Here is a 72,089-nt window from a genome sequence, read left to right as displayed (position 1 = left end):
ACATGTAAAATTAATTTTATACAACCCCACCCCCATCTTGCCTGTTCATAATTCTGAGAAATTCTTGAATTGTGTGCATGTGTGCGTGTACACGTTTATGTTTATGTGTATGGGTGTGTGTGTGTGTGTGTGTGTGTGTGTGTGTGTGTGTGTGTGTGTGCGTGCTTGTGTGTTTGCCTGCGTATGTGTGTTTGTGCATGTGCATGCATGCATACATATGTCTACTGTGTGAGTATGTGTCATACGTATGATTACTGTGAATGTATGTGTGTGCGTGTGTATCTGTTTATGCACATGTGTGCACATGGAATGGGTTAACATGACCCCTGGAGGCAAACATACAGAAAAAATTGGTCATCCTAGGCCCTACGGTTCTCAAGATATTCACAGAAAACTGTGTCTGCCCTACCCTCCTTTCGGGGGGTCCAGTACAGCGGGGGGGCTACAGATCAAAACGAAAAATGATGGTTCCATGCTATCCATGTGGGGTTACATGCCCACCAAGTTTCGTGTACCCCGGTCTTTCAGTGTCCCGGGAATCCTTGTTGGTGCACGGTCACTAAATGTACACATAAATTATTTTATTGTAAGGCCCCCCATGAACGAAAGTTCACAAAACTTGGCATGCATTTGGAGGGTGTCATAATGATCCTACACTTTACACTACACTACAATTTCGTGCAGTTTTGACCATGTCAGCCAGAGATATTGTGATGATAACACCTAATTTTTTGCTTTTTAATTTTTAACTAGGTGGCGCTATACATGAAATAAGTGGTAATGGGATGGTTTGACATGCCCCCTTAAGACCAACATACAAAAAAAAGGTGGACCTCCTAGGCCCTACGGTTCTCGAGATATTCACAGAAAACTGTCTCCGGCCACCTACAGGCCAGTTGGTGTATAGTAACATAAATTAATTTATTGTGTGGCCCCCCATGAACGGAATTCCACGAAACTTGGCGTGCATTCAGAGGGTGTCATAATGATCCTACACTTCCAATTTCGTGCAGTTTTGACTATGTTAGGTCACAGATACCTGCGATTACAACACCTCATTTTTACTTTTTTGTGTTTAACTAGGTGGCGCTGTACATGAAATGAGTGGTTATGGAATGGGTTGACATGGCCCCTTGAGATCAACATACAAAAAAAAAATGGTCCTCCTAAACCTTACGGTTCTCGAGATATTCACAGAAAACTGTGTCTGCCCTACCCTCCTTTCGGGGGGTGCAGTCCCACAGATCAAAATGAAAAACGATGGTTCCATGCTATCCATATGGGGTTACATGCCCACCAAGTTTCGTCTACCCCGGTCTTTCAGTGTCCCGGGAATCATTGACGGAAATTTGGACATGCGAAAAAGAAAAAAAAAAGAAATAAATCTGACTAAACCTATATGACCGCCGCTTCGCTGCGCGGCGGTCATAATAATCCCGGAAATGTATGTGGTCCCTTTGCATGCAAGTCTCTACTAAAATAATAATTTGTGTAGACTAGAGTGCAATTATTTTTTTTTAAATGTTAATTGTTGCAGGCAAAGTGTCAGTTTTGCAGTCTTGGGTGTCCTAAGAGCACCATCGAATCTTTGGATGCTATGTCTATATAATATTATAGAATCTCCACGTTTTTGCCATTGGGGACAACATGCAGAACACCAAAAATACTGTGCATTACCAGAGAAAGTCAATCCTATTCTGTGAAAAAGTCATTCATTCTAAAATTACACATGGCAAAGGGACAGTACAGAAGTGAGAGGGGTCTATTTAAAATATTGAAATTAGGAGAGTAGACACAATTATACTGAACTGAGATAGAGTAGACACTTCCAGTGGAATCCCATCTACTCGTTCTAAAACACAGTTAACTCTTTGAATTACAGATGGAATGTTTATGAAGTTAGTCAATACACTCACGTTATCTCATTAGCCTGAGGGAGGTATTGCTGAAGTATGCAACAAGTAGGGTTACACCTCAGAGGCATATGCAGCAAACAAATCCACTGAGTCTTGTGCTGGCCTATAGTTTCAGCTACACACACCAAATTTGGTAGGTGTGTGTAACTCCGCAATAACGTTTGTATACACTGCCATTAGCCACACCCAACAGGAGGTGAAGTATTTTGAATTTTGTGCGTAATGACACATGATCAATTATGGCGCACTTCTAGACGGCTAGAATGCAACATTCTGCCAGCCAATCAGAATGCAGGATCCCAATAGCCAATCAGAATGCAGAATTTCTGTGAATCAGAATGCAGTATTCCTTCAGCCAATTAGAATGCAGAATTCCTTCAGCCAATCCAAAATGCAGGATTTTGACAGCCAATCAGAATGCAAGGTTCCAACAGCCAGTCAGAATGTAGGATTCTACCTCCCAGGAAGGCTGAATGCCATTTTTTAGGATAACTTGTCTACCGATCTGCCAATCACAAAATGTATGTAGTAAATTGGTCACTTTGAGTTGCATCATTGCAGCCTTCATCACATATTTTAGGTGTAGCGCCACCTAATGACTACCATGAGTGTACTTAGGCGCTTCCGTCCTAATTATGCTTTTAAACAAAAGTTTGACTCAGGTACATTCACAAAAAGACCCTAGGTTGCATCTTGGCAAGAGTTACGCTTTAAAATAAGTTGTTTATTTTCATGTTCATCATTGAATCAGTAGATAGAGCAGTTCATACTTCAATGTTATCTTAATGGGTAATGCTTCATCACATTTTAAATGTATTATAAAGTGCATCTTAAACTGAAGATGGATATCAAATCAAATAGCAACAACTGTCAAATAGTTCTTCTTTGAGTACATTTTAGAGACTGTACTTTTACCATTGTTTTTTTCTCAACTGTAAAATAGATTTTTAAATCTAGGACTATGCTTAATCCATGTCCAGGAAGCCAGCCCACAGTTTATGAGGAGAATTTTATGATCCCAGCAACCATGACCATTCCTTGATGTATGTAAAGGGTTGAAAGCTGACATTGTACATCATGCTATCAGATGATGCCTCTGGTAAAAGCAACTGATTAAGATACAGTCATACATACAAGTGCCCTGTAGTTGTGTACAGAAATTCTATGAGTGAGACCAATTTATGTGTTTCATTTAGTTGTTCTTTTGCTTGTTTTCCTCAGTTCTTTCCATACGGTGATGCCTCTAAGTTTGCCCAGCATGCCTTCCGGACCTTTGACAAGAACGGGGACGGCACCATTGATTTTCGGGAATTCATTTGCGCCCTGTCCATCACCTCACGGGGAAGTTTTGAGCAGAAACTCAATTGGGCTTTCAACATGTATGACTTGGATGGAGATGGAAAGATCACACGCATGGAGATGCTAGAGATCATTGAGGTACATATAGGTGTTGCTTTACAGTGGCCTGTTTAAAACACTTTTTAAGCACTTGTGACAAAACTGTTGTAAATTGAAATTGAAAATAATGAAATTAAGTATTTTATTATCAATTAATACTTTTCTTTCCCCTTATTACCAGGTTATAGTGCCACCTATATTGTAATAAGACATACCATATCTAGTGTATATGATTTAGATGGTTAAATCAACTTATTTTGCTACATGACTATTATTTCTATGTATAGGGACAAATGTTAAATAGAAGAATGAAAACTTTCTACTTGCATCATAACATAAGCATTTATCTTGACAAATTGATATATTCTTGGTTTTCATTTGGTTGATTTTGACAGTTCATTGAACAACCTAATTAAACCTAGTTAAACCAGCAATTTAACGCAACACAGTTGCAATTGATGAACAAATTAATGTGAGATTCTGAATCTGGGTGCACTCCTTGATTAGACCCTATCAAAAACTGAATTTAACACCCTCGTGTCAGGATAGACAGAATAGGACCCAAGCGCAAGACTCTTTCAAATAAAAGTTTGAACAACACGTTTTATTACAAACAATACTTACAAGACTTCTGACACGACAAACAGAGACGAACCGACAAAGGACAAAGGAACAGGGGGTAGAAATACAGAGACTAATTAACAGAAAGACAGAGGACTGGACAAAACCAACAAGACAATAATGGGGAACAGGTGCGAGCAGAAACGGAGGGAAACTGTCAACAAAGCAAGTGCAGACCATCAGTCACATGACAGCAGACAGGTAAAGAGAGCACATGGGGAAAAGCAAAGGCAAACAAACACAGGACAACACACAAAATGGCCACCAGGGTGGCACAAAGTCAATCAGTCCCTGCAAGATGTTGACATGCTGAGGCACTGCATGTCTTCCTGGGATTTGTTGTGACTCTATGCTTCCTCCTAACCTATGTAGCTACTTCCAGGACTACACTACCTACAGCAACAGGCTCATTTGCGCCGTAACTAATTTCTTATGTAGCTACCACAGATGCAAGTCCATATGAGCTTATGTTAAAGAAGTAGTTCAGCTCCTTTGACAATTAAAAATAAAATATAGGCCTAAAATAAAATAAAACATTAATTTAACTTTCTGCATCTTTTCTAGACATATGCAGAAGGCAAAATATTTTTTTGTTATTTTATTTCTAATCATCCCTTAAACTGACTGAATTCCTATTAAGCTATAGCTACTGTATAATATATTGCAAGGAAATGCAGATTGGGCATTATTTTTGGTAAATGAGTAGTCAGTAACCCACTTATACATATGCATGTGTGAGAAACAAAGAAATGTACCTAGTAGCCTACATAACTGTATACATGTCTATGACCAGTCGCAAGTGCAAGTGATGTTGAGGGAGAGTGGAGGCTTATTTTAAATGAACTGGAACTTGAAATCACAAAATATAACGTGATTTTTTTCACTTTAATGAACTGAGCATTGAGCTAGCTCTTGTGACATGCACAACACTGGATTTTGAAGGATATTATTCAAAAATATTGTGTTGCATTGAAACTTTATACAATTGAAAGGATGTCCTTGATTATTTTCCTTGATTGCATTGTTGGGTATACTTTATTTCTTCTATGTCGCATAGCCATACAAGAAACCTTCAAAATGTATGCATCAATAGCTGGCATACATATTCATATCTGTCTGCTTCCGGGTGTGTAGACTATAGGCTACATTATAATAAAAAAATTTTTTTATAAAGCAGTAAGGTAATACTGTAAAATGTGATGTAAGATGATAAACATAAGCAGGTGTGAAAGAATAAGAATGTATAAAACACAAATTAATTACAAACATACATACATGTACAGGATTCCCCTACGTGATCGGTGCCCATGTAAATGTCTATGACTATACAATACACAAGGAATTTAACACCTCTCCTATTTATATCTGAAATGGTAATTAGCAGATATGTTTATATCCAAAGACACTTGCAACATTAGAATAATATTTAACAATACAATAGTAAAAAAACACCATAGTAACATTATTATTATTCAATAACAGTAACCATGCAATAACATAATAATACAAATGTACTATTATTTCTTAGCTGCTCCTCCTCTATTTACAGATACTGGATTTTGAGATGAAAACACTGTGTTCAATTGTGTTAATTGTGAAAGAAGGTGTTGACACTTTCAAGAGTGAACTTCTTAGATCTGTTGTTCTGCCTTTGCTTGCCATTTTATGGACCTAAAAGGTGTGAGTTTATCCATGTGCTTAGTTTTTGTGTCATGCTATGCACACACAACGCATTCAGCAGCACGACCTGTTTCTGATGAAATGTGTGATCCTAAACAAATTCTGAATAGCTGATTTTAAAAGTAGGTTTGTATGTGGTGGAGAGCCCTTTAGAATCTCTGTATTGTCCCTGTATGTGTGTCAAATTGGTGAAGTTGTTAATCTGTTCTTGTCTCTTTGTTTATTTTGTGTGTGTGAGTGCAAACTTTACTGCATAGTTGTGCTTTCATGTTCTTGTTTATGGCTGTCTTCAGTAAAGAAGAAGTTGTATCACAATCTTTTTTTTTTTTTTTTGATGCAGTGTGCTGTTACTGACTAGTCCCACTAGGAGTCCTGTCCATGGCTGGTCAATGCATTCGGCATGGCCTCTGTAACCAGTCAGGGCTGCTGGCACTGAGGTCCAGAGCCTGTTCTGTGGCCGGTCAATGTCTCCTGTATGGACGGTAGAGTGACACAAGGGGGAGCTCCAGAGCCAGTTCTGTGACTGGTCAAGTGTGTAGTGTCAACCAGGAAGCACTAAAGCCATCTGCTGAAATAATTCAGTATTTTTCTATGACAAATGTCAACAGGCCTGTCTGGTCAATGATAAGTTTTAACAGCTGCACCTGTCTAAATTATGAGTTAGCTATTAGTTGATGACGACATTGACTGGTCATGGAACAGACTCCTAGTGTCACTCTGACAACACCACTGACCGGTCAGAGGCTATATCAGAGATATTCACCAGTCACGGAACAGACTCCAGACGTTGACTCCAGCAACAAGAACTTGCATTTATATAGCGATTATCAAGGCAGCCAAAGCACTTTACAGTCACTATCCACCACCAATGTGTAGCACCCACCTGGGTGATACACAGCAGCCATTATGCAACAGAATGCTCAGCACACATCTACTTCAGATGGAGAGTGAGGGAATGCTGACGGCATTGACTGGTCACAGAGGCCACACAGGTGGTATGAGTCACGGCACAGATACTGGAGCTTGGTGCTGGCAGCATTGACTGGTCATGGAAGTCATGTTGAATGTATCTGATCAAGGAGCAGACTTGCCAGTATACGGCATCAAAAATGACCTGTTTTAGCTACAACCCCATCTCCTTCAGTATCTTCAGAAGTTCTCTTCACTTCCATGGAAGTCATTTCCTCACCTCATATCTTCATCCATTTATTCCACTTCAAGGTCTCTTAAAATAAGATAAAAAAATACATTATCCCAAGGAAAATGGAATGTCTTTCACCACATCTCTCCTTTTTTTATTCCTTTGCATGTCTTAGGCAATATACAAGATGGTCGGTACAGTGATCATGATGCGGATGAATGAGGATGGACTAACTCCACAACAACGTGTGGACAAGATCTTCAGCAAGATGGACAAAGACCACAATGATGAGATCACCCTAGAGGAGTTCAAAGAGGCTGCCAAGAGTGACCCATCTATTGTACTCCTATTGCAGTGTGACATGCAAAAGTAAGAAGGGAGAGAGGGGACAGAGAGGAGAAAGATGGAGAAAGGGAATCGGGATAGAGAGTGAGACTGCGACTGAGAGTGAGACGTGGAGTGGAGGAGTGATGTAGATTGTGTGGAGAGACATTGTACAGAGAAGTGAAGATAGGGAGAAATAATAAAAAAAAAACTGCTACAAAAAGTGAGGCGAGGCAATGAGTGAGCAAAAAGGAGGAAGAGTTAAGGAGAAAAGGTGGAAAATATGATAATGTGTGTGTGTGCGTGTGTGTGTGTGTGTATGTATGTATGTATACCTATGTTGCTTTTTGATGTAATGCCCTCTCACCCTCTATTAGCTGATTAATATATATATATATTTGATTAGACAGTACGCTGGTCATGTTCCCCCTGCTTCTCTCCCAACTGTAAGAACACCAACTTAAGGCCATTGTATCATGAGTCCGTATTGTTCGTCCGAAAATGTTGCACTGTTGAAAAAAAATCTCATGTTGTGTCACATTTGAACACTAACTCTGAAACTTTCGTCAGTCATCCAAGTTTTCAGAACAAGTTTGATTGTCTGCCTTTTTCACATCCATTTAGTCTACGTGAATGAGGTTACTGCAGCATTCTGTTTTTGATGAAATGACAGATTTTAAAGTGCAAAATCTGTCATTCCATTTGGAGACATTTGAAATGTAAATTCAGGGAATGTGACTGGCCATCTCCTCATCGCAGCCATGAGTTATTGTTTCCTGGAAACGCTATCTCAGCACCCTGACTGAGCAGTTGCAGAGAGGACAATATTAATGGATTCTTATAAAGACATGTCTACCATTTCCCATGAATCTGCAAACCCCTTTCACTCTTCTGGAGAAGGCACTACCGAAAATACTGGTGCAAAGTAATTTACTAATTACTTTTCTAATGAATACTTAATACTCAACATAAAATACGAATACGAATACTCAACATTAAACTTCAGATAACAGCCAGATACAAATAAAATACAAATATGAATACTCAACATAAAACCTCAGATACAGCCAGATTCAAATTTCCGTTCAGTAAGATAAATGGAATTCTCTAATAACAGCGAAGTTAAAAATCTAGTTTCACAACAATATTAGGACAGCTGGCTGTGTAATTATGTTTACTCTGAAATCAAGCCGTATGATGACATTGAGTTATGTCCACACACTTGCCTTAAAATCTTAAAATGTAAGTATACGCTATTTCAACACCCACACATTATTATTATTATTATTATTATTATTATTATTATTTTAATTATTATTGTGAATATGAATAGTATTATTATGTAAATAACAATGTAGGTGGTAGTTGTGACTGACAGCTTGCACAGCAAAGAAACTGGTCTGTAATGACACAATTATGGTTATACCAACTGCACTTTTTTCACCAGACTTAGGTGGTACTATGATCAACTATAAAATTGGGGACCAAAATATCATAAGGTTAAAAACTTCCCATAAGGTTAGAAGCCCCCCAAGTGTGTAGGATAATCTATAGCGGCACCAATTTACAAACCCACTCCAGCAAAGCATACACCAGTTGCAGCCACAACAATTATTAGTTTCTATGAATCACATTTCTGTAGCTACTGTACAGTGTTTTTTTAATAGCCTTGGTTCTGCCATGAACATCCAGGTAAAAGCTAATAGGCATTTCTAAGGTGAAGCTGTGTCTATTCAACTTCAGTGATGGATAGTCATTGCTGTTGTTTTCAATAGGGAGTGTGCTTAGCATTCATGCTAGTCATATCCACTTGACAATTCAAGTTGGAGAAGGAGATAAGTAATACTGTATAAGCCCTAACCTGAGCTGATGTTAGCTTTCATGGCCCTAGCCTATTCTCAAACTACTTCAAATGAACTACCTGGGAAACACAGCTACAAAGCTTAAATGTGTCACAAACATTGTTGTTCACTATGGGCCTTAATTTAAATACAGGGCAGAGTCAAAGTCAAGCACTTTGTCTCGTCCATGACCTAAAGCTGTCCCACCCATGTTTATGCCTTGGGTCTTGCTCATGGTATTAAATCAGCAAATATATTTTGCCTAGATATTAAATTAGTTCTGGTGAAACTTTGGACTTTAAACAATAAATTATTCTAATGTATCATTATGTACCAGCATAGTTATGCTATAACCATGGCATTTCTTGTGACCTATTTATCCCTAGATAATGTCATCTAGAGAGATGACGGAGAAATCGTATGAAAAAAGTTTAATGTATAGTATGTTTCATTCACACAATTGGAAAACAAAATGAAAACAGACTACAATTAGAGTGTTTTCACACATAGTCCTTCTTAAAAGAACTAAACTCGGTCCTCAAAGGGTGTTGGCCCCTTTCAGCCCTCGAAACAATCTCAGATTGATGACTCTCTTGCATATCTGAACACTCCAAACATACTCAGACCCCTTTTAAATGAACCAAACTGACACCACCTCAGGAGGTAGTCTCAGCACGGTTTGCTTGAAGGTTTGTTGTGCGGCTCACTTAACCTATGCATTGTGAACATAAAGCGCACCATGCTTGTTTCACCTTGAGCATCGTATTTTCTCCTTCTAGGTTTGCCGTTGTCGCATTTCTTGCTCTTGTACAGTCACTGCCATACCAGCACATTTATTTACATGTTATTTCAATGAAGGGTCATATTCTCCAAAATGTTTAAAATGGCCAACAAGGAGGATTTGTTTTGCAAGGCAAGGTTATATTGCCATGCAGTCAACTAGTAGCCTCAATGACATTAGATTGCCAGAAGAGAACGCATATCAATAATTATTAAAAAAATATTATTTTAAGGCCTATGTTAACAAAACATGATACAGACCTTTGTAAACATACAGCCAATTAAGTGTGTTCTTAAAAGTGTTGATAAATGATCAAATGAATGTATTCATTCAAGCTATTAAGGTTTTGCACCTCTGTTCTAATGTTACGTCACTGTTTGTTTACAACTAGAGTGGTAGGCAAGAATGGTAGGCAAGGAGCATCTTTGCTGCAGAGTGGTAGGCAAGCCTACAACAGTCGGGTTGCAGGCTACACATAGTTACAAATAGCTTCAAAATTGAAATTTTAATATAAAATATTGAACGGGATGCCGACCACTTGTGTAGGCCCTAACAGTTGGTTTTACAATAAGAAGCAAAAAGGCGACGAACGACCGTTTAGCCTACCTATTCTCATGGTTGTGGAGGATGACCATTAGCAGCTGTGAAATCTTTTATTCTCAAGATGGCCTAATGGTGTAGCCTAGGCTACTGTCTACGAAGACGTAGGCTAAAATACAACTATCTACAGTCATCCAAAAATGAATTGCAAGAGATAGAATATGAAGGGAAAAAGTGCAGCATTTTAAACATGGCAAGAATATTTTTACCGGAACAGTTTTGTCTCGTGAAATTCGTGCTTGTGGACATCAATCACCTATCTCCTGTCCTTCTATTTCAAGTTATCATGAGTGTCATTTGATTATATAATCACAACAAATGCTAATAAATGAAAACAGAATAGGCTTATGTGCTATAGCCTACAGGTCAGTTAGGCTAACTCCCGTATGTAAAAATAAACTGATTTGACCCTATGAATTGTTTAGCGATCACACACAACAATTTTCACAGCAACCTCAAACACCACTGTTTAACCTAGGCTACTGCTTCAGTCATGTAAGAATAGCAGAAAATGTAGATTCCAGGAAATTATGAGTGCATGAAAATGCAAAAATGGCTGCTGAATGAAATATTGTTGAATATTGTCTAAAATATAATCGAAGTAAAAAGATGGAGGTCAGATAGAGAAAAAAGCTGGCGGGGAGCCATAATTGATGACAGCTTACAGATGGAATGGCCGAACAGTTACATAGTTGAGTAGTTTAAATAGTTAAATTATTTTATAGCAAATTATTGTATTGAGGACTTATTTTAAAGTTGAAGTTGTGGGCAGAGGAAACAGTTGGCGGGAGTCATAGTTGATGACAACTGACAGTTTGAAAGGCTGAACTAAATAGTTGGATAGTTAAAATGGTTAAATTATTTAAAATGGAATTATTGTAGGAGTTTTACTTTGAAACAGTTGTGGGCAGAGGAAACAGTTGACGGGAGTCAAAGTTGATGACAACTGACTGTTGCTAGAGTAGTTATGGTGGTTGCTATGCTGGTTGCTAAGTTAATGTTGGTTGCTAGGTTTTAACTGTGAATGTGCTAGGGTACTTGAAGTCGTTTCTAGGTTGTTGCTAGGGTGTCCATGGTAGCTACTATCAGAAATAAAGGAGTTACTACAGTGGTTTGCTAGTATAATCATGTTGGTTGCTATGGAAACTGACATAGATGCTTAATTTTTAATGGTTGCTAAATTGGTTGCTAGGTAGGTGGTGGTTTAATATAGTAGGCTAGAGGCATAGTTGATGATAACGGACAGTTGGAATAGTTGAAAAGTTAAATAGTTGGATAGTTTAAATGGTCAAATTATTTAATAGGGAATTATTGTAGTGGAGACTTTTATTTTGAAACAGTTGTGGGCAGAGGAAGCAGTTAAACAGGATCTGTAGTCTTAATAGAGCCAGATTGTATGCTTAAAGCCTGAGACAGACAGTTGCTGGAGGTGGCCGGAACACTTGGCATAGGATTCTAAGTGCCCTACTGTGATGTCATAATCGCCAATGTTAAGTCTATGGGGAATTTTTTACTAGTTTTTAATTAATAGTTAAAAAAGTATAAATGTTACAAAGTTAAAAAATACATAGCTGAAGTCACCTAAGTAAGACCTACGCAACACAGTTTGAACGAAGTTTCTACGTCAAACGGTTGAAGCTGAACTAAACGCACAAATACGTAGAAGAAAAATAAGAAGAAATCGGATAACAGTAGAGTGCATTTTCATGCCCTCTAATTATCTTTACCCGTTTAATCAAGTCCACATGACCAAAATAACAGCATATTTAAAGGCTGAGCTAGCATAAAAGCCTAATATAGCAATGGATAACTAATAAAAAGTCTCATACAATTAATTAACTTTATCACTCATATTCTGAGTTTTTCTGGGTGGTTATATATCTATGCAGATCGTCTTCGAATAAGCCATCGCTGTTATGTTATCATATGTTACAGGATTCATGACTTTAACGCCATTAATGTTACATGATGCTGACTGACGCTGGCTATAACTGTAGGCTACCGTTTAACGTCTGCTGAGTCTACATGCCTACCAAAACCTGTCGCTGTTCAGTTGAAGTTGAATGATCAAATATTGTTTGATTTTGTGTCAACTTTTAGAGGGAAGACGTTCCTTTCTGGCCAAATTTCACAGCTTCTAAGAAAGTCTATCGTCTTTGTGTAAACCGAGTTTTGAACAGAGAAAAAAAGTTAGGCTACCATTAGGCTACATGCAGGTTCTCCCATAACGTTATCGATACAGATCAATGCACCAAATCAGGGCGATTTTAGCGAAATAACGTTCCTGTGACAGGCTATCAAATATTGAACAATGGGATAACGTTTCATCATCACCTTTATTGATGCCTGAAATGTTGACATTGCTGAAATACAGAGATGTAGCCTACTGAGAGGCAGCTGCAGACAACGATGTTCAATGGGTTCAACTTGTCCCTTGCCTACCAGGTGGATGTAAACAAAGCTATAGAACCTAGAATACGTCACATGAAAAACGTTAATAGGTTACTGTCAACATAGAAATCAATGAACTGCTGAATTTAATGTGAAGATCAATGTGACTTCACTCACCATTTTTCATGATCTATCTATTATATCTCTGTTCAACTCTTCCATTCATGTTGCAAGAATATTTTCAGGGATGGGAGAGAGACTGCAGCATAGTCAACATGAACATGCTGCTTTTCAATTGTCATTTTGGATGTGAGCTACAAACTAAAGCTTGTGGGACATAGCAATAGTAGTCAGGTGGGGCAGGCATATCACTCTGAATGAGAAAGCAGTGATTAGTTGATGTGTTGATGGACAATAACAAGAGATAGTCCAAGAAGATGTGTGCAATAACTTCAGATTACAATTAATTAGAATCCCAGAAAAAAAGCTATCTCTTCATTTATGAAGCAAACAACCACACCAATCATGGATCATTATAATGAACCTGATAATGAATGATAATGAAAATACACTGCTAACCCAGAGCAACTACATAGCCCATAATCCAAAGCAGTACGGTCTTGGACCTCCTGAGGAACTACTGTAGAGTGTGAACAGGAAGAAAACAGGACACCCCCTCAGAGCTGAAGTGTACCAGAAAGATGTGAAATGTGAATATAAAAACAACGGAGATTTTAGTTTGTTTCTAGTTTTAGTTTTCCACTTTTTGGTGAACTTTTAAGCTAGAGAACCAGAGGGAGATTTTTTTAAATACCATTATGACTGTGATGTAGTTGTAAGCAGGCAGGGGTGTGGGCATTTGCCAACTGTAAAGATGAAATGTGCACTTGCTCCAAAAACATGTTTTTCCTTGACATGAAATATCCTTGGCTTGAACATGAACTATATGAATCTGTCCCAAAATCACAGTTTAAGGTTAGCTTACTTTAGGCCTACCGCCTTTATTGAATTGTCTCTCTAGCAGGCTTTCCTGAAGGTTTTACTTTTAATTATATTGCTAACATTGAGTTTTTTTTATAATATTAAATAAAATTGCTAAAGGTATAGCTAGTTGCAGAACAATTGTGTACTGCTCTGAATGAGTAAGGATCACAGCATTTCAGTGAAACCAACAGACACAAACACAGATTTTACAAACCTTTCCCCTTCCAACAACAGTACTATTATTTTTGGTCCCAAAAATATGGCACGTTTTGTCTGGTGACTTGATGAGAGTAAAAACAATCACTACAGCGTATTGTTATACAGTGAGAAGCACTCAGAGGCATTGCTTTCCACAGTGTGAGGTGAACAGAGAGCCACAGAAAAATAACCATTTCATTGATTTGCATGTTCAACTACCATCCATGAGAGGGGAATACATTTCATACAATTTATTGATGAAATCGTGCTATACAACACCAAAATAGAATAGGTTCCTTTCCTAACACTCTACCTTTTTTATTTTCAGTACAAGCTGAAGTCATGCCACCAGGAAATCTAATCTCAATTCAATCACAGTCTTCTGTCAAATAGGGGGCTTAGTTTAGGTCTGTAAGTGTGTAGTGTAGCCATATTAAGAAAACACGTGTCCATACTTAACCATTATCACTCATCTGACTGGCTGGCCACATCTCTCATTAAGAGGAATAGGCCGTAATCCATCCCAAAAGTGTTCAGTGTTTAGGTATCACAATCTCTTATCAGACATTAAATTATTGATGTAGATTAGATTGTAGGCATTAAATTATCAATGTGTATGAGAAGCCGCATGGCACTCTTTACTCACCATTCTATCACATGTTGCCGAATGGTTGAATGAAGCAACACAGATAGCAAAACCAAACTTGTAGAATGTATACTGTAGTTTGTTGACCTGCCACGTTTGGTCTGCTGTTGTAGGCCACCATCATCTTTAGTTTAACTTGTGGTGAATATTAAGAAAATAACAAAATGTTATAAAAAATAAATGAAGACATGTAAATTATGAAAACAAGTGTCAAAACAGTTTGTTGGATACCCATCAGTGTGCTGGAAAGTTGCTGCTGTAATTACAGGTTGTGTTTTTTGGTCTTGCTTCTAAAATGTAGTTGCACGTATAGACGGTGGTAAGTTCCCCTTTAAGTATGCTTCATTAAATACTCTTACAGTGACAGAGAACGTCTTATAAAATTCCAGAGTGTCCCTTTGGTTCCAGAGATTTGCCAGCCTGCAGATTTAATGGCCTCTTGTACCTCTAAGACAGAAATGGATTAATCTAAAGATTTGGAAAGAGTGTAGGATATAGCAGCTGATCGATAGGGCTGGTACTGCCCAAGGAAACATTTAGAACGGCCAGTTTACATTTAAACAAAGTCAAGCATATTAAACCCGCAATCTGGAACCTTGAGGGATCAAGAAGAGTGGGCTTGAATCACTGTTTGGGAGCTTTGTCTTGTTCCCTGTATGTGCTGCCTTGCTCCAGCACCTCTGGGTTGAAGTTTTTAATGCATCTGCTCTTGCATGGAAGCTCCCCGCTCCACCTTCAAGCATCACAGACTGTATAGACAGACTCTGTACTTCTCCTGATAACAATAGAAAGGTATGATACAGCCTTGGGCTTCTCCCTTGGTAGTGGTTTGGCTGTGAGGGACCTGCGCTCGGTCTAGCTCCGGCAGAGATGGCAGGACGGTCAGGACCTCTTCGCCCAAGAGTGTATGGAGCAGCTCAGTGAAGAGAGCAGTAGGGTGCAGTCCCTCATGGATCCAGGTAGGCGCACTATTCTTACGTTGTTCCTGCAGCTTCGGGGTTCGTCAACAGCCATAGGGCTCTATTTTTAAAATCTGAAACGGAAGGTTTCAATACGTTTAGGGTGTGGTCAGTCCAAAATCGCTATCTTAACAGCGTAATAAGTTTGCAAGACACTAGGCGCATTGTTCAAAAGGGTTGTCCTTAATCAGTCATGGGTGTGTGTGAACTCATAGGAAAGGTGAAACTAACTTCACCATAGTCTCATATGCAACTGACAAAAACAATTCTACACAGTTATCTACTTTCACTATTGACTGACAAGGGGTTACAATCGAAAACATAGCCCTTACATAGCAACATAGCAATACTTACCCCAATAATGTTTGAATGACTAAATACTGCAGACAAATCATTGGCTCTGTTCGAAACGGAAGACAGCTGCCTGCTGCCTTCCCTCCCTAAATTGACCTCTCCAGAATAAGTCCCGCCTCCGTAACTTCCGTATCCATCCAACTTCCGGGCGTGGATTGTCTATGGGAAATAACATGGCGTTTCGAAATATCATACCGGTAAAACATCTGTAGGTAGCGAAGTTGAAAAAGCTGGTGGGCAGATTGGCCTACACACTTCTGCCATATAGTTTCCACTGGATTTTTTGATTGTCGGTGCCGTTTAAGTAGTATACTATAGACTATACTACTTAAACGGCACCGAAAATCAAAAAATCCAGTGGAAACTAGATGGCAGAAGTGTGTAGGCCAATCTGCCCAGCAGCTTTTTCTACTTTGTCACCTACAGAGTTTGACAGGTACGATCTTTCAAAACGCCATGTTATTTCCCATAGACAATCCACGCACGGAAGTTGGATGGATACGGAAGTTAGGAGGCGGGATATATTCTGGAGAGGTCTATAGAGAGCTGTTGTGGGTACCTGATCTGCATGGGTTACCAGATCTGCATGATACGTCACAAAATACATTCTGATTGGTCTATTAGCCATCGCACTTCGAGAATTTAATTGGTCAGAATGTTGTTTGCTGTTCGATAATTCGAGTTTATTGTTTTCTGTCGAAGGACGTGCAGGAAGAAACGCAGTGTCTTTGAAATATTGAACTATAGCCCAGCAAGCCATCGATAAACATCGATAGGCCTACTGTGTCCTACCTACCGTTTTTGTAATATAAAACATTTGTTGCAGTATTAAATTGCAAACTTCTAGCTGAAAATACAGAACTACCCAGCTAGCCACCAAACATCGATGTACTGTCTAAGGAACGTCACCTATTATCCACCGTCCCATATTTACGTGTATGTCACTTAATTATACGTGTACTTACGTGTATGTCACTTAATATTCATTTATGTACAAACCAAGACGGCAGATTCCTAAAGAAACGCAAGCATTATAGCCTACAGGTAGCCTAAATGCAGTAAAATGCTTGTTCCACTGACTCCAAGACTGTGCAAAGGATATATATATAAAAAAGGGAGAAGAATAAAGAAAGAAAGTGCAAAGTGTTTAGGCTATGCTGGTGCTCCTGCTACAATCCTCATTTAGAATCCTGATAGCCTGGGGGTAAAAACTTTTCCGCATTCTCTCCGTGTTGGACTTCAGGCAGCGGTAACGTTTCCCAGACCGTAGGACAGAGAAGAGACAGTTGTTGGGGTGACTGGGATCCCTGAAAATTTTCCTTGTTCTCGACTGACATCTCCTTATATAAATTATCCTGTAGGTTGGGTAGGGCACTTCTGGTGGTACGTTCAGCTGATCTAACTACTCTCTTCAGAGCTTTACGGTCTAGCTCAGTGCTATTTCTATACCAAGCTGTTATACTCCCAGTGATAACACTTTCAATGGTGGTTCTGTAAAAGTTCTTCAGTAGTTGTTGAGGTAGCTTGAAGTACTTGAGGCGTCTGAGGAAAAGATGCTGATGACCCTTTTTCACCAGTGAATTAATGTGCTTGGTCCAAGTCAGGTCTTCAGTAATATGGACTCCAAGATATTTAAAACTCTACCCTTTCCACTTGAGAGTCATTGATCATAAGTGGTCGATAAATCTACATGGTACCCTGTCTGACAGCTGTGTCCTTTTGATGAGCCACATTATCAATTGAGGCCAATTAATTGTAAATTTCAGATTTTTATGTAAAGATGTGTAATTTAAAATCATTTTAATCAATCAATTTAAATCATCTTTAAATCATTTGAAAATGACTGGGAAATGTGTCCAGAGCATCTTGAGGGGAATGGGTGCATAGGATATTTTCAAGGATTCAGAGGAAAAGATCCTTTGTTGACACAGTGCCTAGATATGAGTGAAATCAGGAATACATTATTAAAAGCAAATTAGCTGTTAGTGCATACATGGGCAACATACGGCCCGCGGGCCACATCCGGCCCGTGGGCTTTCCCTGACCGGCCCGCGTAAGGTCCGTGAAAGAACAATAGTCAAGAGCCTAGCATAGAGATGCATGCAAATCAATATCGTTGTTTTTATTTTGAAAGCGACTGCTATTTGTACGCCCATACATTTATGCGTGGATGCATACGACGTAGCCTAAACACCCTCACTGATGTGCTGGTGAATAGAATTTATGCTTCTGCGTCGACACAATGCAGTTGCCTTTACGTCGGCGTAAATCTTTCACAAAAAAGTTTTGTGTCTCTTATGTCTGCGTCGCTCACCACCGCAAAGGTTGTTAGAACGAACTCTTACTGCTGCTCGTTGGCGATACGAAGTGTTCATTTCAAAACATTACTGACAGATAGACAATTTACAATCGGATAACCCTGTCATTGTAACCAAAATATGTCTGAGTTTATTTGCAAAGCTTATGTTAGCGAACTAGTATGATGCTACTACCCACAGGTTGCTTGAAGCAGCCGGCTCAACACACAGAGCGAGTTGACCAATCACAGTTATGTGCATAAAGTTAAAGCAAAAACATAGCCTACATTTTAAAAATAGTTTTCTTTGTGCATGTTGATTAACTAATGACAGCCTACTATTGTCTGCTCCACATTTTCGTAGTCTAATTCTGCATAGAGTTAATTTAATGATGGTAATGATTTAATGATGAAATATTGCTGAGTGTTGATGAAATGGTGGCACAGGCCTATCGGTTGTACTGACTCCTTCACATTTTCATGACCTAGCCTAATTATATAGATATTGTAGTACTTTTTTATATCAGTTTTTGAAAACTGAAAAAAAAAATGTCAATGTCAAAAAATCATTTTCGAGAATGAGGATTAAATACTGGACATAGATTAAATATTGCTGTTTTTCCTTTGTCTCCCTCACATTTTCATCTGTTCTTACGACTAGTAAACAAAACCATATGATTTACTTAATGTTATACAAGAACAGAATAGAATTGAACAGAATTGAGTTCAGACTTGAGTTCCGTATTTTGGGTCCGGCCCTCCTCAACAGTCCCAGTTTGTCATGTGGCCCCTTGGGGAAATTAGTTGCCCACCCCTGTGTTAGTGGAATAAAATTTCTACAGAGCATTACATTATCCAGCTTGTCCACCATTTAAAGATTCAGTCTGTTTTCTCTTGTGCCATTTGTTTTGAGAAGTCTGTACTCTGTAATTCCTTCAGCCACCCACACACACACACACACCTTATCTTACCATTGGAAATTACTCTGATAGAAATCAAAGTCCGGAAGGTGTTGTCTGGTGTATGATATGCCAAAGAGTTAATGTCTGTGACTGTGTGAGAGTGTGCCAATAAATAGATGACTACAACTAAGAGACCATAGTGTATATTTATGGTGGAAATATTTCATTTTCTTGATATACGTAGGTAGAATATGCCAGACCAACAAGAAGAGGTAGGTGGAAGAGATCTAAAAAGGAGTTGGTTAGAATTGAGTATAAGTTGCTGACACACAATGGCCCTCATTTATGAAACGAACGCATGACCAAACAGGCGACAGTCATACTGTCATCTCCACGCAAAGCATGCCATTTATCAATTTTAACGTGAGCGGTGGCTACGCTCGAATCTTACATCAGGTCTCAACTCCTGTACGTAAGTTTTTGAGGCGGCATAGCACGTTGCAGCAGTAAATTGGTGTAGGATTGCAAAGTTGAAGAGTTGAATTCATGGAATATTTTGGACCTAAGACTTTTCCTGCACATTAGTAGATACTTGCCGTAATGTAGCCAGTTATGTTGACATATTTGATGGCTTAGGATAGCCATAGGCTATGTGGAGAGAAATCCTTACTCTTTGGAAAGCTCAACAGTCATAAATATTTTTTTTTTGTTCAAGGGGCAAATGGCAGTGTTGTATGGTTTTGTAATTGGGGGCCTAGCACCGAAGGTGCAGGACCCTATTGTGTTTCTATGTATTATTATTAGGGTTGCAAAATTTCGGGAATTTTCAAAGTTGGAAACTTTCCATGGGAATTAACAGGAATATACGGAAATTAACGGGAATAAACGGGAATTAATGGGAATAAACTGGGAATTTTTAATATGGCAAGTATAGTCTATAACAGGGAACTTAAATGTAGTGGACAAAACCCCATCTTGCAGCATAATATTAGTTAAAACAAGCTTCTTTTTCAACCAACCTTCTTTTTCAACCAAATTTCTACCCTGCACATACGTCAATCCCATGCACACAGCAATCAGCATAGGCTACTAGACATAAAGGAAACCTATGATGCGTTCATGTGCATGGGGAAAATAAATTCCCAGTGAAAATGTCATCTCATGTGGGAATAACTGGTGTGAAACTGGGGGAAGTTTGCAAACAGAGTTGCCCAGTTATGGGCTTGTCGTCACTTTTGTCCTCATTCAAATGGGTGTACGTCATTTTGCATAAACTGTAATGGGACGATTAATCTGTCTGATTAAGCTTGACAATTTATATATAATTTACATAATCTATAAGGTTTGGTTGGGGTGGTATGTTGTGTCATTATATTTTTATTTGTTTTACCATTTTCTGGGATTCTAACTGAACAAACTGATTGTCAGTCAATGTTCCAACCAATTGGATTTTGTTGTTGAGTGGCGTGGTGTATCTTGGGCAGTTCAGTGGTTTCAGTGTTGCTAGCTTAGCACGCTAGTAAACCATAGGCAGAGAATGGGATTCCCGCTAGCATGTTAGCTATCTTTGTATGCTAAGCTAAGCGAAAATACGAACAAACAAATCATATTGCTTATTACGAAACACAATGTTAATGTCTGTATATGAAACAGTAGGAGTTACCAAAAATTCCCAGTTAATTCCCGTAATTTCCCATTAATTCCCATAATTTCCTTTAATTCCATGAAAGTTTCCAATTTGGAAAATTTCCAAAATTCCCCAGTTTAACTTCCCATGGAAAGTTTCCGGTAAGTTTCCGGAAATTTACTGGAAATTTTCCGCCCCTTTGCAACTCTAATTATTATTATACTTTCTTCTGCCATGGGAGTATATGGCAGCCTTGAACAATGAGATATATTTGGAATCCTTGGATGATGCTGAGTTCAATGCACACCATGACGTCAATTTCCGCCATATTGGACTTTATTGAAAGTGAAATTAAATTTTCACAGGTCAAAAATTTTGTCCGATCTTCATGAAACTTGGCACAGATGATCTTCAGACCACCCTCACAAAAGTTACCTAAAGCTTTTTGATATTCGAAAGCGTTCACTCAATACAGCCGATCAAATTTGGCGGCAAAACCGGCAAACAGGAAGTGAGCTCATACCTCAGCAAGGTTTTGATAGCCTGACGAGCCAGACCCACATTAAAATGTAGGGTCTGAGCACTCACCGTTCGCAGTGCTCAGTCCGAGGGGCGGCATAATCGGATAATTCCCTCTGCACACAACAGGACAGCGCTATGAGTCCAATGCGCTGAGTTTCCCACCAGTGTAGCTAGTTGGCTAGTTCAAACTTTTGCCAACTTAAAAAAAGCTTAACTCGTGTCACGCTGTTCGCCAACAGCAACATCCATCTTCTTTTGTTTTCAAGTAGCAGGGAATTCAAGTCAAACAGTTGCAACTTTGCCATCAATCATTATGTTAAGCCCGCCTAACGTCTCTACACGATTTGATTGGCCTGATAGAAGTTTAATTTTTCCAGCTCACAAGCCAATGGAGAGTTGCTAGACTAGCCCTGGTAGCAAATGTAGACGCTAGGGTGCGTCTAGATTTCTAGGCTAAGGTTTTGATATTCATTTCATTTTCATTCATATTCATTTGATATGAAGTCCAAACTTGGTAAGGGGACTTGTTACCCGATTGTAATGACACACTAGGAAATTGGCATCATTTGGCCTCTATAGGGGTCGCTGCAATACAGGAAGTGAGCTTGTATCTCAGCAAGGCTTTGATGTACAAAGTCCAAACTTGGTATAAAGACTTTGGAAATTGGTAGCCTGGGTGCCATTCCGAACTTAGTCCCTCCCACAACATTTGAGGTCGGGAAGTTCGGTCTGGCATTGCTTCATTGTGGTGGAAGTATGCTCGCCCTATATCAAGCGGACCAATCAAATCAGGCTTTACGATGATGGACAGGTGAGCAACAGCGCCTGGTCTATCACGTCATCTGAGCATGCTTAGATTACGCTTATGTTTGAAACAAAAACGCTGTGGCTAGAAGGATACATGGCTTTTAAGACCCCAAATTGAAAATTCATATTATTTAATGAGTTTGTATCACTGAAAACGATTATTTCTGAAAACTTTGGCCAAATTTGAGATGTGGGAAAACTTGTGGTTTCACTTTCATCAAGGGAAAACAGCGCTGTTGCATTGCGACATGTTCCCTCGTTCGTTTTAAATCTCTGATTGACCACCTGTTCGATTCTGCATAGAGTTAATTTAATGATGGTAATGATTTAATGATGAAATATTGCTGAGTGTTGATGAAATGGTGGCACAGGCCTATCGGTTGTACTGACTCCTTCACATTTTCATGACCTAGCCTAATTATATAGATATTGTAGTACTTTTTTATATCAGTCTTTGAAAACTGAAAAAAAAAATGTCAATGTCAAAAAATCATTTTCGAGAATGAGGATTAAATACTGGACATAGATTAAATATTGCTGTTTTTCCTTTGTCTCCCTCACATTTTCATCTGTTCTTACGACTAGTAAACAAAACCATATGATTTACTTAATGTTATACAAGAACAGAATAGAATTGAACAGAATTGAGTTCAGACTTGAGTTCCGTATTTTGGGTCCGGCCCTCCTCAACAGTCCCAGTTTGTCATGTGGCCCCTTGGGGAAATTAGTTGCCCACCCCTGTGTTAGTGGAATAAAATTTCTACAGAGCATTACATTATCCAGCTTGTCCACCATTTAAAGATTCAGTCTGTTTTCCCTTGTGCCATTTGTTTTGAGAAGTCTGTACTCTGTAATTCCTTCAGCCACCCACACACACACACACACACACCTTATCTTACCATTGGAAATTACTCTGATAGAAATCAAAGTCCGGAAGGTGTTGTCTGGTGATAAATGAAGGCCACTGTGTATGTATATATTTACTGAGAAATATCCTGAACTTACTAAAAGGGGATAAATGTGCTCACTTTGTGCAAAATGATTCTCTTCTGCTATGTTTATGTGGATATATGTATAATTCTGCTTTCATTTGAGTTGCTTTTGCAGTTTCATAAAGCTTCTAGAACAAAAATGTGCAATTATTTTTGTTACTCTCAAAATAAATACATTGATGTCCAATTTACTGTCCCATTGTCTTCTTGTTCCAGTCTTGTTGAATATAACTTTTTTACCTGAAGCAACACAAAATATAGCCGCAAGCGGCAATGGCGGGCCCGAGCACCTGCAGGCCGCAACCCATGGCATTTCAGAATCCAACAAAGCACCGACGTGGTGCATTTGTAAAATGTACATATTTGATATGTGTGTTATTTGTTTTTGCATGTTATTTTCTGGCACATTTACTTGCTTGGCCAGGTGGGGCAATATGCAAGGCAGGCCCATTGTGTGTCATCATAATCATAATATATATTAACCTGAGAAATTTCAGATTATTCATTTTAAGCAAAGAACATTTTTGATACACTTTTTGGCCAGATGGTGGCGCTATATTAGGCATGTGAATTACACATGTGAATATCATCACAATAATGATATCCAATATTTTGTAAAGTTTCAGATCAACCAATAAAGGCATTACCAATTTCTGGCACATTTTCCTGCTTGGCCAGGTGGTGGCGCTATGCCAGGCAGGCCCATAGGGTGTCTGGATATCATCATAATTATAATATCTATTAACCTGAGAAGTTTCAGACCATTCATTCAAAGCATAGAGCATTTCTGGCATATTTCCTGTTTGGCCAGATGGTGGCGCTATGCTAGGCATGTGAATTATATGTGTGAATATCATCACAATAATGATATCCAATATTTTATAAAGTTTCAGATCAATCACTTAAGGCATTGTCCATTTCTGGCACATTTCCTACTTGGCCAGGGGGTGGCGCTATGTCAGGCAGGCCCATTGGGTGTCTGGATATCATCATAATCATAATATCTATTAACCTGAGAAGTTTCAGACCATTCATTCAATGCACTGTGATTATATGACACATTTCCAGTTTATATGGTGAGATATTAAAATCATGACATATTACAACATATCAAAAATCCCTTCGCAATTTAACATCAGCAACATCTTGGCATAATCCGGCAAACCGTCTAGGAGGAGTATGTTAAAATTGATCATGTAACATCAATGTAATTGCCATTCTTTCGGTTGCCAGGTGGTGGCACTATGCCAAATATACATTATGGGCATGTGAATATCATCACTACCATGGTATTCAAAGACCTGTGAAATTTAAAACATTTCAAGCCATGCATGGTGAATTAAGACACATTTATTGTTAACGTGGAAGGGTATTAAAATTCATAGTTTCGCCATTTCATCAAATTACAACATATCAAAAAAAGCTTCACAATTTAGAATCAGAAGCATATTGGCATCATGTATACCAACTTTCACATGAATCGGATCAATCGTCTAGGAGGAGTACATTAAAATTGATCATGTCCACAATGCACAAAATCCCAATTACCTCACTTCCTGTGGGCGTGGCTAATGGCATGTTAATACAAAAGTTGATTGTTTTTGGGAGTTACACACACCCACCAAATTTGGTGTGTGTATCTAAAACTATATTCCAACCACAAGTCACAGTGACATAAGGGGGCGCTATGGAGTTCCTGGGCCAAGCCCAGTGCCAAGGCTTTTCCCCTGTGTATTCATGGTACCTCTTGACGTGTGTGCCAAATTTCATGCGTTTTTACCGATGGGAAGAACGTCTTCTGGCATCACAATTCATAACATTTTAGTCCGCACAAAATCCCAAATACCTCACTTTCTGTTGGGCGTGGCTAATGCATTGTACATACGAAAGTTGTTCATCTTGGGGAGATACACATACCTACCGAATTTGATGCGTCTAGCTGAAAGTATGTGCCAACCACTGCCTCAATCACCTAAGGGGGCGCTACTGAGTCCCTGGGCCACGCCCAGGGCCAAGCTCTTGTACCTAACTGCTTTGCGTGACACCTGATATGTGTGCCAAATTTCAAGCGTTTTCGACCATGTTAACCACCTCAAAAAAGGAAAACGCTCTGAGACAAAGTTAATATAATAATAATAATAATAATAATAATAATCCTTACAAAAACAATAGGGCCTTGCGCCCTTCGGTGCTCGGGCCCTAATAATGAAGTGCATACAGTCTTGCGCAGGTGCACAAGTGTATAATTGTGGATAGTACTGTTACACCTGCTGTGTGTGAAAACTTCTGTGCTCAAGAGGTGAGATCACAGATGGCAACCAATTGAATACTCCTCTCTCACCCCTAGCTTTCCAAGCACATAGTACAAACTAAGAAATCACTAGCCCACACACAGGGCCCTATCTTGACGGTCTGAAACGCATTGTCTGAAGCATAAAGTTGAAGCACATTCAGGACCTGTCCAGTCCAAAAAGGCTATCTTGATGCAATAATAAGTTTCACCCAGTCGAATATCCAACCTGAAACTAACTTCACCACAGTCCCTTAGGCAACAACACACAGTCTTACACTTAGTTATTTACTTTCACTATTAAATGGCAAGGAGTTACGATCGAAAACATAGCCTGAAAAAAGCAACACTTAGGCTACCCCAATAATATTTGAATGACTGAATAAAGACATTCAGACCATTCGTTGCCTGGGACTCGTTGCTAAGGGCTCACTTATTTCCAGACAGGGCGTCTTCAAAATAGCGGTCCTTTACATGCGCCTTGTGCTTCAGACCAGGGTTTTCTTCACTTTTATTAAGCTTTGTACCCAGGGGTGTGGTAGAAGGTGTGGTCTGGCGCATGGTCCAAAAATCGCTATCTTACACTATCTAAAAAGCATTATGCCACAGACCAAGAAAAACCTGGGGCCTCATTTATAAAGCGTTCTTACGCACAGATTTGATCTTAGACCGTGCGTACACTCAAATCCATGGCAACGCTCAGATTTATAAAAAACGTCTTTGACTTGTAAGAGTGCTTATCTCCACGTCAGGTTCAAACTTGACGTACAACCATTTCCTTGTGGTAATGCCGGGGTACTGCAAGTAATCTGAGGTCTAAGTGCGATGCATTTTCAAAATTCCAAGACCAACGATCTCATGTCTTTCTTTGCCATATGCATGATCAATATCAGAAGATTTTTAAAGTAGTTTTTGGACACAGCTTAATGTTTCATGGTTTGGCATAAAACTGCTAATGAAGTGCTAATGCTAGTGAAAAAACGTACGATAGATCTACGATAGAATGATTGAAACATTCTTACAGGTGATCTAGTATATTTAGTGTTCTCACCAATCTAATATTGACCATAAAATGTCCAATTGCCCTCGTTTAGGAGAGGAAAAGTACATTTGCTCCAGGGATGTAGTGGTAAAATAAGAGGTGGGTGAACTATGAATTCTGCGATCAGTGGTGAACGAAGAACACAAATCCTGTACTTGAGTGAAAGTAGAGATACACATGGTCAAATGTTACTCCAGTAAAAGTCCTCCTTTTACATTTCCACTTGAGTGGAAGTACAAAAGTACTTACCTTCAAATGTACTTAAGTATCGAAAGTAAAAGTCCTGAAATGTATTATGACTAATACAGTTGCATTTACTAGCCTATTGTTGAAATGATTTGGCACAGACATTCATTGAGCCTTTCTCCTCCATTCAAGGACAAAATCAGCTAATAATTGTTGTATGTAGAAAGAACTAAAAACAAACTAATGTGATATCTTATCTTAGATACTTCAAAGTAACCACATTTTTCTTTGTTGAACGCTTTTGCACTTTCGGACCAAATCAAGATGTTCCCTTTTGTGTTTGATAGTGTCAGATTGTCTATCATTTGCTCGATGGCGTCAAGAGGCTAGTTATGGTAACATCAATATTGTGAAAAGGGGTCAACAAGGTACAGTAAATAGTGGATATGACAATAACATAGGTTAGGCAACACCATTATTTAAAGCCTAGAAAATATACATATAAGTACACATGTATTTGGACAGTCTTTTTTTCCAAAAGGAACTTCAGCTGTCCCAAAATGTAGTGGAGTAAAAAGTAAGATATTTGGACTCGAAATGTACTGGAGTAAAAGTAAAAAGTTTAACAAAATGGAAATACTCAAGTATGTACAGATACGTGAAAAAGTGAGTACAGTAATTGAGTAAATGTACTCAAGTAGCCTACCACTGTCTGCGATCTCGGTGAGGTGGACTGCGCCATGCGGTATCGGATTTTAAAAAAAGGCATTCAGAACATGTTTGATAATGGTGGAGGTTATTGTACAATATTGGGTATATAGGATAGTATTGGATAATACAGTTCTGAATGTTAAGTGAATAAACACGTTTGAGAGGTGGATAAACTCTAATAAGAGGTGGGTAAACTCTATTTCTGAAATTTCAGAGGTGGATAAACTGCATTTAATCGCGTTTAGCCTCCACTACATCCTAATTTGCGCTCAGGCCTATTCCCAGCTCCGTAACAGAAAGGTAATATTTGAATGTAAGCTATACTTGTAGCCTTTAGATCAGTGGTCTCCAACATGGTGCCCGCGGGACGGCTATGGCGCCCCCAGGCGTACCTTCTAAAAATAAGCCAACAGGTCACCTGCAGATCACGCTCTAAAAACACGCTCCATTGTGAAGTTTTCAATATATATTTAAGTCTAGACCAGAACCATTTTAAGAATGTATGTAGCCATGTCCCATTCAAACAACAACAGAAGCGGAGCGCATACACGCTGCTCGCACGTAGGCCTATAGTAAAGGGGGAAAACGCTTGTCTGGTGTAGCCAATGGAAGCATATCTTTGCAAAAGTTCTGTGGCCATTCCATGTTCGTCAAATACGGTTCTTGCATGATTGTTCAAGGACTGAAATTGCTTTAGCTCACAGGCCTTTTCTCCTCCGTAGGCTACTGCCGTATAATAGCGTTGAAAATGTTGTAGCATGCATGACTGAGCAGGACTGTGCATTAGCTTTTTTGTCAGATCATGGAGAGATTTCAGGTGTGCAATAACTTTAAAAGGAGTCTTCATTATGTTAGGGTGGTGTGGGACTATTGAAATGTTAAAACCGAATTGTCCACTGAAATCAGAATTTAAACCCCTGAATTCATAATGGTGGGTGGGTATAAATTGGGTACAAATTGTAACCCAAATTATTAATTGCACAAAAAATGTTTTTGTTAAAAAAAATAGATTAGATTCCCCATGCAAACTTTAAAATGAACAAACTGAATAAAAATGTTGGTAGTGTTGCATATTGATATTAAAGTATCAGATGAAAATACAGTTGCTTAATATATAAAGACTTATAGGCCTATACACAATATTGATAATTGAAAAGTAAAAATCACATAGGCCTATTATTTAGGAGGACTACCCTTGCAAAAAAGGGGTGAGGGTCTGTTTGTTTCAAATGAGTAGCCCTCCATATGATTTCGGGTCTTCAGGTAGCCCTCATTCCCAAAAAGGTTGGAGACCCCTGCTATAGATATTTTATATCATATATAGCCTACACAACCAAGGGACAGATGTTATCCTATGAAAGCAGGGCATCTTCATATTTAATGTTGTGGCGGAGTTGCAGAGCTTTTTTTGACTGGCAGTGCCCAAAATCAGATGACAATACGTGAGTTGGATAATGTAGGCTAAAATATAAAGGTAGGCCTAAAGCAAACAATACAGGACAATGTTTAAGCAATTGGACATTATTGAAAGAAAACGATGAATAATGACTGGCGAACTAGGCTACTTTTTCAGCAAAAACATAGCCTATTCTAAAAGAAACGTTAAGCCTACATGACATATCACGCTTATAATTTAGTCCTCTGTTTTGATATTACCCTGGGTCATATTGGAAACGTAGAGTAGCCTACTGTACCATAACGTACAGGATTATGCTGTAGGCCTAGAGGTCTTTCCTTCATAAGGTAGGCCTACCCAATTTTTTTTTCTACAAAGTAGGCCTAAACATACTAAATGTTGATTATTCACATTACTGCAAGCAAAAGGAATGAAAGCGAGCAGAGGACAATGGACATGGATGCATACGATCTCTTTCCAGAAAGCTTTGCTTGGAAAAACACAATTAGTTAAGCTATTCGAACTAACGCATATAGGCTAGTTAACATCAGATGGCATAGGCTAGGCCTATACAATGTTTTCAATATATAATTTTACATAGGCTACAGCTTTTAGGCCAGGGGTGGGCAACTAATTTCCCCAAGGGGCCACATGACAAACTGGGACTGTTGAGGAGGGCCGGACCCAAAATACCGAACTCAAGTCTGAACTCAATTCTGTCCAATTCTATTCTGTTCTTGTATAACATTAAGTAAATCATATGGTTTTGTTTACTACTTGAAAGAACAGATGAAAATGTGAGGGAGACCAAGGAAAAACAGCAATAGGCTATTTAATCTATGTCCAGTATTTAATCCTCATTCTCGAAAATTATTTTTTGACATTGACATTTTTTTTTCAGTTTTCAAAGGCTGAACAATATCTACAATATCTATATAATTAGGCTAGGCCATGAAAATGTGAAGGAGTCAGTACAACCATAGGCCTGTGTCACCATTTCATCAACACTCAGCAATATTTCATCATTAAATCATTACCATCATTAAATTAACTCTATGCAGAATTAGACTATGAAAATGTGAAGCAGACAATAGTAGGCTGTAATTAGTTAATCAACATGCACAAAGAAAACTATTTTAAAAATGTAGGCTTTGTTTTTGCTTTAACTTTATGCACAAAACTGTGATTGGTCAACTCGCCCTGTGTGTTGAGCCGGCTGCTTCAAGCAACCTGTAGCATCATACTAGTTCGCTAACATAAGCTTTGCAAATAAACTCAGACATATTTTGGTTACAGTGACGGGGTTATCCGAATGTAAACTGTCTATCTGCCAGTAACGTTTTGAAATTAACACTTCGTATCTCCAACAAACAGCAGGAGTTCGTTCTGACAACCTTTGCGGTGGTGAGCGACGCAGACATAAGAGACACAAAACTTTGAAAGGTTTACGCCGACTTAAAGGCAACTGCATTGTGTCGACGCAGAAGCATAAATTCTATTCACCAGATGAGGGTGTTTACATCGTATGCATCCACGCACAAATGTATGGGCGTACAAATAGCAGTCGCTTTCAAAATAAAAGCAACGATATTGATTTGCGTGCATTATCTCTGTGCTAGGCTCTTGACTATTGTTCTTTCACAGACCTTACGCGGGCCGGTCAGGGAAAGTCTACGGGCCGGATGTGGCCCGCGGGCCGTATGTTGCCAATGTATGTTTTAGGCCATTGATTTCATTGAAACATATTCTAATGATATTGATGAGGGGGTGTTTACAAGGCGGAGACCTAAAAGTAAAAGTTAATTTGTGATTTATAATGGCCACATCTGGAAGGGTGTACGCACATTTTTTTGTGCGTACGTTCGTTTTCTCTGAATCACACATACAATCATTTCAGAAATTATCTAAGATCAAATGAAGGATGGTTTCTATGCAACACTTTTATAAATGAGGCCCCTGAAGACGCACTGTGACTAGATGTAAGCAGAAACTCCTCTGCAGGATAAATTACCTTAGGTTTTTTATTCAATCATTCGAACATTATTGGGGTAAGTGTTGTTTTTTCAGGCTATGTTTTCGATGGTAACCTATTGTCAACCAATAGTGAAAGTTATTAACTGTGAAGTTAGTTTCACTTTGCCTATGAGTTCGCAAAAGCGTTAGTACATCTGGCCCTGAGTGTTCAACAGGAAGTGAGTAAGCGCTTCCAATGTAAAAAAACTTAAACAATAGCACACACATCAGATATGTGCATTTGACACGCACACCACATATTAGTGCATTGTTGGATTACGAACTGACATGAGTTGCGGAACCGTGAGTGCTTGGGCCCGTCATTAGCGCTTTCGGCTATATTTACAATTAAGTTCATTCATTTGCATCATTTTTGTCTGTGACATGTCCAGTCGTTCTGCGTTTTTGCCCATTATATGGGCACAGGATTGTATGTAAACATATCGAGGAAGAAAATTATAGCTGTAGAAGGGAATCCAAATGAGGTCTTATTTGAAACTCTGAAATTCTAAATTAGAAATCCATTTTCATTAAAGAAAATGTCCTGTGAAAGAATTAACTTTCAGTCACTCAAAAAGGTCTGTCGCAGGGAAAGTAGGACAGGTGGCAATGCTAATCCGTGTTTTCCTTTTCACAACAGCAGTGAAACTGCCGTTTCAGGACTGCTAGAATGTAAGGGTATTAAAAGCAACTGTTTGACTGCATTCCTGATAATGCAGTTATGTGCACCACAAATATAAGGGGTTTTTGTCCTTCCTGCATATATTTCTACAGCCCTGGCCATGTTAGTATAAAAACATGAATTCTGAGATATTTCCCACTTTAACTCAGAAAACTCAGATGATAGTTAACTGCTTAATGTAGAATGCTGTAACAAGCTGTAACAAGAGCCATTCTTGCACTAAAGAAACACCTCTGTAGTGCTGGTCATCCTTAGGCATTAATGTGCATTAATATTCAAATGTCACTGGACACTGTAACATGACATTGATAGAGGGAGGGCATAAGTGATTCAGAGGCAGGGCTATTATTGGCAGTAGGTTCCTGGGTGACTTTGTGGAAGCCACTTAAAACCAAGCAATAATTCTATGAGTGACAGATGATATCACATCAAAGCTGTGTGCGTGTGCACAGAAATTATGCAGAGAAAGCAGTGGAGAAATGAACCGAAACAGTGAATGACATTGAAGCAGTGAAAGATAGAAAGCAGCGAAGGAGAGCCGTGACAGAGAGGGAGGGATTAGAGGGAAGGGGGAGGGGGAACACATCAACAGCGCGTCATCACAGGCAGCAGACTGCAGGAGAGCAGACAGAGAGCAACAGAGGAGAGGATTCAGCACCACAGACACCAGCTCAGAGACAAGCAGAGGTGGACCTGTACAAGCCCTTTGCACACACTCAGAGATCACCCGAGAACAGAGCAACACAAGCCTGCCTGAACACTCAGGAGTGTGGGAGAGTGGGAGGGCGTGTATCAGTGGACCAAGCACACAATTTGTGACGGGACCTTATTGGAGAGCAGAGGATTTCTGTGTCATACTACAGCGACTGTGTGCTTGTGTGTGTATGTGGACGTGTCAGTGTGTGTGACAATACCAGGCAGGAGTTCTGCTGGATGAGCATAGCTGGGCGAGATGAGTTTGGACCCTGTGCAGGTCATGAAAGGCCAGGAGCCCACAGCAATCCCAACCCCCACCACTTCTAATGGCGACAGCAAAGGATCATGGGATAGCAGCAAGGATGTTTATGAGCACATAGGTTCTACCAAGAAACCAAGATCAGTGAGTGTCTATATATTACCTGTCCTCTATATTATTGCTGTCTGTCTGTCTCACCTGTGTCAGTGCGTGCACCTGCACATGTGACATTTGAGCTTGTGTAATGCCATGAAGGAATATGTCATACTGGCCCCCACCATCTGTGTGTGAGCTTATGCCTCTCCTGCTGTGCTGATTTCATATATCCATATATTTGCTGCCTCTCCCCACTGCTCTTTTTCTCTAACTCTAGTTTATGCTATTTTTCTTGTGTTATGCCATTTTTTTGCCCGTCACATTGAGATTCAAGATCCATAAAATGTTAAGTGTTAAGGTGGACAACAGAATCTATTAAACATGAGATACAGATTAGAGGGTGACAATTTTTCGGGACTCCCGCGGGTCACGGTATTCCCGCGGGTTTCCCGCAGTACGGGAGTAAATTTCACTGTTGGTAACGTGATTGGGACGGGACAGGAAATAATAAACGGGAGCTGGCGGGAAGCCAAAAATTAGGCTATTAACTTAAAAAAATGACAATGCAGTTAGTGCGCCCAAAGACGTGAGACATTTCGTTTTAGAAAAGATAACCAATTACAACCCACAATACGTTTGTTGTTGATTGGTAGCCTATCAGAGCAAGACAAGCAGCTGCCCTGTTCACAATCAATCAGCTTCAGATAGGCCCTAAGGCAAATGGATGCAAAGAAACAGTTACAGGCGAAAGTGTCAGCAAAGGACAGCTCTATTTAATTGCACGAGCTGTCCGGGAAAGCGGATCTCGTTGAGTTTAATGTGTCATGCAATGTTGGGGCATGGCACCTCGACTATCGCATTCCTCAATATATTTAGCCTAAATATCGCATAACCTGGCGGAACGCAAAAAATAGTTTTGTTTACTCATAGCAACAACGTTGCTATGCTTCGCTGGTTTAACATGATGAGAACGGTGCAAACTTAACTGATGGGATGAGATCTATGAAATGATTTAAGCATAGCCTACAGCAAAGTACTGTAAAATATGTAATTTTAATGTAGCCCAAAATGATCGGCTATTAAAGAAAAGTTAGACTATTATTAAAGTTAGACAAGGCTTTCTGCCCTACCAAAATGTAGCCTGGTCACCGCACGCAACTGTAGCCTGGTCACCGCACGCAACTGTAGCCTAACTTTCGGATAACTTTAGACATCAACATAGGGAGTGGGACGGGATTAGTCTTTCTCTCGGGATTTTGCGGGACAGAATTTTTTTGGGGGGGCTGTCACGTGATCGGGATATGACGGGAGTATTTGTGCGGGCTCGGGATGGGACGGGAGTGAAAATTGCTTCCCGTGTCACCCTCTAATACAGATGAGAGATGGAAGTTAAAGAAAGAGAGAAATAAAATATTTAATTGAAAAACATTTAATTTTATTTATCCATGTAAATATATCTCTGATTTTAAATGTGACAACACGGCAAGGCCATTTTCATGCTGGCATACTGTATTGTAAATACAACATCAATGATTAGGTATCCCCAAAAGACAGCACACTACAATCTGTAATAATATTTACATTGCTTCTTGTTGCAGTCATCCATCAAATACTTTGCCATGTCATAACTGACTTCAGATTGAAACACAAATGTTTGCTTTGTGAGAGCTTCTATAGATTATGATATAGAAAACTCAGTGAAAGAATAACTTCAGAGAGGTTGGAAGAATGGTCTAGGAGGTGTGTGAAACTCTGTACAACAGGCTGCTGGTCGACGCTATGCTATGTATGCTCCTCTCTTTGCCATGTGCCTTGTGTTCTGAACTCACTCCAAATGTTGCTGGCCTTTTCCCGCTCCTAAAATAACCACTCACCATACACACAACACACTCACACACACATTTAGCCCACTCATATTTACACTATCTGACGTCATTCTCGGTTCTCTCCTGTCCCAAGGCCCACAGCTAAAACTATTTTCTTTTCAGTAACTGTTAAGTGTCACTGTACTGTTAAAACTGTATAAAAAATACCAGAAATTTTTTGTATATTTTTGTCGGACAATCCTTTCACTCTTTTAATGGAAAGTTCCTTAAGTGTGAAAATATTCTTTATTTGTAGAAAAATTTTAAAGATTTGGTACATCTCCGATATGGGTTCTGCGTTACATTGGGATTGAAGGTATAACTTTTTTGCTTAATGGCTCACCTGCACTTTCAATAGCTATGGTGAATAGATGCGTACAGATGATAAAACTTAATAAACTAGATAAAAGCAGCACAACACAAAATGCAGCATTTGGCATATTAATCACAGAGCCCATCTGCAGGGAAGAAGCAGGTCAAATCTGTAATATTTGAGGGTGTTGACGCGCAAGTGACCGCAGATTCTGGACCACTTGTGATAATTGTAACAGGCCTACTTTGACAGCATTAAGTATAAATGTGAAATAATCAGAATTGAACAATGAAGCTTAATGGACGTAGCGTGTAGAAGAACGGGAGCAGGTGTTGATAGATAGATAGATACTTTATTGATCCCCAAGGGGAAATTCAAGTCATTGTAAGTCATGTGGCAAATGTTTATAAAAGCGCACTTAAAGAATTTTTTTTTTTACCTTAAAATAACAATTCCAAAGGCATTTTGATGGCACATACACTCTTAATATAGCGCTTCAGCCACACTCTGAGCGGGGCTGTATTGAGCAAATTGCGGGACCGCATCAAACAAATTGCTTGAAGCAGGTATGAACACTGAACCCCTCCCACCACTAGTACTGTAGGCTCGTAGTTGGAGTTAGCAGCGAGTGATGTGGATAGAACAAGCCTACAGAAGATGACAATAAATGTCTGATCATGAAAAGTTGCCGATTCCTCAGTTGATGTTTGTAAGCCAAGTAATTCAAGTTGTCAGCAGTTTAGCCGGTGGGTTAGTTAATGTTATGACAAACCACAACAAATGTTTGATCTGAATGTGTTATTTACTTCCATAGCAACAAGTTCTGAAGAATATCGGTTATTAAGTGATGATGCAATAATGGGATAATAAATATCTTTCCTATTTTTTCTGCTATTCAGAAATGGTCTCAATGTTACTCTTGGTTGTATCATCTGGCTGCACAGCTACAGTATTTACTCTGTTAAAGTTAAGCAATTTTGTTTTACTCTTACTAAAACGGAGGTGATTGTGACAAGTGTACAAGCTAGCACGCTACTCCCTCCCCCTCCCTCCCATGCAATTGAAACTCTCCTAAACGCGCATCTCGTCGGTGATTGGCTGGAACAGTTTGTTATGTTTTATGGTACAGGTTGGACCAAGTTGTTTTTGTTGCCATTTTTGGAGCCTGTGCTGTCCACAGAGACCAGACCAGACATGGCACAGGCAGCTAGCGGATGGTGAGGTGATGTTTGCTGTATGTAACAAAAAATGTTTTAGCTTAGAAACCGCGTAACATCGCTTTAAAATAGAAAAAATAGAGCACCTTTAAAATAGAAAAAAGACTCCACTAAAAGTGCTATTACAGTTTGCCCTGTTTTTCTCAGTCAATTTCATAAACAGTATAAATAATTCCAACTGCACTCATCTGCTGAAAATGACTAATCATTGTGAATTACATCTGCTTGGATCCTACTGATTGCTGCTAGTTATTATACTGTATTTCTTTTTTAGTTATTGTGTCTGTTTAAGTAATCTTCTTGTTCTTAGAGCTGCATGGTGCAATATGCTTTTCTGTGGTGCGTTTAGTTGCTAATTTTCCAAAATTAAATGTGATATGTGACAATATGAAGCTTTAGTGTTTGTGCATGTGTAACTCAAATGTAAGGACTCACATTTGACAGTGATACTACCAAGGTAGTTGCTATCGTGGTTAGCAACTATGCTTTTGGGAAACGGACCCCTGATTGGCAGGTGTGTCTGTAGTATATCTGTCCCTGTTATGCTAATAGTAATTTTAATCTTGTTGGACGGAAATGTCCAGAGCTAAAATCACAGTTAAGTGGGGGCAGTGGTAGTATAGTGGTTAAGGAACTGAGCTATCAAGCAGTAGCTAGAAAAGTTAAGGGGTTCAATTCCTGGATGCCACTGAGCAAGGTGCTCTGGGGAAACTAAACCTTGTTATAATTGACATGTGTAAATCACTTTGGATAAAACCATCAGCCAAATGAAAAAGTAGGTTAATCAGTGTCACATTTCTTATGTGTAAAAATGTCTTGCTCACATTCTTTTGAATTTGATCAAAATTCTCCATCTGTGAAGGCGCCGGTGAGACGTGCCAGGAAGGTGGAAGGAGGCATTTTCTTTGTAAGTATCTGCGGACAAATGATTACTAACCCCATCTGTATGTGTCTTCACTGACAACTAGCTAACCTACACTTCTGATGATCAGTGACCAAATGTGGTGCTGTGAAAGATTCAATTGATTCATCTATGAACCTGGGCTCTTGTTACATCATGGTTGAATTAAAGCTGTTAACAAAATTCCATCAGTATCCTAATTTTATCCTCACATCCCCATATTGTTCATTCACAACCATGTATGAATACTGAACTTAGGGGCAGCCGTGGCCTACTGGTTAGGGCTTCGGGCGTGTAACCGAAGGGTTGCCAGTTTGATCGCCGACCAGTAGGAAAAAAGTGGGCGGGGGAAGTGGATGAGCACTGCTCTCCCATGCCAACATCCACGGCTGAAGTGCCCTTGAGCAAGGCACCTAACCCCTCACTGTTCCCGAGTGCCGCTGTAGCAGGCTGTAGTGTATTCTTCACCTCACTGTGTGCTCATTGTGTGCTTCACCTCACTGTGTGTTCACTGTATGCTCTGTGTGCTTCACTAAGTCACAGATTGGGATAAATGATTGGGATTGAGACCAAGTTTCTCTCATGGGATCAAAAGAGTATCTATACTTATTCTTACTTATACGAACTTATAGCATAGCCATTCTGTGCAGTGTATAGAGAATCTATTTAGTCTTAATTCTCCCATCTACATTCTGATGGACTTCAACATAATGTTGAAGTTCAGTGCTGTCAGCAACCCATGCTTTTAACATCACAACATGAACACTATTATGTACGAAAGGTCCGAGAACAAGTTTAGTGTCACAGTCTCTATGATATCTATGACAGTCTGCTGTCTGTGTCTGCTTCCTTAAAGGATGTCATTCCTAAAAGGTTGTCTCTGCAGCAGAATGCTAAACCATGTCCTCTGGCTGCCTGAGATTAACAATATATTCAAATACAAATAATAAATACATATCTGTAGTAAATCATTTGTGCCTTTTTGTTCGCTCAGCAGCACTATACCATCTTTTTTAGCTATCCATTCTCTTTGTCAATCCTCTAGCTAACTCTTTCCCCGAAAGCCTCCCTATATCCAAGCAACATCCTCCCCTCTGCTTTTCAGAGAGACATTGGTGGCGTGAAGTGCCCCTTGCAGCATGCCACACTCATACCCCCACCAGCCATTAAATGTGATCCATGGGAGGAGCTGTGACTTGTCACTTTCCCCTCAGCTCTCATCTTACAGCCACGCTTCTGTGTCACATGTCTGGCAACCCCCAGACCATGTTCTCTCAGGGATGAAGTGGAAGGTTGAGGAGGGCTGTTCTGGGGTGTGGGGAGTAGGTGCGGAGATGCTGTTTGAGAGAATGTGTCACATTGCACGTACTGTACAACACCACCCAGGTGCCTTTAGACAAATGTTTTTCTCAAACATAATTAATGAATTAATTATTTGTACTGAGTTATGGTTTGTAAATGTTTATGGTTAGTGTTGCTTTGAAGCTATGCTTTTCTTTCTATTATTAATGTCATTATCATTGTTATAAATATTAGTTTATTATGATGACTTAAACATATATTTGACTTTACTTAAAACTGCTAATTTCAATGCTAATGTAATGTTTACTTTTGTAAATCATTTGGATAAAATCATCTTGTAAGTCAACATAAACATGAACATTTACTATTTCCCATTTCTGTCTCTATTAACTTAGCAATTCTCTAAAATTACAGTTACGATTGATTTTGTTTAACTATAATCAACAAAATCAGTCACAAATAATCCTGAAATTCCATTACTGTTTTGTTGAAAGATTGTGATGATAATACAAAATTACCATCCACAATCGCAATGGTTTGAAATCCTTTAATTTGTGTACAGTAAATCAGAGAAATCAGAAGACTAATTCAATTTGTGAGGAGAGTCTGGCCTCTCATGATTGAGAAATGTTTCCAACTCTTGTGGTATTCCAACTGTAGCTAGGCTACTACAAATGCCATATCCTACCTGAATATTGTTTATGACCATGTCCATCCCAAAAAAATATTTTTGTTTTTTATATTGTACTTAATCATGCGTTCATATGGCTGGGAAGTGGAAAGTGTCCCACTTTGGAACTCCAGACTTCCGAATTTAGAAGTTTAGTTTGTGTTCACTTGACAACAACAAACTGGCAACATTGCAAATTTTCAGAGGGGTCATTCCGGTCAAAATCCAGGAAAATGGTTGCTGTACCGTCTAAGATTTTGCTCAAAGTTTGTCTACCTAATAACCCAAAACCAGCTTGCAGGTAACATCTTTTTCACTTCAGCCTGCATAGTCTCTCCTGTGACATGGAGGTGCGAAATTAGTTTTTAATAGCCTAGCTTAAGTTTCAACTTTGAAAAGCTTAGTTCACTTGATGCCAGTCTACGGAGCCCAGGAGGTGTCCTTGCAGGATTTTTTTGTGTATTGAGATAATGTGCGCTCTTTTTAGTAAATTGTGCACTCATTTTAGTAAATAGTGGTCTTGTTTTACTATTGTGTCCACAATTTTGTATATTGTGTGCTCATTTTAGTAAATTGTGTGCACGTTTTTCTAAATAGTGAGCTCATTTTATGAAATAGTGTGCTCATTTTACTAAATTGTGCTCTCAATTTAGTAAATCGTGCCCACATTTTACTAAATTAAGCCACATAGTCCATTGTTTCATAGCCATATCTGGATAAAAGAGAGATTTTGTGTAAAAGCTTCCAGTATGATTTCTTTGGGGGGTGGGTGAATTGTGTGATTACAATAATGCATGAAACATTAACTCGCACCTGCTTTCTATCACCAACAGAGAAGCTGCAAAACTTAAAATATGATTGTGGTTATCAGGGACTGAAAACAGAATGATTTACACACATTATTCTCTGTTGACTTGCTCATGGAGTACTTATCACACATAAATTACACATATCACGTGAAAGAGCAGAACCTGAGCTTTCCCATGATATTAGCGGCTAGGTGTTGTGATAAATGGTTCATCCATCTCCACATCCATTACTTTCGGTGGTACTGTATATCTCACAAACACCTTGGTCAAAACATAAGGCCCTTTCACACTGGCAAAATTGCCGCGATTTTATGTACCAGAATCGCGGAACGAGTGTCCCTTTCACATAGACCGAGGCGGAACGGCGGGACAAAGGGTCTCGCCAAATTTACTACCAAGCCCCCTAGACATTTTGCCGAGTTTTTTCGTTCCGCCACCAGTGTGAATGGGTCAAGGCGGAAAGGGGGAACGTGGGCGTGGGAAGGGTACGTGGGCGGGGGTGTCTAGTGACGCTACCTATGCAACCCACCACCGGGAGATTTAAACACACACACAGCTGATCAGAACGAAGAAGAACAACAACAACAAGGAGAAAGAAAACATGGCACACTGGGGAGACCAAGAAATCCGGACGCTCCTTGCCCTTAGGGGAGAAGATGAGATGAGGCGCCACATGAACGGGACAGTAAAGGATGGTCCTATATTGGAAAGACTGGCCGGAAAACTCCGCGACATCGGCTATGCACGGGACAAGATGCAGGTCACCAGCAAATTAAAAAGCCTGCAAAAAATTCAACAGCGTCAATGACCACAACGGCAGAAGTGGCAGGGGGAGACTGGATTGGCCATATTTCGACCTCTGTTGTGCGATTTGGGGGAGCAGCCACTAGGCCAACCCTGTCGCAGCATGGAGGCGACACCTGCATCCCCAGCATCCAGTGTCTGTTCTGGCGCCGACACCAGCACCAGCGATTCCAACACCGAAAGCCAACAATCAGCCACCGATAACCAACCAGGTAAATTCGTAAGCCTACTCATTTTCGCAATTGCAGGCCATAACATTCCCCTGTGTGTTTCACCGATTTGTTTGCCTATGAAACAACCCGACTAAGTATCCAAAGGGACATGCAGTCGCAGTCTTCCCTTATGCGGGACATGATTGCAAGAATACCAGCTCCTGTACCAGAGCACAGCACCCCACGCCACTACCGTGCACCTGCTGCAGCGTCCTACCACTCTCCTCCGCAGCTAGCCAAAGTGTTGTCAGTTCTCCCGCCATGGTTTTGAAAATTACACACCTGCTGCATCTGAAGGGTGCATAAGGCCCACGCATATCAGTCTACACGCCCCCTATTGCACGTCACGTTTAAATTTGCTAGCTGGTCCCACCCATAGGTCCTGTCTCCTGGCTCCCCAAATCGCCGGGACTTGTGAACAGATCAGCAGGCCGGCAAATTTTCACCTCGTTTACAGACACAGGTTGCGGCAAAAAGACGTCTCCTCTTCCCGCAAATTTTGCGTAATCTCTGTGTGAAAGGGCCTATAGTAAACCATGTATCAAAATAAACAGCAATCCTTTCCGGATCCCAACCCGACTCTCTCCCACTCACTTCCTGTCATTCTCCACTATCCTGTCACATTAAAAGGGCATAAAAGCCCCAAAAAATATATTTAAAAAGATTCTACATGTTATGAAACTTTGGGCTGAAATTCTAATAGCAGCTTAAAATAATGAACTTGCTTTCCAAATTATAGAATCAAAAGTTGGTCATGACATGCACAGATCAACTGTGCTTTTGAATAGATATTTCTACCAGCATGCTTCAGGTGGCATGGATGCAGCACAAAGTATTTTTCCCTAATATAAATGCTGACCTAAGATATATGCAAGCATGATCACATCATACTTTCCCAGATATGGTGTGCCACCCCAAGATTTGCAATGGCCTCTCCTGGCAAAATGTTCTGCTGGTGCCACTGATCCCTGGTGGTTATTCATAATTTCCCCCATACTTTGCTTTCCCTGTAAGAATGTAAAAAACTTCAATAATGCAGTGCCTTGCCTTTAAATGTGTAAAAGTCCTACCTCTGGAGACAAGACAACCATGGTAAAATGTGAAGTAAATGCATTGGATTACTGTACTGCTGAATTGGAAGAGCTAGTATTCTTAGTAGGCTTGAAAGAGGATCGAAAGTGTTTGGGAGAGATATATGAAAATCAGGGATAGTTCTGGATGGAAAGGCTGTCGATATTGCCTATATTGTCATATAATTTAAATACACTTCTGGTCTACAGTTTCAGTCAGTTTCCAGACTCTGATCCCGTCATGTCTGGTGATGTGAAGATGCTGCATTTTTTACTTCATCAGAAATGTAATAGCCTACAGTATAATTGAGGCTGAGGTGTGATAATATACAACATTATTGGCAAATGAGTGTTTTATAATTTTAATTCATACATAAGGATGTATTATATTGTTTTAAGTCATGTTAAACTATGTCCATCTTTATTCTATGTTCAATTCCTTACCCCTCAGCCCAAACCAGAGAATGCAGTGACTATTGCAGTGTCATCACGGGTGCTCTTCCGCACAGAGAAAGAGCAAAAGGTGTTTGACCAGATGGGAGTGGAAGAGTATCTGCGATATCAAATGGAGCATGAGAATGAGCCTTTTGCCCCGGGGCCTGCATTCCCATTTGTCAAGGTCAACCACACATAAACACACACACATGTACATACACACACACACACACACACACACACACACACACACACACACACACACACACACACAATTATCTATTAAGCCTAGAGTTCGGATTAGGATCTCAAATATATATAAATTATACATTGACTATTATACATGTTTTTATCAATTATTTCAATTATTATTATGAAATGTGTGATACATGCAATAAAGTCTGATATACTAATATAAAACCTATAGATCAGACAAAGAGTACAGCTAGCATCAGAACAATAGGCTACTGTATAAATAGTCTGCAATCCTGTTAGCTCAACTTCTAATGGTGATGATGAACATTGCTCTCTGCAAAAATCCTGTCAGATGCAATGTAAGTGCCAGCCACAAACAAAACTTGGTGGTTGTTATGTCATAGAATTCTACTTAAAACAGTAGAATACTAATCTAAAACAACCTGAACTAGTCACTATGTTGCTAAAACCTAGGGATGGACACGTGTTTGTGTCTTGCACAATTGCTCACTATGCTTTGTGCAATCCAAGCAATCATTTCAGCAATACAGTGTTGCACAATACCATAAGAAATCTTGAAATGTCAGAATTTGGTATCGTAACTCATTTAGAATCCATCATTTACAGCAGTTTCATATGTCTAATTTTCAACGTAAGCATGGAATGAGTAGCCTAAACATTAGCTTCTTTCATGCAGCTTGGCAGTATTCATTGCCAGTGCTTCACACCAAAAAACTTTGACTGGAACAAGAAGGGGCTTGAAGGAATAAACTAAATAGACAGTTCTAATTTATAGCCCTCTCAAAATGTCAAGTAAAATCTATACATATTTATAGCTAGCTGAAATGTTGTTGGTGTGTGATGTGGTACTGTAGGCTAAATCATTATGTAGTTCTTGCAGCGGCTCTACTTTAGTTATGCTACATCAAGTGATCCAGGTGTGTAGTGGCAATGACAGATGCAATTCTATAACAAGTTAGTGTACCATCAAAATGATTGGATGAAGCAGTTATTGTAAAAAACTACATATAATGCTTTCATCTGTAAACTACAAGCTTAATTACTTACTGTAATCACTGTGATTGAAATAATATCTCTGTCATGTTTTTCTTATGGTCTATAGTTCTATGGGTCTATAGTTTTCTTTGTTACTTCATAAAAGTTTTGTTGTATGTAACTTAATGCACTATATTTTGTGTTCCTGTTAAACAACTAATATGGTTTCTGCCCATTGATAGCATTGGATAAGATAAAGACATGTGCATTGAGATGTAAGGAGAAGGTAGTAACGTGACGTGAGTTGAGTTAGTAAAAGAGAGTAGCAAGCTCATGTTAACAAGAAATACTTTGTCTGGTCTTCAGTATGCAGTATTGTCCACTATATTGTGAATCAGCCATTTTTGTGATGTTTAAAATTGACTGTAAATTTCATTCACAATTCAGTACTGTGCACTGTAAACATTTTTGTGAGGCATGCAAAAATATTGGGTATATACCATGTTCACTACAACAGGTTCCAATGTTGTCCTGAATATAACTATTGAGTGACCGAGAACAAGTTGTGGAGCTTAAACAGTTCATTATTGAGGCTACCCATTCCATTGATAAAACCGCCTGGCAAGCTTAAGTTGTGATGCTTACAGTTTGAGCTCTTGCCACGCATCAGCTGGCCCTTGTCTGTGGACGAAATTGCTGTTTCAGAGGTGGAGAGAATTGTTAGCAATGTACTTAGAAAATGGTTTGAGGTGCCATGTCTAAGTACTGTATTATATGGAAATGGAGTGTTGGAATTACCAATGACCAGCTTGGTGGAGGAGTTCAAATGTGCTAAGAACAGCCTAGAGATGACTCTTTCACAGTCCAAGGATCCAGTCATCAAGAAAACTTGAAGAACACAACTACAATTAAAACAGGTCAAAAGTGGAATCCACGGGAAGCAGTGAAGCATGCTCAAGGTGCACTGCAACATCGGAATATTGTTGGGCAGGTGCAGAATGGAAGAGCTGGGCTTGGACTTGGTACCAGTTGGCAAGCATGGGGCAAGTCCACAGCACAGGAGAAGAGACAGATGGTGACCAGCTTTGTTCGCGAACATGAAGAGCAATCTAGATGTTCAACAGTGCTATCTCAAGTGAAGCAAGGGCAATGGATGAACTGGCGTGGTGTTGAGAAGAGAAAGATCACCTAACGAAGGAGCTATGGGCCATGGATGCTAACCACATTACATTTATTATAGGAGCCATTTATGATGCTCTTCCAACTCCACAGAACCTCAGTCAATGGGGGAAGATGCTGTAAGCTATGTATGGATCATCGCTCTTTATAGCGTATTCTTTCTGGTTGTAAAACTAGCAAGCACACACAAGACCAATGGAGATAAGTGCTAGAGGCTTTGTAGAAAAGTCAGCCACAACACTTCTGCTAGACTTTGGTATTCGAGGACGGTCAAGGAGCTGTAAAACAGTTATCAGAGGCTGCTGAAAAAGCAAGCCAATGGCTATGGCTCAGGCGCTCACAGACTACTTGGGGTCATGTTGTAACCTGAATTGAATTTGTTGTTTTGTAGTTGTAGTTATTGGTTGTTGGTTGCTTGTTGTTTGTTCCTGGTTTGGTTCTTTTCTCTGGGTGATTAGGCTTCTAGCTTTGCTTAGAGCCCGCATCAACGGGGCATAAGCACTTGCTAGTGAAGCATACAGAGGCTGCTTTGTTGATGGTTTTGTGTTGTCTGGTTTGGTTCGTTGCCGGTATTTGTTGGTAGAGGACCCATCATGAGTGAGGAGGGGGGTGAGTCTGGGAGGCCAGACACCACTGTAGAGCCTTCTGGAGGTGTTGTGGGCCTAGTTCAATGAAACACCTATGAAGAAAGGTGCCTGCTTGATAACCTCAGTGAAATGCTCTTGAGGGCTGTTCTGTTGGTGAGGTTTGTGTTTGATTAGTGATTTGTTAGTGATTGGTTTTGATGGTAAATAGGTTTGGTTGTAGATTGGCCGCTGTGTGAATCCCCTACCTGTAGCACGAGGAATTTAACTCTCCTGTATATATTTGAAATTCTTTGCATGGTGACTCAACTGAAGACAAGACCAGCCATTTCTTAGTTTATAGTCACTGCAGATGGTTTTAGTTATACAGTGACAAAAGTAATATGAGCGGATATAAGTAGAGCAGGTTGAATAAATTGTTGAGTATAGGACACAGTGCTATACAAAACCACTCTTACTGACTATATTACGTCACTCCATTTGTCTGACTAGGCCCTGGATGCCGTGAATACCAAGCTGCGTGAGCTTTATCCTGAAAGTGAAGAACTCTTCGACATTGTCCTGGTCACCTATAACCATGCCCATGTGGGAATTAGACTCATCAACACCATCAATTACCACAGTAAGTACACACTCATACACAGACACACACACACTTATTTCAAAGCCATTAAGGGACCTCTCTTTCTCACTCTCTCTGCACCCCCCCTCCCCCCCCAACACACACACACACACACACCACAAACACGCACACATACACACACACAATACAGTGTGCACATACTTTTGATCTCAAACCCTGACAACAATCTGACAATGAAGCCTTGTGATCCCATGATTGGTTTTATGGCAGTGTGGGCCCCAAGTACCTTTCTTTGTGTCAATCTGTTTTTGTGTCTGCTTAATTGTACTGTAGAGTTTAACATGGTTTTGTAACCATGTTTTGGAAGTTAAATGACATCTTAAGCCAGTGCTGTAGTTTGAATTATAGTTTTTATTTAGTTCCATTCTTCTTGTTGTGTTTGGCCACATTCTTATTGAATGTTGCTGTAAGATAATTACTATTTTACATATTGTGGCTTTATTGGCCAAAGTACGAAAGTCTTAAAAACTAAATTATGTAGACGCAACCTTAGACTACCCGCAGTGCCTCAAAATAAAGGAATTATGTGTGGACTGGTTGTATACAGTTGGCTTGTTTACAGTCAAATAATAAAAGGGTGTTTACACTATCCTCTCAGTGTGGCGACTTAGGGCTAGTCCACACGTACGAAACCGATCTTTTTTTCCTCCGTCTTCCCTGAAACCGCATCAAGAATATTTGCGTCCAAACGGATCCATCTCAACACGACTCAACACGTTACTTCATACCCCAGGCCTATAGGTGGCACTTTTCTTTACAGAAATTGACCAAAGTTTTTGCTTTACAGACAGAATAGGCTATGACAAAATGGCTAGTGCAAGGAAACCAGAATTGTTTGTGTGGACTGATGGTGAACTGTCAACTGTAGTCAACTGTAAAACTAATGTAAACTTTATTTTACGGTTTGTGAAGGGTGCAGTCCCGTCCTTTATTTGGCTAACGCGGGTAGGCCTACTTATCACCTTTACTTTCTTTGGTTGTAGGATAGTCCGTGATTCACATTAGTTTTGGCTATCACCGCAATTAGGCTACTAAACGCAAGGCTTACCCAAGTTCTAGGCTACTCTGTCGCCACATTTATAATATTGCTATAAAACCTTCGTTAGTAACAGTCAATACGTTTGCCTGCATCAAATCAAATCGCGCATTTGCATTCAGTGTGCTACCATCGGCTTAACGTGAGTTCTACGTCTTTGTATCTGATTTCACTCGACTGTGAATGCATGTATATATGTTATAAGACATGTAAAATAAATGAATGACACTGGCACTACGCACAAATTAATGTAGCCTAAACTTACACCGCACTTTCCTAATAACTTAAGTTCTCTCGCGTCACTGACAGTAGCTAAAATGCATTAAAAAACACCGGGAAAAAACAGTGTTCAGTCCACCAAGTCATAAGCTATCGGCGCTGCGCAGCACCAGTTGTGATATTTATCTTACGGAGTGTCATGTATGAAAACTAGTATTGTTAGGCAATACTATAAGTGCAAGTCCAGGGCAGCTGAGGTGTGGCGATGACATCATCGATGTCTAAACGAATTCAAACGGGCTACGGTTTCAGATTACAATCAACATCACTCAAAACTCAATGTGTTCTAAACATTTGAAAGTGGATTACATACTTAGAACAAGCCTGTAGAGAATAAACACATACACACATATACACACAAACTCATACCCACACACACACACTTACAGAGGAGGATAGGGAAAGGTGGGGTGGGGAACCTGAAGGTTGAACACAGAAGAGCTATGACTCATTACTAAACGCATCCCCTTTTGCAGAATGCCAAATCTGACAGCAATTTGTTTATCAATAAAACAAATTCGCCTACTGTTACACTCCAGGGCCATACAAGCTACTTTAGTTTTATTATGTACGTTTTTTATAACAAGCTCCTGCTGTACAGGAATATGTACTTGATGGAAAGACTTGGTTCCCCAGTAGCAATGGATATTAGGGAGGGAAGTGAACCCCATGTAAATGATCAATCCCAGAAACCTGTGAAACTCTTCTGGGGTCTTTGTCCCATGCCCCTGCACTGTTTGCATACGACGGCCTACTAAGCACAAGCTCCCATTCCTTCCGGTTGGTAAAACCACATATGCCTGGGACAACAATGTGAGTAAAAAAGAACATAACAAGTCTATTTCACACAGTGTTTTAGTCTGCACCATCCTACGCACGGCACATAAATCTATACCTTCTTCCTCCATCCCCTCATGGTCTTCAGCATTGTGAGCGCAAGCTCATGAGCAGTCAGCTACCTCTTCAGGCTTGCGAGAAGGTCTGTGTAGGTCTTGTCATCCTCCATCTGAAACAAGAGCGAAATCATACAAATACCTTTATTAATGTAAAAAATAAAATCACAAAACTACAGATTTGTGCATGTATGCACACAAAAGAAGAGGTAGCCTAAACTATTGAAGCATCCTCAGAATATACTCGAAATATTTCTAAGTAGGCCTATGAAAAGTCATTGTATTACACATGGGTTTAGCTACCCTAAATCATTGCCTGGCTGGCATCAAGATAAAGACAGATTACATTTCACCTAGTGACAAACTGCTGTAATGCAATAATGACATTTCTGACAGAATATGTGATTTCACATCATGTTTTCTATAACTACATATTGAGAGGAGTTGTGCTTCATCTATTTCAAGTCATGCCATCTTAGAAAATGTTGAGACAAGCACGTCTGATGTTTGTCATTTAGAAGTTAGCAAGCTAAAATAGTTCACTACAGACTGCACTACAGATAACAACCGGAGGAAAGGCAATAAGTTAATCACATTTCTGACAGAATATGTGATTTCACATCTTATTTTCTACAACTACATACTGAGAGGAGTAAAAATATGTCTCAACTTATTTCATGTCAGAACGTAACGCAACTTGAAACGCGGCGCCCATTGATTTATTCAGCTTTGGTTTGCTATATTGTCTTGCCAATATAATGCTTACCTAACAAGCAAATTGGTACTAGAAAACAAACTTACCTACAGGTTATATACTAACAGGTTTTTAAATGAAACTGTCAAATGAAAATAACTGACATCAAAAGCAAACGATAATATTGCAAGCAGTTCAGAATTATACAGTTAGCTAAAGTTACGTGATGATGCACTAGCCCCCGCTAAGCCATAATGTTGACGCTGATGAGAAAGCATATTACTGTCAAATAACATGATTTAAGGACTTCAAATTAAGATAAACCATAACTAGAACCGATGTAAAAACAATATTACCTCAGTTTATCCAGCTGTGTGGTTTCCAGTCGAGGTAAACTCCAACTTAAGTGCAGGTGGCATCCAGCTGTCCACGTCAAATGCACCGACTCAAGTGAAAATATTTTTTCAAGACTCATCTTCAAGTATCCAAAACATTTCGCGCCATAAACCCCTTAACCAATCATATCAAATTCAAGCTTATGTTGTCAGCATTACGGGGAAGATTTCAGAAATAAATTCAGTCATTGGACAGCTGAGATATTAGACGATTGGCCATCGTTACTTTTGTAACGAAATTAGAATGGTCGGGCTCGTAAGGGTTAAGTACTTTTAAAGTGGTGTAACAAGCAGTGTATAATTATGTATATGACTTGAGCTAGGCTACAACAATACATGTTGAATATCGAAAACATAATAATAATGAACACCACAACAGCAACCCTCACCCCAATAACATTTAAATGAGGGATTACATTTAAATGTGGGATCCTAAGGACATTTCTTAACCCTAACCCTAGCCAAGCATACTGGATAATTAACACATTAGCAGTCATTGCCGTTAATTGTTAGAGACTTGTTGCTAGGGACTATTTTCTGAAAACTGCCTAGCATTTTTGAATATTTCATAAATTCCAACATTTGTTTGTGACTACAACATCTATTACATGTTTTGTAAATTGCTTTTGACAAAGGTGTATGCTAAATACATCAACTTTTAACTTGAGTTTCTATATGTGGTGGAGCAAAATGTAATAAGCCACAAAAGAGTACGTGAGGTCTCAACGCAGACAGGTTGTCAACTGGATGACATTTTTTTAATGAAAAAATCTTGTATGGAAAAAAGGCTGAGGTCAAAAGCTATTGTATGTTTGTCATGGGACGCAAGTTGTGGGCCCTCCAACGTGCAATCCCAGTCTGCAGGCTACTTTGATTATTCCGATCTGAAAACTTACAGCAAGCATAGTTCAGCATAGACTCGCTGGGCATAGGTTCAACAGAGTAGATTTGAAATCAACTGATAAACCTGAAACCTTTTGGAAGGGTTACTTTTTAATGTATGTAATCTTGACCATTTGAATAAGAAATCATAACTGGAAATGCTTGAAATGTGCATTCAGTCTTCCAGGGTGCATAGAAATTCTGTAAACATTGATGACCTCACATTTTGATCCCACAGCTGTTCAGAACGTAGATTAAGAGAATGTCCATTTTAAACTCGCATTAACACAGTGGATGGAAACGCATGCAGATACACATATTCTTGAGCCGTATTTTCATGAATGAGCATAGAACATGCAAATGAGCTGCATGGAAACCTAGCTAGTATTTCTGCAAAAGATAATGGCAACAAACAAACAGAATGACTTGTTTGGGAGTTAGCAACACGTTTCAAGAAAATATACACTGTCATAAATGTCATAAAGAGCTTTTGAGATTTGTAATGCATAGGTTATGCAACCTGTTGACCAACCAGTTTTTCCCAGAGTTAGATGTGACCCCTGATCCCTTTGATCACTTCCTGTATCCAATCCCACAGTGTCTCAGCGGGACTCTGTCTAATCCTCTCAACCACAGAAGATGCAGTGAAAACAAACTTTCATGTGAACTCATCACTCATCCTCTGAGAAAATAAGACATATATGGAAAACTTATGGTCTTTGTGAAATAGCTATATACTTAACACATAAAATAAAACTGACAAAGACAGAGGCTGCTTTGATAAACATGATCAAAATGATTTAAAAGGAAATTCTTCCTTTTAAAGATCAGACTTTTGTTGCTCTTTGGAAGTAGAGACACAACTGTGACGCACATCAAACTGACACGATCACTTTGATGCTAGGCCTCTGGAAACAATTCCTGCTTTCAGACATCTGGACTGAGGGGCAAATGCTCTGTAAGAACCCTCATATATCTTTCCATAATGATATTGGAGTTGCAGGGGGCACATTTGGAACATGAAGTGTTCCTTAACTTCCTTACATGAAACATACCCACAAGGGGAATTTTTTCTTTTCATGTGTTCTTTTGTTGGTCTGGAATATGTTGTGCTCAGACCCCATTGCACCACAGTTTGCTCTCTATGTTGACCTATGATTCTCTTTCTCTGAAATTAGACCAATGAAACCGTTCACCTTTAGTCATATACTTACATATGAAAAGTCAATTTAGTCTGCTACTGTGGGCATAGACTCATTTTCCCGAGCCCCACCCTTGGTAGGCCATGAACTCACTGCCTCTTCGTTTCCTTCTTCTGTAGGTGGATGCAAACTGTAAACCATGAGTTAATACTGATACTCACAACTTGTCTGCCTCCCCCACACACAGTACACACAAACTCTTTCACAAACACACAGCCTTGCACCCCTGTGGAGTGTCAGCTAAAATAGGAGCAGAATACACTTTCCCACCAGTGTCAGTTGGCTACACTGGCTACTCTCAGTAGCCAACTCAGTTCAGTTAACACACCCACGTCCTGCTGAGGGACCACAACCCTTGAGACAGGAGAATTGGATAGGTGTTTAGGGGAGGGCAGACACATGAGAAATGATGACCTTTACATCTGAGGCTTGCTCATGAACCCGGTGTCATGTAATATGTTATATAGTAAACCCTTACTCATATCAAAAATAAAAAACAAACTGGTATAATTTATCATTTGATACAATGTTAATAGGGCTATATTTAGTAGAATAAAACTAAATTTAATCTTAATCCCTCCTGCTCACTATACATGTCTTTAACCTGACTCTGCCAGCTGCTCTTCTCTTTATTCTCCATGGTCTAGACCAGGGGGCTCAAGGGCCACATTGGGTTTTGAAAATTGCGTTTTGGCATCCGGGTTGGCAACCTCGAGTCAAGGGGGAGGGGGAGGGGATACACCACTCTACAGTAATTTGAAAGTGATTGCAGTACCAGTTTTGGCCACAATCTTACATATGGTTCCTTTAAATACTGCTAATTTCACAAAGTCAAGTCAAAGTCAAAGTCAGCTTTATTGTCAATTTCTTCACATGTTCCAGACATACAAAGAGATCGAAATTACGTTTCTCACTATCCCACGGTGGAGACAAGACATATTTTAACAATTTTAAGTCCACAGACAAACATAACATTCAAGTAAACAAAAAAGTAAGTAAATAAGTAAATAAGAGGGCACATATAATGAAAAAATAAGAGCAGCAAAATTTGGTTGAAATTGTGCATAGACAGTCAATAAAATAAAATACTAGTGCAAAGTCAGGCCAATAAGAGGCTGAGGTAGTTCTGTTTGACCTAAGTAAGAAATAAAGTGGCATAGTGGTGCAAGTTATGTAAGAGCAGCAGAAGTGTTGTGTTTCCAGGACAACAACAACAAGTTGCAAAGTGTACAAGTGTGCAAGTGGAGTGGTGCAGGCGGCCATTTGTGGGTCCAATGTCCAGGATGTTATGTAGCTGAGGGTGGAGGGGGGAGAGGAGGGAGAGAGTTCAGCATCCTAACAGCTTGGTGTATGAAGCTGTTGGTGAGTCTGGTAGTGCGGGAGCGCAGGCTTCTGTACCTCTTCCCAGAGGGCAGTAGATCAAACAGATTGTGAGCGGGGTGACTTGCATCACTCACAATTTTGGTCGCCTTGCGGGTGAGGTGGGTGGTGTAAATGTCCTTCAGGGAGGGGAGTGAAGCACCAATAATCCTTCCAGCTGTGTTCACTATGCGCTGCAGGGCTTTCCTGTTGTATTCAGTGCAGCTTCCGCCCCACACAGCGATACAGCTGGAGAGGATGCTCTCAATGGTGCCTCGGTAGAATGTGGTCATGATGGCTGGTGGAGCACTTGCTCGCCTGAGTTTCCGCAGGAAGTACAGGCGGCGCTGAGCTCTCTTCGCCAGTGATTCACGCTGTTTAACCAATGTATAAATTATGCACTGTGTTTTGTGCAATTGTGCACTGTGTTTAGTTGTCAATGGTCTTCTGCCAGCTCCGCTAAGGCTAGTACTGTGGCTGGGCCCTCTCACAGTTTATAAATGATCAGTAGTGGGAACTACTGTTGCCTTCATGATTTCCTATTAAAAGTTCTTATAAGAAGACAAGCCATGACAAGCCAGCTGGAACCTGCCGCTCTCTCTCCCTCTCGTGAGCGCTCAGACACGTTCCCAAATAAATGGAGTAGCATAACGTTCAAGTTAGATCTGCTGCAAAGGAGATAACAAAGAGTCATATCATCTCTATGTAACATGATTTTTTGACATTGACATTGTAAACGTTCTCTAAAAAGCAGTTTGCAGTAAAGCTAACGTCGCCTCTATCGCAGGAAAAAAAAAATAGCAGCCTGATCCCAAAATGAAATGCTCGGCAGGCCGGAGTAAAGTGCTTGGCAGGCAGGTCGCAGTTTGCCCACTCTAGACACATTGCATTTTATTCCACTTTCCTAAGGGGTGCAACTAATGAGCGTTGTATTGAAAACAGTTGGATCAACATGAAGCTCATGTCACATGGCTAATGAGAGTGCATGGCTAAAAAGACTGTTTGCTCAGTAATGAACAAATGAATCCAGAGATGTGTAACAACATTTTGCTGAAAGTCTGCTGAGTTCTCCCCAAATACTGTATATTAATTTTTTTAACCTCCAGAACAGCAATGATATTGTTGTAACTGAGTTCAAATAAAATCTCTGGATTCATTAGTTAATTTACTGAACTAACAGTCTCTGTTTAGCCATGCACTCCCATTAGCCATGTGACATTATCTTACTTTAATGCTAAGCCCCTGCTTTCAGAGATCAATCCAACACTCACGCAAGGATGCAGTGTGTGATTATGAAGCTAAAGCTTAATTTTCCTCATATATACATTTGCTCACACATATTATAATACATTGTTCACATGTGCTATAATAATATAAAAATACTTGTGGTTAATCCTACAATGTCAATAAGATGGCTGATGCATATTCCTTAGACCTAGTTTTAAGGACTGTTTTTAAGATTTCCTCACCTCTAGTTAGTTGGTATATGAACTACATTTTGCTGTTATATTGTTGAAGCTGGAGTTCAAATTAAATATTTTCTTTTTTTTGATCATATACCAACTAATTAGAGATTAATTAATTATTTGGATTTAAAGTATTTTGTTCAATTACTGGTTTTGAAACTTGGTGTATAAACACACTTAAGGGACTTGACTTGGACCCCCCCCCCCCCTCTCTCTCTCAGACCTGTTTATTGAACGCTTCTGCATGACTGGGGGCAGCAGCCCCATTGGTTACCTGAAGGCATGGCACACCAACCTCTATTTGTCAGCAGATGCTGAAAAAGTGAAAGAGGCCCTGGCTGAGGGTGAGTTTCAAACATATTTTTGCCACTCATTTAAATTTCTGTCCATTTTTATAATATGTTTATTATGTTATGGAATCAATAATGAATTACTTAATTAATAAGTTGTGGTACCGGCAGTTTTGCTCCCAGATTCAGTTAAATTCAGTGTCATGTCAGAAGCCTGGGCCCGGTTTCCTGATAACAATGGATACACACACTTACTGTACGAAGGTTTTCTACGATTCATCTTAAGATCGTTCATAAGAGGGACTTTATGACCTTCTTAGGCTTGCAATGCTTTCAGTAAAACCGGGCCCTGGACTGTGATTAAAATGTGAAATGTACAATAAAAGGTACAAAAGAGCCTTGTTGAAGCCCACGCAGTTGTAACTAGTGGCATAAATGTTTTCGCAATGTTTTTACCAAATCTGCCTATGGCATTACATAGATCAGTCTGCTCTTTCTGACATGTTGCACTTAGATACCTTGCAAAGCTGCTAACTAGGTTTTAAGAATGTTGCTTATTAATGCAAACAATTGAGAACATATATTAATACTCTATTATTACTTTTTGTATTTCCTGTTTATTGTTCCAGGCATTGCAGCTGCCACCATGTTCATGCCAGAGAAGCAAACTGAGGTGTCTGAGACACAACTGAGGGTAGCATTTGATGGAGATGCAGTTCTCTTCTCTGATGAGTCAGAACGCATCTTTAAAGCTCACGGTTTAGACAAGTTCTTTGAGCATGAGCGAGAAAATGAAAATACACTTCTAGATCATGTAAGTGTGCAAAAGTTTTGGTCATCTCTCATTTCATACCGTGGTCCCCAGTCTGAGGGCAAACAATGACAGAAATGGCAGCACATGCACACTGTTGCACTAAGTAGAGAGAGATATATGTTTGGTCAAAGGCATTGCTCAGAATGCCAGGCCAAATCCAATTCTTTGGCATATCCTCTTGTCGCTCAAATTGGATTATTGTCGTATTCTGTACCTGTCTTCTGTACTGCTACAGTATACTGTTGCTGTATGTTCACCAAGGTAGCAAACTAGTTTCCCCACCTCACATACATACAGCACACTGCTTGCTACAGTAAGCCTCCTCTACATACTTGCTGCACACTGCCCCCCCCCCCTCTCCCTACATACACAGCACATTGTCTTCAGGATCTTCTCCAACACACATCCTCTACATACTTACAGCACACTGCCCCCACCTACCCACACACACACTACACACACACACAGTCACTGCTCCACTCCCCTCCCGCCCACACACACATCTTCACTGTCATCACTCACATACATCATACATACAGTACTCTGCTTGCAATAGTAAGTCCCTTCACCATACTTGCAGTACACTGCCCCCCACCCCTCTCCCCTACCTACACAGCACATTATTTCATCAGGAAGCTTCTCCAACACACATATTGCACACTGCCCTCTCCCCACATACACAGCACACTATCCCATCTCCCTTGTCATCCCCCCAACACACACACCAAGACCCCTGGCAGTTGGGTTAGCCCCTTGAGCCGTGGATCTGCCCAAGGTTTCTTCCTTGGTAAGGGAGTTTTTCCTTGCCCCTGTTGCTCTTGGGTGCTCCTTGTTGGTGCCCCCCCCCCCAATCCCAATCCTCCCCCACCTTTCTTATGCAGCCCTTGCCACTTAATCTACTAAACCCCTCTTCTACTGCACTTTTTACCCTCCCCCCCCCCCCCATAAATGCACAAATAGGCTGACACCAGACATAATTTCACTGCATTTCTTACTTCCAGTAACTATATGCATGTGACAATAAACTTCCTTGTATCCTTGTATCCCCATTGGGGATTAATGAAGGTAATCCTTTATTACAGTATATCCTAATGTGAACAGACATAACAAGATACACCATCATTGTGTATTTACATCATGGATGACTGAGTATTTAATTTTGTTGACTATTGATGAAGTATTTAATTCAAGATGGACAACCTCAAGTAATGACAATCTCTTCCAAATGGTCTTCCAAATGTTCCTTGTTAGAGAAGAATGTGACCTTTGCTTTGTGGACCTTTGAATTTATTGCCAGACAGCCTGGGGCGGGTTTCCCAAAACCATAGTTGTTAACTTAGTTGGTTGGCAATGGAAAATTGCATTGCAACCAACTATGGTTTTGGGAAACGCACCCCTGGGTGGAATAGGCCATTTCCACCAGCCATTTTCGCTATTGCCATAGGGCACAATGCCCCCAAAACAAAAAAGTCAATTTTAGAATAAGTTACTCTTCAATTTGTTACAAGCTCAGCAACTACTATATAACTCATAAACATGGCTATCAGGGAACCTAGCACTAATAATAAAATGTTACATTAATTGTATGAATAATGTATTTCATGATGTCTTAGGCTAGCTGGTCCAAATTGCTATGTTTAGTCTGAAAGCAAAAATAGGAATCCAACCACTTTCTCTGTCTCCTATAGGGTCCACTGAAGGGTTTCCTGGAGCTTCTGGGGAAGCTCCAAAAGAAGTTCTATGCAAAGGGTCATCGCTTGGACTGTCCCATACGCACCTACTTGGTGACAGCACGATCTGCTGCTAGCTCTGGGATCCGTGCCCTGAAAACACTCCGAGCCTGGGGCCTGGAAACAGATGAAGCACTGTTTCTTGCTGGAGCACCAAAAGGCCCAATGTTGGAGAAGATACGGCCACACATCTACTTTGATGACCAAATGTTCCATGTGGAGGGAGCAGCAGAAATGGGCACAGTTGCAGCACATGTGCCCTATGGTATTGCTCAAAAACACCCCCACAAAAAGAGCTCCAATCCCTCTAAGTAGCAGGAGCAGGGTGTACATGTAGATACCACAAGAGGCTTGAGTGAAGCTACTACACCCAGATGGTAGGATGAAGTTTGTGTGGCCAACTTAGGTGAAACATTCTGGACACGTTGATTTCTGGGGAGCACTTTGTTGGAATGACTGTGAAACTCTCACACGTTATTTTTTCATTTTAGATAGCAAACAAAAAACATGCATGCCTCCAAGTTGCTGCTCAAGTTTTTCAGAAATACTAATAGTTTATTTTTCAACAGATACGGACAGGGGATTCTTTCTTATGTGATGAAAGGCTAAATTTATCAGTTTGTTGGGTGTTATTCTGAGTAAATGCAATGCATTGATCTCACCAAGTCAAAGGTATAGTACTTTATTAATGTACATACAAGTACATAATCTCTTCTATTAAAAAACAATGTATTCCTCTTCTCAAACTGAATCTTCACTGGGAGGTTTATTATAACATATTTTTGCTATTAGATAGGGTAGCATTTACTGTTTTTATTACAGTGCATGAGTTTACCTGACAGTAAGAGGCAGATGATTGATAGAAAGTGCCTGCATATTTTTCTATGCAGTGGTCTGACACCACTTTCCTTATATGTGTGTATTAAGCCATAGTCGGACTCGATTTTATTGTGTAAAACAGTGTACTTACTATTGTATGATTTTTTCTTTTTTTAAAAAACAGGAAGCATTATTTTTCTATTATAGTAAAATTAACTTGAGTGTTGTGTATGAGCTATGCAAGTAGAAAAAAAAACTTAACGCTGCTTGTTGTAAAAGCTTCCCTTAGATGAAAACAAAATTATGAAAGCATATACCGGTATGTAGCATAATTCAAATGGCAATGCAATTTGCAATTAAAGTTTGCATTATGCAATTGACAATTCATTATGCAATGTAATAATGCGATTTGAAAGTACATTGTACAAAGTGTATCTTAATATGCAAAGTGGCTATGAAAAATATGTTATTTTGATTCAAATATAGAATAAAGGTGGATTGAAATGCATTCCATTTTGCCATGGTACTTCAGTCTTATAATTCAAATGTCAATTCATTTCACAATTTGATATTCAGTGTTCAATATGGGCTTGCATTTTGTTAATATATTTTGCAAAAGTGACAATGCCACCCTGAAACCATTCTGGAATGGTTGGAATGCATAGAATGCATTTCAATACATCTTTATTATTTTTTTTAATCAAAAGAATCCCAATTATATTGAGGATTTTATAGCCACTTTGCATATTAAAATACACTTTGTACAACGTATTTTCCAATTACATTATTACACTAGCACTGCAAATTGCAAATTGCATTGCCATTTCAATTATGCTACATATGCTTCCATACAAAATGAGCAACACTGCAAAGAGCTAGATTAATGTACTGTCTTCTCGACACCTTGCTGGCAATGTTTTCCATCCAATTTTATTTATTTAAATTTTCTTTCTTTATTTATAGTGTCGAAAAAAATAAATATTGATGAAAAAAATTATCAGAAAATTGTAAAGAATCTAATGTTTGAGATGTTAATTGACCTCACTCCTACCATTTCTTAGAACATTAAAGTATCATTTGTAACTCCCTGTTCCATCACATGTACTTGCATAAGTCTGGCATCTCTCGCCCTTCTCTTTCTCCTCATATTCTGGCATCATAGGGCAGTGATTTCCAAGCTGTTCATGGCAGGCCTCTCTTTGACAATGAAAAAAAAAATTGGATCCCTGCCAGGCATTCCATGAAGCTGGCGAGCTACCCAGCTTATCCTATCCCTGCCTACATAAACTAATCATCGAGATGGTTGAACTTGTGATCTATATAATGAATGCCCTCTCACCTAAACAGCTGCAACCAAAGATTATAGAGCGGAGCTTAGCCACTTTTGTACATAGCGTAATTTTAGCATTTAATTACACAATTGTGTAAATGGGATAATATTGGTGTATTTCTGGGGTAAAACTGCTCTGATCTTTCCTTAAACTTCATCTGTGTCAAGACTAAGCTAATATGGCCATGCAAGTGCCCTCTAGTGGCTGATACGGAAACTTTTGAAAAAACAACAACTGAGATCAAGGTAAAATTAAACTAGAGGTGCTGATGACACAGACTAAGGGGAGTAAGAAGTCACGTGACTTATTCGTTTTTAACACAAGTTGAACTCTAAAAAGTTGCTAAGCTAGTGACAGCAATTGCCCCAAATAGACTTGGTTGTCATCCCATCTTCACAGGTGCATGTACAATCCTATTGAATGGTCTTTCAGTGTGGTCTTCACAGCAGGTGCAGAGAAAACGCTCCAACAGCAATTCACCTTGGGGCAAATTCTCCCATGTGCTTAAGTTAAAAAAAAGAAGCTTGCAACTAAGCACTTTTCAGCCTGCGCACATTCTGTCCTTGACTTAAATCTGTCGTTTAGGTGCCATGCAGACAGTTACTCCAAAATCCGTGCGTTTCTTCTTGTGCACATTCTGCCACTGACTTACGCGCTTTTCCAGCGAAGCACTTCTGAGGGCTGTATTAAAGTTGAGCGCCACTAGGTAAAACAGTATATTGCTTGATGTTGGCAGTAGGCCTAGTTGTTACTACATGTAGGTTACACAGAATGTTACAATTTAACATTACGGTATCAAATTTGGTGCTTAATGTGCTGATATGGCTTTCCCAACATTACCTTATGAATGAGGCTACATTTTCCAACCTATGGATAGTTTAACATGCTTCCTCTTGAATTTGACAACAAGATGACTAACTTCCTTCAACTTTCAAGGTGAGATTTTTTTTTCCATCGGATGGCCAAGCATTGCTCCTCACTACATTAGTCACCATCTTGTTTGAACAAGCGACTGAGGCGGGAGTTAAGTCATTAAGATTATGGCTCATAATCAAATTCTCAATGGAGAAAATTAATGGGATTTTTACTTCCGGAAACAGAGTGGGTCGTCACTGTCAATTTGTGTTCAGAATTCAGATGTAAACATACAGTTTAATTTGTTGTAATTGCACATACAGTATGCTAGCCTGCAATAAAAGAAAACTTGAACTTGAACCAGCTAGAGTAGGCCAATGGAAAAGTCACTACTGTACGTCAACAATAAGAACTCTGCATGGGATGATGATCTGCCGGAGGAGCCAATGAGAAACAGCATTTACCACTTTGTGGATCTCTGCTATAGTTTTGGTATAAATCTGCAGCAGGCTTTTAATATCTGAAAATGTGATCCATTTTATTTTCTTCTGGATATGACAACAATCTATCGCTGCTTTCTGCTCGCTACCTCATTCACACACGCACACACACTTAGCTTGAGGGGTATTGCAATTAATCTGCATGATGTGATTTTACTTGATCTGATTCTTCTCCATCTCCACACTGTTATAATAAGAACAGTATTTTGTACTTTTGGAGTCTGGCCAGTGCTTCATTTGTAAAGTGGGAGGTGCTGGAGTGCAAAGGCGGGGTGGATCCGGCGACTCAAAACGGGGATTTGAGGTTACGGACCAACAACAAAAAAACCTGCGTACATAGCTCTGACTAAAAAAACTAAACAATGCGGTGTGTACACCAGGGCAATGTTTATTAACTTCAGAACTTGCAGAATCATGATGGCACCGGAGAATGGCGACATGGTGCTGCTCTGGTTACTCTGGCTGTTAATTGTTTGTTTAAGTGTGGATTGTGTGGATTGTCTGATAAAATGAGAGACTGGAATTACTGAATATTTGGGACAACGTGCCGCAGTCTCCTCCAAGACTGTTGTACTCATCAAACGACTTTATAGCCACATCGATACCGCCGTCCGAGAATGCTTCGGCCTCGGGATGCAAACAACCACCCCGGAAGCGAGGGAGAAGAGCCGGTGCTCTCGTGCGTCTATGGAGGCGCAAACACTGTCAGTTCCAGACGCGACGTGGCTGATTGCTCGGTGATGTGCTTCACAGAAACCTGGCTTCACGAGGGAGTACCAGACTCAGCAATTCTACCAGCCGGCTTCTCACTGTTTCGGGCGGACCGTACGGCGGATTCGCTAAAACAGAAGGGCGGCGGGGTCTCCTTCCTTGTGAATGATAGATGGTGCACCAACACTACAATAATACATCGGTCATTCTCACCTGAACTAGAGGCCCTCACAATACAATGTCGGCCCTTATACCTACCGAGGGAATTCGCCTCCATTATCCTGGTGGCTGTATACATCCCCCCGCAGGCTGGAGCCACATCTGCTATTCAGCAAATGGCTGCCCAAGTCACCGAGATTGAGAGAGCGCACCCGGACTCGGTACTTCTGTTAATGGGGGACTTCAATCATGTCAACCTGAACAAATCACTCCCCAGGTACAAACCACAGATTCACCTTGCCACGAGAGGTGAGAAAACACTGGACCAATGTTATTGCACACTTCCTCAGGCGTTCCGTGCTGTGGTGCGGGCGCCTCTAGGTCAATCCGACCATAATATGATATTTTTAATGCCTCAGTACCGTCAACAATTAAAAACTGTTAAACGATCCATAAGGACAGTAAGACAATGGACGCCTGCTGCTGCGGAGATGTTAAGTGACTGTATGGAACAAACGGACTGGAATGTTTTTAGGGAAACATGCGATGGTTTAGACGACTTCACTGACACAGTCACCTCCTACATTAACTTTGTAGAGAACGCTTGCATACCATCAAAGTCTGTGGTTGTTTTTAGTAATAATAAGCCATGGTTCAATGAAGAGATAAAAAAATTATGTACAGAGAAAAATCGTGCTTTTAAAAGTGGTGACAAAGATCAATATAGAGTAGCTAGATTTCAATTTGAAAGTGCTGTGAAAAAAGCAAAGGCTAGATACAGAGATAATCTAGAAGATAAATTAAAGGCTAAAGATACTAGAGGGGTATGGCAGGGACTACAGAGGATAACTGGGTACAAGACTAAACACGCAGCACAAAATGTAGACCCCCAGCTACCAGATAGGCTTAATGAATTTTACTGCAGATTTGACTGCCCCCGACCCGACAAAGCCCCTGCACCTAGAACTGACCCTGTATGCCCACCATTTGTGGTCAAAGAACATGAAGTCAAGGCCCTGCTCTGCAAACAGAATGTGAGGAAGGCAGCAGGGCCTGACGGTGTGTCCAGGGGCGGAGCTACGTGGTGGCCAGGGGGGGCCACGGCCACCACTGGTCAAAGCTTGGCCACCCTGCTGGCCCCCCCAGCTCCGTTAGGTGAAAAGTAAAAAAAACACTTTGCAAAGCAGGGACTGAACCAATTACTGCACTCTATCTACGACCATTGGCCCAGTCAGGAAGTGTAGCCTATGGTTCTGATCAAATCGTGAGTAGGCCTATAGTGCAGCAGCGGGACAATTCAAGTCATCTGTTATAAAAACTTGACAGTAGCCTAGACTACTACTTAACCTCAGTAACAACAGGTGAGTTAATGATGAGTTAGAACATTAATGCTAATAAGATGTTAGAATGTGTCACGAATCATAGCCAAGTGAGCTGCGTTGGGCTGTCCTTGTTAGGTAGGCTCTGACATTGAAGTGTGGGGCTGATAAAAAATAATCGGATGCCCGCGGTAACGCTGTTACAAAAATATTTTGATAAAATTCCAAGTACAAATTCGGGTGTAAGCATATTAGGCACATATCTCCGGATGGCTCCAATAAAATTAGACTAATAGGGCCTAGCCTAGGCTACTTTATAAAAACAGAATTTGCTGACAGCGTGTGGTTCTTGCCATAGCTGGTCAGGCAGAGGCAGGCTGCTTTGCCTGAGTTCTTTGTTACATTGCTCCGGAATTGTTCATCGCAGCGAGATGAATTGCGTGACAGAGCAGAAGTAGGGCTTTCCAACGAGACTAAACACTTGTCTGTGCGATCAAGTATGAAAATAAAAAATAATCATGAAATTAAATCAAATTGATTCATATTTACAGTTCACCTGCGCACCCATTACTCTCGTTTGAATTACTCGCGAACCCGTGATCGCATAGATATGGCAAGCATATCAGAAGAAAGAGGAGACACAGGGCTATCTATTGGTATCAAGTATATCGATGCTTCTGGGCTATAAAAACAGACAACGTGACTGCAAAATAACATCATGTACAAAAAACAACGCTGCACACCCATTACTCTCGTTTGAATTAGGCCCTACTCACGACCCCGTGATCGGATAGATATGCCATGAATGTCAGTTGAAAGAGGAGACACAGAGCTATCATTTGATACCAAATACATCCTTCTGGGTTATAAAACGGACTAAATGACATCAAAGTAATAACTTCATATAGTTCGACTTACCCCACGTTTTTGTGTGTTGTGGTGGCAAAGCATGATCATAATCCAACGCTATCATGTGTTTCTCTATGGCAAAGCATGTTCATAATACGGTTTTAAGATCCTAGCAAATTCCTGCATGGCATTCAATTTGAGACTCACATTGCATCCCAATTTCTTCGACAAAGAAACACCTGTGGGTCTGTACACGTTTGCAGTGCTTTCTTCAGGGCATGTTTCACAGTAACAGTCCTTTCTGCAAGTCCATTCGACTGTGGGTACCCTGGGCTAGAGTGTGTGAGTGTGAACCCCCATGCTGCAGCGAACGACTTCATTTCGTAGCTGCCGAATGGAACATTGTCACTAACAATTTGCTTTGGGATACCATGTCTGGCGAAAACAGATTTCATCTTCTGTATCACCGTGTGTGCCGATTTGTTTGGAATGTTCAGCACTTCAGGGAATTTGGTTAAGTAACTACTAACAACAGATAGGACTGACCTCTCAGCTCGAAGATGTCGGTGCCTACCTTCATCCAAGGCAGCTATTATTCCGTAGCTAATCAATCAGGAACATTCGGTAAGCCCATCGCCTAAAATGGAGAGAAGGTTACGTGGCACAGTCTACTTCACTTCTGCACTAACCCCTGTCATCTGATGACAAATATGCTTATCGGCTCGCAGGTAGGCTATATCTCATATCGTAGTTAGTAGATGTAGGCCTAGTAGTTTCTCGGTTTGTTTGATAGCGATACTGTTTTTTCTTCTGAGCTAGTCTGAGAACAGGAAGCTTATTACCACTCCAGGGACGAAGTTATCCGTAACTTCGGGGCTAACTCCCTAAAACTCGATCTGAAAGAGAGTGCTATCTATCTGTTAGCAAATGAACAAGGATTTTGGTTTTATCTGCGGATTTATTTTTGCATTATTTTGAATATGACTAGCTTCAATCTCAACAGCACGTCTACTTTTTCCACACGCATCTCAGTTACACACATATCCCCTCTCGCTTTCTCTCTCTCCATCCCTGCGCACGGGGCTCTCTTAAAAGAGTTACACCATTTTACAACAATTGCATCTACATTTTCATAGTAGAATGTTTTGTCAAGTGTAAGTGTTATCAATTTAAGTTCCCGTGCCCCCCCTGGAAAGGTGTAATGCCCGTCCGTGAATTTGTGTCTGCCGCCGGGTCTGCACCATCATGATGCCGTTCTCTGTGCAGATGTTGTGCCTCATTGGCCAGTAGCTGTGCAGGTTGTTGTCTACGCTGCGTCTCTTTCTTGGCCAGCCCTTGTCAAGTGTCTCACGCAAAGCCTGTAGCACGGGATCTGCTGCCGTTGCTTTCTTCAGCTGATTGAGAGTCTCTGTGCTCAGCGCATCTGTGGCTTGCAGGGCGTGCACAACCTTCTCGTCACACAGGTCATCGATGTCGTCTGTCTCTTTGTTATCAGTTGCACGAGACAGCGTGTCCACGATGTACATGTGCTTTCCTGGTGTGTAGAAGATGTTAAGATCATCCGTTGCAGTCGGGCCGGTGCTTTGGACAGCTGTTTCTTCACGATGATCTCTAGTGGCTTGTGATCTGACTGCACTGCTACCGTCTTGCCGTATATGTACTGGTGGAACTTCTTGGTTGCAAAGACTATCGCGAGTAACTCTTTCTCTATCTGTGCATACCTTTGCTCGGTTTCAGTGAGTGCTCTGGAAGCGTAGCACAGAGGGCGACCTGCTTGAAAAAGACACGATCCCAGTCCATCTTTCGACGATCACGTGTACACCTGGGATGTCACCGAAAGTGTCATGGTTCTTCTGCTGGAACACCTCGCTCGCCGACTTGATGCCAAATGGGAGCCGAAGGAAGCGATATCGGCCCCATGATGTGTTGAATGTACACAGCTTCGACGATGGTTCATCCAGCTTGATCTGCCAGTAGCCGTCCTTTTCATCCAGGATGCTAAAGATGGTCTTTCCTGCCAGGTTGCTGCGCACGTCTTCAGGAGTGGGGATGGAGTAGTGCTGCCGCTTTATCGCCATGTTGAGGTCACGAGGGTCCAAACACACCCTCAGCGCACCGTTCTTCTTCTCTGTGACGACTAAACTGTTCACCCACTCTGTTGGCTCTGTTACAGGTGTTATTACTGAGCGTTGTATCAGGTCTTGTAATGTCTCTTTCAGCTTCTCACGAATGGCGAGGGGAATGTTTCTGCACCCGTGGACCACTGGCGTGACTGATGAATCGATGTGGATGTGATGGACGCCCAGGGAACTCACCTAGCCCCTTGAAGATGTCTGGATGCATCTCTAGCAGCTCTTCTCTGGTGACTGCAGGCTTTGTGGCGACTGTCTTGATCCTCCTCACCAGCTGTAGATCTTCACATGCTGCTCTGCCGAGGATGGGCATGTCTGATTGAGGTGACACGTAGAACTGCAGGGTGGCTTCTGTCTTGGCAGTCCGGCACTTCACCGACATGACACCTGCTGGGATGAGACGAGCGCCCCCGAACGCGACCAACACGGTGGACGTAGGCTTGACAGGTGGTGGACTCGGCATCTTCTTCACCACTGACAAAGGTAACACGTTTGCCTCTGCCCCTGTGTCCAGTTTGAATTTTACTGCTGCGCCGCCAATCGTGGCGTTTGTGTACCAGGCGTTGTCTTCAGCCTTGCTACCTATGGTGTGTACACAAGGATTAAAGTTCTCCGTCGTAGGACGGATTTCCGTCAATTTGATTTTAGAAATGTCATATTTGAGATCGATGCAGATCCGATGAGAAAAAAAAATAGGAGGGGGGGGGGGGCGGCTATCACCTTTTCTTTTCCTTTCCTTTTTTTAAGGCAACTACAAATATTAGGTCCGATGAATTAATGTGTGTGATGATAAATGTTTAAAGACCTAGCTGCTAATAGTGTTCTTGAGAACTTTCTGTGTCTCAATCAGTGACGGCTCAAGAAGATAGCCTAGCCTACCTCAGCCATGAGTTCCGCTTTGTTTATGTTGTAGCTACACGCTTGTCTCGTTGGCCTGGGGCGTTTGCTTAAAAAAAAGAACACATATGGAGGACTAATAACGGTCTAAAAGTTGGATTATAGTGACACAATCGAGACAGCTGATGAGGTTGGCAAATCCGTTTAACTTTTTTGGATATGATATTGTGAGCTCTATGTGCGAATTCGGAGAAGAAGCGTAGGCCTAGGCTGTTCTTTCCGTGCATCAATGTAGACAATTTCTTACTATCGCGAACTCTTGTCAGGGGAGGTTGTTCATTTTGGGTGTCACCTATGACTTGAACAGATAGCCTGCTATGCCACCCCATGTAGGCTACTATTATTGTTACAGTTTTTAATCAATGCAACTAACATTATGTGTAAAGCGACGCAATATAAACCGTATGCAATGTATTATCCCGTCTGTTATGACATGTAACGTTACAACAATGTTTTTCACAATTTGCAACGGAAGGTTTTGACAGCGTGTTAACATAAAATAATAATAATATTGTCTTCATCGCGAACTGTTTAGTAAGGGGGTCAGTCGTGTTTGTGACGCACAGACAGCCTTGTAGCCTATTTTGCTTTAGGCCTCACTTATAACGACAGTAGGTTGTGAGTGTATGTTGACAAAAAATAACCATGCAATCAAAATAGTCAACTTAAAACTTTGCTATAAAATATTATTAATTTATAGCACAAAACCATAACCAGTATGCCTACCAGAACCTCGCATATTAGCGTAATTTGCGTCTATTTGGCAAGGCCACTAGCTGTCATGGATGCGTTGTTGCTAAAGGAAGGCAGGTGTCAAAAGCTAAAAAATAAATGGAGATGGGCAGCTGTTGGAAATGGGGGAGAACTAACAAGCCATGGTGTAAAGAAATGAAAGTGCCAGGGGCAGTGTTTGGCAAGTTACTTCAAAATCGTAATGTATTATGTATTACTTATTACTGTCATTTCAAAGTAATTTGTTACATTATAATATTACTGTCTTTGAATTGTAAGGCATTACACTACTATTGTATTACTTTTAAGTTACTTTTACCAAAATATCTAGAAATATGGATTTGGAATTCTAAATGCAGTTTATTATGCTCAATGCAGCTCATTCCTTCTAATGGAGGGCGATGGGGTATAACATGACTGAGCTAGGCTTAAGGCTAACAGTAGAATGCAATAGGCGCAGTGATAAGTAATTTCTTATTCAGTTCTGCACTGGACTTGAATTACGAAATTCGGCACAGATACACAATTATGATTTTGGCCTATTGATTATAATGTGGTTAATTGTAAGCTATGTCAGTCGTTTTGGATAAGCATCAGCTAGTTGACTAAATGTAAATGTAAATTCTTGAATTATTCTTCTGATCACACTACATGAACTTGCATACGGTATACTATTTGGTATGACGGGCCAAATTGTATTGTTTTTTACTATATAGTTTTAATAGGCTAAATGTTTGGGATATTAAAAAGCTTTTTTTGCAGTGCTTTCATACTTCCTTGAAAAAAGTATTTTGAGTATTTTCTAAATACAAAAATACAGTATTTTATTTTGATACATAATATGGTTACTGTATTTTGTAGTTTATTTTGATACATTAAAAATGAGGGTATTAGGTATTTTATTTTGAAATACATTCTGATGTATTTTTGCCCATCCCTGCCTGTTCCCAGCATCAGAACACTTTGCGATGGTTAGCGTGTCGTAATTCAAGTCCAGTGCAGAACTGAATAAGAAAATCATAAGGCTATGTATCTTGAAGTTCCAGTATGTGAGAAACTTGATATGCCTTAATATCTCCAACCTCAAGTATGCAGCTAATAAGGAAATAGAATAGTTATTTAATTAAACAAGGTGAACTTGTCCCCACTGTAGAATGCAGAAATGGATGCTACAAGGAAGGGAATTCAAACACACTCAACACCTTACCATCTATTGATGTCATTGTGGTTCATTGAGATATCTGACATTTTTTCTGTTAAAGATTGGCATGGAGACAATAGGACATGGTTGCCTTTGTCGGTGCCCTTATGTGAACTTGCACAGGTAAACTTGCTCATCTTTACTTGCGTACGACTTCACACCAGTGCTTCAGACCAGAGCTGATGCTTCAACAATAGCCGTCACTGAAAAGCTGTTAGTGTCTTTGAACACAGCTGTTCTCACATTAGCTGATTGCGATAAAAATAAACCATTGTTGCCTAATTACCAATTATTCATTACACCTGTGTGTAGTATCTACTTTTTTTAGTGTGTTTCACATATAGTATTTTGCAGTATTTCTAAAATACAAAAATACACACCAATAAAGTATTTTGATACAAAATACAGAGCCATTTCCTTCAACCAAATAAAATACAAATGACAAAATACTACTTTGTATTTGAATTACATATTACATGTTTCAGAAATACTACCCATCCCTGGGAACAGGCAGATTAGCCTACATCTTTATAGTTGACCATATGATGACATACTTAGGTTAATACTGTATTTCACCAGTTAGGGCACCAAAATGGCCAGCAGCGGCACTGTGTAGCCTGTCTTGACAAGTTTTGGGTTACAATATACAGGTAGTGGGCTCTCTGTTGATTTTAATGAGTAGGCCTAAGCCTAAAGTTACAGCATTTCTATCACAATTGACCAGACTTCGACCTTTTGTCTGCTTTTAACAAAATTCTGGCTATGATTGTTCCTTGTATTGCATCGTGAGCCATCACTGCGCCTATTGCATTCTACTGTTGTTAGCCTTAAGCCTAGCTTAGTCATTATGTTATACCACATCGCCCTCCATTAGAAGTGCAATGAGCTGCATTGAGCATAATAAACTGCATTTAGAATTCCAAATCCATATTTCTAGATATTTTGGTAAAAGTAACTTAAAAGTAATACAATAGTAGTGTAATGCCTTACAATTCAGAGACAGTAATATTATAATGTAACAAATTACTTTGACGATTTTGAAGTAACTTGCCCAACACTGCCTGTAGGTGGCATTAATTATATAGTAAGTGTACCCTGTAGCCTCGTTTTGGTTTAAACAATGGCCGTCGTGTGAATAAGGCGAATACTCCCTTTACTTTGCTGTTTGCATCTTTTTGTACATTAAAAACCAATAGGTCGCGACCGCAAAAGGGGTGCTATCTCTATAGGTATATATGAAGAATGTATGACTTATGGCCTGAAAAAAGTTTTTTCACTTTAATCCCTGTGTACACCCGCACTTGCGATCGTCCCGATGTATATGGACTCAAGCTCAGTCTCTATGTTGTGTACTGTCTTTGTTTTGGTCTTGCTGCTGGTGCCGGCGCTGTTAGCTCGACAAACTTTGGCGAAGTGTTTAGCCTTTCCACAGCTGTTACACACCGCTCCGTACGCTGGGCACTGACGTGGATCATGTCTTCTCCCGCACCTACGACAGTCTCCCGTTGCCCTTTTCTTCTCGCTCTTGTTGTCACTTGATCGCTTCTGCCCTGTGCCCCTCTTGCAGTGTATGGCATCTATTTGGCTATCGTGACTGTGAGCCGCAGTCCCTTGCATCGCCTGTATGTGTGTCTTGGCTAATTCCGTAGCCCTACACAATTCTAAAGCTCGAGTTAGCGTCAAGTCAGTTTCCTGCAAAAGTCTTTCCTTGAGATGACAGTTCTGTATGCTAAACACTAACTTGTCTCTAAGCATATCCCGTTCACTTATGCCAAACTCGCAGTCTTTACTTTTCTGTTTCAGCTCAGTCACAAACTTGTCAACTGAAATACCTTCTGTCATTGGATGTGTCCAGAATTGGTGCCGCTCGAAAACAATGTTTTTCTGTGGGCTACAGTAGTCCCGGAATGCCGTTAGCACGTCCTCCATCGTCTCGTTCTCTCCATCCACCAGGCTAACGGTGAGTGTGTTGTACACTTCTAACGCATCTTCGCCTATGGTGTGAAGTAGAATGGCGATTTTGACTTCTTCGGGCTTGTCCAACAAACCTGTTGCTGTCATGTACAGTTGGAATCTCTGTTCCCATCGACGCCAATTTTCAGCCAGATTGCCGGTCAGAAGAAGAGGTGACGGTGGCTTGAATTGCTCCATCTTCCGCGAGCCGTCAACTAGCCGTTCCCGCCACTATTCTAATCAGAAACTCTTCAACAAATATTTCGATGTAAGTGTCTCAGTTCCGCTATTCTGACACCATGTTATGTTCTCTTAGTAAATACTTACTTACGACCCGAGTCGAGGGTGGCTATTTGATTCAACTGAATAAACACTTAAACACTATATAATAAGTGAAACGACCGGACAAACGAATCTTACGTCTTCTCTCAGGCTTTTACTGAACATCCAACTATAGAACGTTACACAGACATGAGTAATCAATCACCCTGGCGGTGATGGTAACTAGACATACATAATAGAACACAGAGTGTCTATTCTGAATCCACCACAGTTTGTCCTGTGTATTGTCTTGTATTTTTTTAACTGGAATGTTTAACTTGAAATTCCAATCAACTTTGTTGACATGGCAATAAATTATTGAATTGAATTGAATTGAACACACTGCACTGCATGGTGTAAAATGTAAAAAAAAATTGCAATGATGACCACCCAGTAATCAATAATCAACTAGATACAGCGTGGAATGATTAGTAATTTCTGATTGACACATCTGAATACCTATCTGAACCCCTATTCCCCCCCGGACACCTCCCCCCAATCAAAACACATCGGAACTGAAACATAATATGACGCAGAGAGGGAGCGGGAGACACAAACACTCACGCGCACACAGACTGGGAAAACAGGAGATACAGGGGAACCAACAAAACAGTCCAACAAGGGGCTAATAGCCTCGGCGCTGAAGTATGCTATATATTGCAATGATGACCACCCACACCCAGTAATCAATGATCAACTAGATACAGTGTGGAAGCGCGATTTCTTCCTACCATAGCTTAGGCCTACTTGTCCAAAATGGCCCATACAGCATCCAGACCCCCGGCCTCCACTACCCTGCTTCTTTCTCTACACCTATGTCCTTTAGAAATCCATGACCTCACGAAAGGGGTTGAACCGGGCAAGCGGCGGGCCGACAAGGCAAATGGGGAAGAGATGGTAGAGGTGGTATTCCTTGAAAGCCCTGATGACATTCCGCGGGCTATCGATGCAAAACTGCTGGCAGAGCATCTCAACTTCTCTCTCCCCGAACAACGCGTCACCCTCCTGTGGCCAATATTGTGGATAAAGCACTTTCAAATACTCAATTAGCTTGTTGTATCCTGTTTGGTCTTCCCTATTTCTAAAGACTAATAAGAAAGATATCAACATTGAACACTACACAAACAGTAATTTATTTATTTTTCGTTTAGGCGATTTATTTTTTATATTGACGTAAGAGTTGACGGATCCAATAAAAAAGGTTCCGGATCCAACGTCGGAACATGTTCCGGCGTGTTCCGGCTCAAATTAAGCCCTGAGTCTGGCTATTGGTGTTAATGTTACTTAACATTAACGTTTCGTTACGTGTCAAGAGAGGAGGCCATCACAAGTGCACCCTTGGTAATGCACTTAAATAAAGTGTCATTATGATGTGCCTGATATGGAGAAGGCAGAATAAAGTACTGGAAGCTTTTGAGAAGTGAGGCCCACCGTGCATATTTGGCATAGCGCCACCATCTGGCAACTTGAAAGAATGGCTTTTTCACTGATGACACATGATACATTTTGATGTACTTATCCTTGACGGTTCATCCGATTAATGTCACATTTAGCTTATGTCAAGGGTAGCACAACCAGTGCAATGAGCCCCCACCCTTGCACACCTATTTTCCCCTTGGTTCGGATGCCAGGGACACAGAACAACCAGTCACTAATTTTAATAAATTATCTTTTTTTTAATCAAAATTTGCACAGATTAAGTTTAAAACTACAGTAAAACATCA

The 72,089-nt window shown here is 40.2% G+C and overlaps 2 protein-coding genes across 3 annotated transcripts in view; both read left to right on the top strand.

The window, feature by feature from the left end:
• The window catches only part of hpcal4 (hippocalcin like 4), an 8,930-nt gene extending 1,801 nt beyond the window's left edge, over positions 1-7,129 (top strand). Inside the window, exons 2-3 of one of the 2 annotated variants that reach the window (XM_076301062.1) lie at positions 3,138-3,353; positions 6,932-7,129. In XM_076301062.1, coding sequence (XP_076157177.1) covers positions 3,138-3,353; positions 6,932-7,129 — 414 coding nt within the window. The remainder of the gene's footprint in view (positions 1-3,137; positions 3,354-6,931) is intronic. The other variant, XM_076301063.1, reaches the window with a different exon arrangement.
• A 24,893-nt stretch (positions 7,130-32,022) lies between these two features.
• On the top strand, positions 32,023-56,972 carry nt5c1aa (5'-nucleotidase, cytosolic IAa). Its single transcript, XM_076301061.1, has 7 exons — positions 32,023-32,399; positions 36,609-36,653; positions 41,966-42,133; positions 45,396-45,525; positions 53,974-54,096; positions 54,672-54,856; positions 56,545-56,972. Exons 1-7 carry the CDS (start codon positions 32,253-32,255, stop codon positions 56,899-56,901), a joined length of 1,155 nt encoding a protein of 384 aa, XP_076157176.1. The 5' UTR covers positions 32,023-32,252; the 3' UTR covers positions 56,902-56,972.
• The last annotated feature ends 15,117 nt before the right edge of the window (positions 56,973-72,089 follow it).

The sequence above is a fragment of the Alosa pseudoharengus genome, unplaced genomic scaffold, assembly GCF_046254945.1.
Source record: "Alosa pseudoharengus isolate Yale_2024_CS ecotype anadromous, Long Island Sound unplaced genomic scaffold, YU_APseudo_1.1 YU_APseudo_1.1_scf_23, whole genome shotgun sequence".
In the NCBI taxonomy this organism is placed as follows: domain Eukaryota; kingdom Metazoa; phylum Chordata; class Actinopteri; order Clupeiformes; family Clupeidae; genus Alosa; species Alosa pseudoharengus.
This window is presented reverse-complemented; position numbering and strand designations above follow the sequence as displayed.

Excerpts from the sequence above, each read along its gene's own strand:
- nt5c1aa (XM_076301061.1), top strand. The coding sequence starts at position 32,253 with ATGAGTTTGGACCCTGTGCAGGTCATGAAAGGCCAGGAGCCCACAGCA. Across the intron at positions 42,134-45,395 it reads CTGCATTCCCATTTGTCAAG|GCCCTGGATGCCGTGAATAC; the intron begins GTCAACCACACA and ends TTGTCTGACTAG. Across the intron at positions 54,097-54,671 it reads GAAAGAGGCCCTGGCTGAGG|GCATTGCAGCTGCCACCATG; the intron begins GTGAGTTTCAAA and ends TTATTGTTCCAG.